The 69628-nt window shown below is 36.8% G+C and overlaps 4 protein-coding genes across 8 annotated transcripts in view; 3 read left to right on the top strand and 1 right to left on the bottom strand.

The window, feature by feature from the left end:
- The window catches only part of LOC107639753 (mediator of RNA polymerase II transcription subunit 33A), an 8272-nt gene extending 3750 nt beyond the window's left edge, over positions 1 to 4522 (top strand). Inside the window, exons 8-11 of one of the 2 annotated variants that reach the window (XM_021121637.1) lie at positions 389 to 573; positions 1445 to 2072; positions 2474 to 2680; positions 3313 to 4522. In XM_021121637.1, coding sequence (XP_020977296.1) covers positions 389 to 573; positions 1445 to 2072; positions 2474 to 2680; positions 3313 to 4436 — 2144 coding nt within the window. In that variant the 3' untranslated portion in view covers positions 4437 to 4522. The remainder of the gene's footprint in view (positions 1 to 388; positions 574 to 1444; positions 2073 to 2473; positions 2681 to 3312) is intronic. The other variant, XM_016343346.2, reaches the window with a different exon arrangement.
- LOC107636993 lies at positions 28618 to 29291 on the top strand. Its single transcript, XM_016340453.1, has 2 exons — positions 28618 to 28910; positions 29000 to 29291. The coding sequence occupies exons 1-2, from the start codon at positions 28618 to 28620 to the stop codon at positions 29289 to 29291; spliced, it is 585 nt and encodes a 194-aa protein (XP_016195939.1).
- Positions 36589 to 40639, top strand: LOC107639754. Of its 3 annotated transcripts, XM_016343348.2 has the most exons (8): positions 36589 to 37014; positions 37579 to 37729; positions 37825 to 37950; positions 38404 to 38484; positions 39013 to 39205; positions 39449 to 39719; positions 39827 to 40039; positions 40113 to 40639. In XM_016343348.2, exons 1-8 carry the CDS (start codon positions 36636 to 36638, stop codon positions 40145 to 40147), a joined length of 1449 nt encoding a protein of 482 aa, XP_016198834.1. In that variant the 5' UTR covers positions 36589 to 36635; the 3' UTR covers positions 40148 to 40639. The 3 variants fall into 3 exon arrangements, with proteins under 3 accessions (XP_016198834.1, XP_016198833.1, XP_020977297.1); XM_016343347.2 differs by having other exon boundaries at positions 39827 to 40639; XM_021121638.1 differs by lacking the exon at positions 38404 to 38484 and having other exon boundaries at positions 39827 to 40639.
- Positions 41421 to 45952, bottom strand: LOC107639756 (2,3-bisphosphoglycerate-independent phosphoglycerate mutase). 2 transcript variants are annotated; one of them, XM_016343350.2, is made up of 10 exons: positions 45791 to 45952; positions 45387 to 45552; positions 44906 to 45033; positions 44333 to 44483; positions 44048 to 44251; positions 43430 to 43854; positions 43135 to 43327; positions 42955 to 43050; positions 42156 to 42311; positions 41421 to 41900 (listed from the first exon to the last, which is right to left on the bottom strand). In XM_016343350.2, the coding sequence occupies exons 2-10, from the start codon at positions 45546 to 45548 to the stop codon at positions 41736 to 41738; spliced, it is 1680 nt and encodes a 559-aa protein (XP_016198836.1). In that variant the 5' UTR covers positions 45549 to 45552; positions 45791 to 45952; the 3' UTR covers positions 41421 to 41735. The 2 variants fall into 2 exon arrangements, with proteins under 2 accessions (XP_016198836.1, XP_016198835.1); XM_016343349.2 differs by having other exon boundaries at positions 45387 to 45558.

The raw sequence follows: 69628 nt of genomic DNA on the forward strand, positions 1-69628 counted from the left end.
ACATCTTAAGTTTTTATAGGGGGACATTTAGACATTGAGTAGTTTAGCATACTGTTTCTCTTTGGCCTTTCACCTAAAAGTTAAAAAAAAAAAAATCTTGGACCTGGATGCAAGTTTCACTGGGACTGAGCATACTGTTTCTCTTTTTCCTCCTAAGCTGGAAACAAAATTTCAACCTTTTTGTACTTTGCTGTCTGGACACTAGGTACTCTGTATTATGTCTTAACTTGCACAAACTCTTCAGTGAAAAACACTGCTCAAAACCCTTATTCTGTCTTTTGGTTTTATTGAATTCTAGGTTATTCTGTGATGATACTCCTAATCTTGTTATAGTAATCTTATTACTGTTGTATCCTTATAGACTTATAGTCATGTATTTATTCTGCAGTCAAACTTTTTTCTTCCTGGCAGGAACATGTTGTCCACTTTGTGGTGAAGTTTCTTGCTTCTTCTGTACCTTTCACTCATTCTGGATCTTGGAGCCACTTGATCAATAATATGTCCATGCTAAGTGCTGTCCTCCATGGAGTTTCCTCTGTTGATACAGTTCACATACTATCATTGCATGGTGTAGTAAGTGAATTATGTTTTATAATTAATTTAATTGATGTATGAGCATGATAATCCTTTTGGATTTTTTTTTCTCCATATATTAATGAGGACATAAAATTTTGGGGGTTCACTTGGCAGTTGGCAGCCTGTTGAAACTATTAGGCCTTGTGCTTAAAATACGAATTTGACTATCAAATTCTTAATTTTATGCATTGCACTATTGGGACCCCGGTGAATGGTGATTGTTAGTTTAGTAAATCCCATTCTCCTATAAACATTATCCCAGGTAATATTGTTTCACCTTATTCTAATGTATTACTCAATCTACTATTTCCCCCCCTACTTGAGAGGATAGAATTAAAAAGAATGACGGGGTAAGGCATGTTTCCAGTGTGTGGGTGAGTGTGAGGGAAAGGATTTATAATTATGCAATCTGGGCAAAGATACACAATAGTTGGGTGCCAGGAATATAGACAAGGGGAGGGGTGATTGGTGGGATGTCAGAGTTGTAAGGACTTGAGATTGGGAGAGGAGATCTATCCAAGCCTCTCCCAAAATTTAGGCTCTTGTGCCAAATGGAACTGACATTACACTCTTGAATCAATTTCAATTTTGAATTTCAAGCAAAGATTTAAGAGAATTATTCTGGAGATATAAATGAAAGTAGTAGAGAAGAGAAGTATAGATAGTAGATAGAAAGAGAGAAATTCTTAACGGCAGCGTTAAAGTTGATATAAATTGATTTTAAGTTATTAAAAGCAACTGTAGATAGTTTATCCATAGTTCGTTTCCCATTTCTAAGCATTTAGTATAAACATACCGTTCTTAAGTTGAATTTCTTTTCTAGCCACATCTTAATGTCAATAACTCTATCAAGGGTTGTTTTGTGTAGATTCCCACAGTTGCAGCATCTTTATTACCATTATGTGAGGCATTTGGCTCAGTGAAACCAACATCAAATAGCACTAGCAATGAACCTTCAGCATCTCCTTACATGGCTTTTTCTTTGGCATTTCTTTTCCTTATTCGCTTATGGAAATTCTCTAGGCCCCCTCTTGACCAATTTGCAACTGATGGCAGAGGTGCAATTGGAGGTTTGGAGTATCTTTTGTCATTGCACAATAACTGCATTATCTCTTCACAAGAAAAGCTAAAAATCAATACATCTGATTCCGCATCTGTAAAACCTGTATATATTGATTCATTTCCAAAATTACGAGCCTGGTACTGTCAACAAAAATCTTGCGTTGCTTCATCCCTTTCTGGCCTTTCTACTGGAAATTCCATTCATCAAGTTGCAAATTTGATCCTAAGCATGATTTACCAGAGGATATCTAAAGGTGTGATTTCATCGAGTAATTCTTCTTCATCGCCAACTAGCAGCAATGCATGTGGTGAAGATGCTTTTCAAAGACCTGTGCTTCCTGCATGGGAAGTACTAGAAGTTCTTCCTTTTGTCCTTGAAGCAATTTTAACTGCTTGTGCTCATGGGAGGCTTTCATCACGGGACTTGACAACAGGTTGGCTTTTCCTATGCATCAATCCGGATTTTGTTTCAGTCAAATTTGTCCTACCTTCTAGTGCCCCTTTAGTGATTGATCACTGAATCATGTAAACTAAATGAACTTGCTGATTCATATTGCTTTTGGTCAAATTTTCTATTTTTTAATAATTTAAACTTTTGGCCTGATTTTGTCAAAGCCAGTGTAATAAATTATGTTACCATTTCATTATGATTTAAAATACTGAGAACATATTGGGATAATTTGGAAACAAGTATTAATCAATTGTCCATGCAATTAATACACCAAAAAGTTGGTTCCTTGATTCAGACAAAAGTTAATTGGATAGGTAGCCTTTTCTGTTTCTGGTTCTGACTTCATTGTATCATGGTATCTATTACGTGCCATTTCAATTGCAGGTCTGAGAGACCTTGTTGATTTTCTCCCAGCTTCTCTCACAGCAATTATGGATTACTTTACTTCAGAAGTTACTCGTGGGGTATGGAAACCAGTTCTAATGAATGGAACAGATTGGCCTAGTCCAGCAGCACTTCTTCCATCAATTGAGTCAGAAATAAAAACTATACTAACTTCTGTTGGCGTCGATGTTCCCAGTCATTCTTCCGGTACTTTGCTGATTAAATTAAATACTCTATTTACCTGTTTGAATTCTACTAATTTCCATGCCGAGTCCTAGAAAAAAACATTGCATACATTAGGAAATCGAAAGCAGATGTTCTAATTACAATTTAGCATTCCATTAATGTTCTAATTAATTATTGACACAGAAAAGCAAATTTTGTGAGAGTAAGCCTCAATGAAATGGTAAAGTTGCTGCAATGTGACATGTAGAGTATGGGATCAAATCCCAGAAATAAGGGCGAAAGGCTGCACACATGGACCTCCCCAAGACCCCTCATTGTAGGAGTCTTGTGCATGGGCTGCCCTATTTTTTTTTTTATAAAAAAAAAAATTGTCACTTTGTCTATCCATTGGATTGTTTTCATATTGATTTGTCAGTCCTGTTCATTTATGTATGTATCATAATAGGTAGTCTGATTTTTTTTAACATGTCCTCATAATGCTTCCTTTATTGACCACAATGCCATCCACCATGCACATGTTTTTGGCTTGCTGCCATTGGCAAAACTAAAGTACATCTGCATACTTGATTGTTTCCTTATCTTTCCTAATAAGGATACTCTAGATTGAACAATCAAAGGCATTTTCATTACTTGACATCTTTATTGTGTGGCAGATGGTTCACCAGTAATGCTTCCTCTACCAATGGCAGTTCTTGTGAGTTTATCCATCACTTTCAAACTCGACAAGAACCTGGAATACATGCATTCCATTACTGGAGCGGCTTTGGAAAATTGTGCATCAGGTTGCCCTTTGCCTAGCATGCCTATAATTGGCTCTCTTTGGGCACAAAAGGTTCGCCGCTGGCACAACTTCATTGTTGTGTCATGTGCACGTTCTGTGTTCAGACACAATAAAGTTTCGGTTGCCCAGCTGTTGAGAAGTTGCTTCTCCTCGTTTCTTGGAACATTGTGCATTTCAAACTCAAAGCTAACTGCCGAATGTCGCATGAATGGTCTGATGGGGAGCACCTTCTCAGCCCATGGTTCCTATCCTTATGTAGCTCCAGGTTTCCTTTTTATTCGGTCTTGTCGAAATATACACAATGTGCGGTATCTAACTGATGTAATCGTAGACCTTGTTACACAATATTCTAATGAATTAAACGGCACAAGGGCAAATGCGGCCTCTCGCATAAAATCTAGTGAACCATCACCATCATTGTCCCTAGCCATGCAAAGCGCAAAAGAAGTTGCAATGCTCGGGGCGAGCCTTTTATGTGCAGCGGGTGGTATACTACTAGTTCAGGAGTTGTACAAGGAAACTATTCCTACCTGGCTGCTATCAAGGGATGTGAAGCATAACAATGATAGTGTTGTGTGTCACATTCTTGAGGGTTATTCTATGGCATACCTGTTAATACTTTCAGGGTCACTCATATGGGGTGTTGGTGCCAAGTTACCATCATGGACATTCTCTCGAAGGAACCGCACGGTCGGGGCCCATTTGGACTTCTTGGCAGAAGTAATGGAGAGGAAGATTTCACTCAGTTGCCACCCTGTTACATGGAAAACTTATGTGTCAAGTTTGGTGGGGTTTATGATTACTTATGCACCGGCATGGATTCGAGAAGTGAAGGTGGAGACGCTGAGGAAATTGGCGCACGGATTATGCAGATGGCATAAACATGAACTGGCACTTTCTTTGTTGCAGAGAGGGGGAGTGGCAGCTATGGGAGCTCTTGCTGAACTTGTCAATTTGGTTGAGTTTGAGCAGAGGATTCCGATGCCATGCTCATGATTGTTTTGAATGAATGAATACTTAATGTAATGCCAAAATTGCGGATTTCTTTTATTTAAATAAAATAAACATTTTATTTACGAAAATGCATAAATAGTGAGGTATTTACAAAATTGCATTACGAGACATCTTGGATGCTGAGGGTACAACCCAAAAACGAACATATTTTGGCGTCTGAGATCTCGTTCTGTGATTGGGTTACGTCGAGTCATATCCTGAGTGTACCCGGGATATGTATTAGGGCAGAGATCAGATACTGAGTACCCAATATATGCGCAAAAAGCGAATGAGGTTTTAGCACCCAAGATATATACATTACCATAATTCCACCATCGGCATTCGAGATACAGTCAATGGTCAGTTTTTGGTCTCAGCACTTGGGACATGTGTATTATGGTTCAGGTGTCTCTGTATCCAAGATATGTTGGATAATAACTTTATTTATAAAGCCCATTCCAATACAATCCCTCCCACAATTCACAAACCAATATTTTCTTTCTCTTCACTCCGTTTTGTTTTGATAGAGAATAATCAATTCTTCTTTGTTTATTCCAATGGAATAGTCAATCACGGTGATGAGGGAGTGATTTTTAAGTTTGATAAGACTGTTATGTTGCGCACTAACCGGGTTGATACTCTACATGCGCTAAAGACGGTCATATGGGAGGGGGGGGGAATAGGTACCAAGGAGGTCGGGCGAGATCTCTGCATGCGCTTCCGAACGGTGGATTTACCAATTGGTTATTTCGGATTGATGGATATCAGCATGTGAAGGTAATGTTCGACGTACATGCACGACTAATGCCGTAGTATGTGATGGGGTTGTATGCTGTGGTCCTTGACGTGGTTGTTGGTGGTGGGCCGTGTCCTTCGAGTCCTGAAGTTGTCCCACTCGAGGCCACACCGATCCACTACGCCCAGCCTGATGAATAGTGCCAACAAGGATGACAATGAGGGTTATTCAACTTATGTTGCCAAGTCCGGGTCCTCTAGCGATACAGCTTCCGAAGATGAGTATGTGTCGGAGACTCCCACCAGCGGTGTTGGCAGGTTTCTCTTGCCTCCCCCTTTGGCCATTCCTCGATTGTCGAATGTTCCTAGCCATTATCAGACATTGAACTTGGACGCAATGCAGCCCGACGATCTTCTGAATGGCGGTGACGGAGAGGATTACAATACGGATTGTGGTGTGGAATTCTGAGTTGGCCATAGGTTCAGGAACTGTGAAGCAGTTCTAATGATGGTGAAGAACTACAGTATTCGACGAAATGCGGAGTACAGCGTATTAAAGTCAGATAGGCTTAAATACTACTGTCGTTGTAAGCAATTTACCAACGTTTGTCCATGGAGTCTTCGTGTAGCACTACGTTAGAACTTGAATTACTGGTATATGTTACGATTTATTTTCGATGCATTAGAGTCTATTATGTTAATTTTGTGTTTTGCTAAAAATTGACATCCACGAGAAATTTGTAAGGAGGTGTGGAAGTTCGGTGGAGCACATATTTGTCTAGCACCAACCATGTCTCAAGACCATGCTCAATTGGATAGTGGTTTGATTTGCAAGGTTGTGTTACCTATGAACAAAACTGATCTGTCAGTGTCTATCTTCATGTTGTAAAGTGCAGTGCATCAGAGTTACCATTTCAATCCCTGTATCGAAAAGTGTGGATGGCAAAGCAGAAATCGATTGTCAAGATCGCTGGGAAGAGTCGTACAACAGAATACCTGCGCTCTTACAAGCTTTGCATGAGTGCTTCCCCAGTATGATTCATGAATGCGTTGCTGCTCCTTATTACAACATGGACATGGTTGACAGAGAGTGGAGTCAGTTTGATAAGATTTTTTGGCATTTTCTCCATGCATTGAAGCGTTTAAACATTGCAAGTCTTTTGCATTTGTGGACGGGACACACTTGTACGAAAAGTACGGGGGCGTACTATTAATTGCTGTGGCTCAAGATGGTAACAACAATATTCTTCCCATAGCTTTCGCATTAGTTAAGTCGGAGACAACGGAGTCATGGTCATTTTTTCTCTTGAATTTGAGACACGTGACTCCGCAGCCTGGCATCCTTATCATATCAGGTAGATCGCATGCCATTTGCGGTGCCCTTAAAGACCCCACAGTGGATGGCATCCTCCGTTGGCATATCATGCTTACTTCATCTGGCACATGGCTTCAAATTTCAATTCACAGTACAAATCGGCCGAGGGTAAGAGGTACCTTATAAATATTGCGTACAGTCTAAGCAAGGAGGGTTGCGATTGGTACTTGGATTCTTTGGGTACACTATCCCGTGACATGGTGGATTGGGCTCTTCGTTTTTGGAAGGATTTGTGGCTGTAGCATTGTGACGAAGGTCGTCGGTATGATCACATGACGACGAGTCTATCAGAGTGTATAAATGCGGTGTTGAAGGGAACGAGAAATCTTCCAATTGCTGCGATCGTTCAGGCAATGTATGAGAGGTTGCAACAGCTACTTATGAGCAGAGGTCGCGAAGCACATGCTCAGTTAAACAGTGGACATATATATTCACAGTAGCTGTTGGCAGCTATAGAGAAGAACAGGGAGAGCCTGTCGATGATGCGAGTCACCCATTGTGACCAGAGGGCATCGGTGTTCAGTGTCGAGGAGCTGGAGCCAGTGGATGGATGGTTGCAGACTTGATATCGCATTCGGCTTAGCATGGATACATGCGACTGCGGTCTGTTCAAGTCATTGCATTACCCATGTCGACACGCCTTGGTGGCATGTGCAGCTGTGAGCATCGAGTGTGGGCATTTCATCGATCCCGTGTACAAGATGGCATCTGTTTTCAACGTATATAAGATGGAGTTTTCGCGATACCCGACAAAAAGATATGGCCTCCATGGTACGGTGCACAGTTGAAGCCCAACCCGGTCATGCGATGGAAGGCAACGGAAAACCGGCATCTACTCAGCTATGGAATGAGATGGATGCCGTTGAGCGGACAGAGAAGAGATGTGGGCTATGCCTAGGAGAGGGACAACGAGACAGGGGTGTCCTAATGCACAGCAGTAAGATCAATGACGATCGACGGTTTAAGGTTTAGGGCTTTGCATTGCAAGGTTGTAAGTTCTATGTATAAGGAAACAATCTGTGTTTTTACTTATTATGTTCATCTCTTGTGTGTAATGAAACAATCAATCTTTCTATTTAGTGTATCCATTATTTTTTAGTCTTGTTGCTTTCACATATACTTAAAGCATTAACGTTAGGCATGACTGATGAATAATCAACTTAAAACATTAACATAAAAAGCATACATGATGTATCAACTGACTAAGCATAACTGATGATCATAATATCTAGACTCATACATGAATAATCACCTAAAAAAGCATAACTGATGATCGTAATACATAATCATAATGTACATTACATAAAGAAAGCTAATCCATACTAAACACTAACATCATCCGCCTGCTGGATTCAAATGGTGTCCAGTCCCACATTCACGAGGACGAGAGACCTTCGGAGGACGGGCTGGACAAGGACGAAAACCTGGGTGGCTCGCAATAGGGGGTGTCCGCTGTGGTGGTGGTGGTGGAGGAGCTGGTCCATGCACAGGTGGAGGTGGAGGATGTGGTCCATGCACGGGTGGCAGCGGAGGAGGAGGTAGCCAAACCAATCCCGACAAAGGTGACTGTGGTGGTGGAGGTAGAGTCTGGTAATACGATGATGGCGCGGATCCATACTGTTGGTGGCCTGACAGTGGAGTCAGCTAATATGATGATGGTGCTGACCATATTGAACGGATACATCGCTCGATGATCCTAGTATGTCAGTATGGTCTCTCCTCTGTTGATAACGACCTGCCAACTCATCCATCACATCTCCAGTCGCACCGACGATCTGGAACATGTCATCGAGGTTTATCTCAACATTTGAGCCAATGTCGAACTGGGCTTAGTTCCAGGCGGTGTCATCATCCGGGTGGTGATTGGGGATGGCGGTACCCGGGATAAGCATCCTAGCCATGTCGGCCTCATGCTCAGCAAAGAATGCGTTGGACAGAAGCTCTGCATGTGCAGCGGCCGTGTGATCCTCCAGTATATCCTCCTGTCGTGCACACTCAGCCTCCTCGTCTAACAAATGCTCATCTCTGCCACCTTCCTAAGGATCTCCACCGTCCCGCCTGACATGCTAATCACATACCCTCTGTGCTGGTCTCCAGAAATCATCTCGAGGTCATCTCTTTGCCCGTCGTCTCTGATCTGGGACATCCCGTGGTAACTACAACTCATCTCTCTTACCCGGAGCCGCCGGTAGGATATCAGCCGGTGGGGTTGTTGCTCTGGGATCAGCAAGGACCTCCTCCCCCGACAGAAATCTGAATCTACAGGCCTGCTGCCACCAGGTAAGGTACTCATGTATAGGACAAAGGTCCAGATGACCATCAATTGTAACCAAGTGTTGTAGCTGGTAACAACCCCTGAATAGATTGTACCACTCACGGTGCATGTTGGGCCACCAGGTGTTATCTTCCTTTTTCGTCTTGAAAAGATACTCGTTGACATTCATCGGATCCGCTGGCCTATGATGCTGCCCCCTAGCTGCCCCTTCACTCTGTCAACATGATGAAACTCGACAAAGTGAAAGCAGACAATAGGGACGACAATCCTCCATGCATAAATCTCTGCATCACTCATAAGCCAGTCGAGTGCAATCTGATGCAGCTGAAGATCCTTATAAAGTGTAACTGAAACTGTTCACATTGGATTAAAGTACCGTAATTAGAAACGATTTACCAATGCATTGAAAAAATATAGAACCCAAAAACGGTCATACCTAGTCAAATGTCAGGGTATCAATGTGGCGGTGTAGACTCTGGATCCTGCCAACATGACGATCTCTACTTTGTTGTCCTAGTCCTGCCAACCTACATAGATAAAAATAGTTGAACAGAATTTAATTGATAATATTCCACAATGGCTAACAAGTGTTCAATGTATACTAGTTCGTAACTTAAAAAATTATTTACAATATGTATATACTAAGCTGCAAGTGGGAATTTGACGAGATCGTATCCCGCCGGACTAAAACACGAGAATCTATAGTAGATCCACGATACAAGAAGTGGCATACACCCCGCAATGTCAGTCACATCATGCCTTGCCGCGGTGCACGAGTGATAGATATGATAGAGCAGTGCAAACTCCTATGACAACTGGCTGCAATGGTCGAAATCCTTCGGCAGTGGCAGCCATCTCAAAGGGACAAGTGTAGCTGACTTGTTCGTGAACAAAAACCCCCCAATGAGCATCATCAAGTACACCGAATGTATTGACGGAGTGTATCTAGAGCTGTGACGAGTTGACTATTGTCGATCTAGAATTAATCAAAATAGAAAATGTTCGTTACAAGTATAGCCTAGACTAACAAACAATCCTCTCAATCAAAGTTTAGTATTTTCAATTTAAAACATATAAACCGAGAGTCTTTCAACCTCGGGTCGTTCTCCCTAGGATGCAATTGGAAGTGTTGCTCTTTCGGTTGTTAGGGGGACAAAAGGGGTTTTGTAATCAAAGAACTAAATACTAAAAGAACTAAGAAATTAAATAACTAAGAAATGATCAAAATTGAAAGTAATGCAAGCAACAAGGAATAAGATCAAAACTAGTGAAAATGCTATAAATGCAATAAAAGAGCCTTGACTTGGGAATGAGGTTCCAAGAAATTTTATCATCGCCATAACCACAACTATGGTAATTATGATGAGTCAATCTCGCCTAGTTAACCCCTTACATCGAGGAGTAAGTCAAGCAAGCATAATTGACCTTAATCCATAAGTCCTAGATTACTTACCAAACTGGTTGATAAAAAGCTAGCGTCAATGAAAACAAGAGTCAACTAACTACCCAAGAATTACCACTAAATGTCGGACATTATGACTCTAGTATCCTAGGAACTCAAACCACAAGCCAAGGTGGAAAAATCTACTCAAATTCTAAAGTTGGCATTTTCACAAACACCTTGTGTGCATAAAAGTAAAACATGGAAAATTACAAAGTAAAATGGAAAACTATAACTAATTATCAACAAAACCAAACATAAACAAGCAATCAAACATAAAGGCAGCATGAAACATAAAATTCATTGATCAAAACTTCAAGAAACACAAAATTACAATTATAAACAAGTAACTTGAACCAAAGCAATTAAAAGTAAAAGTGCTATAATTAAAGGTGAAATTGAGAGTGCTTACAATGAAAGGAGCAAAATCAAAGATCAAAGCTTCTATAAAATGCTACAATGGAGATGGAAATTAAACCCTAAGAGAGCATTTTCTACTCTACTCCTACTCCTAATGCATTTTCTACCTAATCTAATCTAATGAAAGCCTCCCCTTCATATGTGTTGAATTCCCCTTATATAGCACTCCAAAATCAGCATCCAAGCCTTCCAAAATGGGCCAAAAGCCCACAGAAAACGCATAGCACGCGTTTCATTAATAAAATCATGTGCAGGGACCTGACACTTGGCTGAATGTTGACCTGTGCGTACGCACGCACACATGGAAATTCTTTCTTGTGCGCACGCACGCTTACTTGTGCACACGCACACTTGGCTGATTCGGTCTTGTGCGTACGCACGCTTGCTTGTGCGCACGCACACCTTGCTGTGTGTGCTTTTCCTTATTTTCTTCAAGTGTTCTCCCTTCTACATGCCTTCTTCCACTTTTGCTTAGCCAATCTTGCCAAAATGACCTGAAATCACTCAAAAATATATCATGGCATCGAATGGCATAAAAGTAGAATTAAATTACTCGATTTAAGCACAAAAATGCATGTTTTCACATTAAATTAGGAATCAAACATAAAAGTATGCTATTTTGGTGCTTAAGTGTGAGTTCATGTGCTAGAATCTATCCAAATTGAGTCAAAATATATCATCAAATATGGACTCATCAATTCTTCCACACTTAAACAAATGCAACTACTTATATGCATGCAAGTGTATATATATATATATATACTATGAATAAATTATCATTTGTACCCATAAAAGATATAGATGCTGACAAATGTACTCATATAAGAATAAAACGATAATTATAATCACATAAGATGGCTTCCGTGTGCCAAGAGTACCCAGACGTTGGTTACACAATTGGTCCGTTAGGGTATTCTTGTCACACGGAAGCTATCTTCCGTGGGTACAATTGTCGTTTTATTCTTATATGGATACATTTGTCAGCGTTTGTATCTTTCATGGATACAAATGATAATTTATTCTATCTACTATAGTTTCCTATAGAATTGGTGAAAACAAACAATCAAATTTCCAAGCAAGAGTATAGACAAACAGGGCCAAGCAAAGAAGTAGATCAATGCAACAAAATCTAAAGAATTGATTCACTCATTTAAAATGAAACAACTTGCAAGAATACATGATAAGGGCATGGAGACATAGAATTGAGTAATTGAACCCTCACTAGGTGTGTGTGTGTACTCTAATCGCTCGGTGTTTAGGGTCAATTCACTCAAGTCTCCTCTAATCATGTTTTCAAGGATTTGCTTTTCATCTAACAATCAACAAGTAATTGATGAATGAATGCAATTATCATGAGGACTTATTAGAGTTGTAATGGGGTTAGGGTTACGGTGGGATAGATATGGCTAAGTGGACTAAAGAATTGGATCCTTGATTAGCTCAAGTATCTCACTCAACTTATATCAACCAAATCACAAAAATGCATTTTAACTACCCATTACTTTTTTTTACATACATTCATGCCTTAGTTTCTATTCAAAACACATATGCATCCTTATTCATTTTTTTTTTCTTTTCTTTGGGGCAAACTTTGTCCCCTTTTTCTCTTTTTCTTTTTTCAAGATAAATGCATATGGTTAAAGCAAATTGACATATGAATGTGCACCCATTTTCCAAATTTTTCAACATTTTTTTCTACCAATGCTTCCCAAAATTTTTCCCCACACTTAAATGACACACACTCCTCAACCTAAGCTAATCAAGGATGTAATCTAAGGTTAATTCATGATTTTTTGCTTAAGCTTGTAATGTGGTAATATCACAAACAATGGGGTTAAATAAGGCTCAAAAAAGGATTAACAATGGTAGATGCAAAGGGTAGGCCATATGGGTGAAGTGAGCTTTTATCAAAGACGGCCTCAATCATGCTCAATGCAATTCAAAATATCAATCATTGAAAATAAAGAATCAAGCAAAACCAAGATTACAATCATAGAAAAGATATATCACACAATGAACAAAATTAGTGGTTAAAATGTGTAACCACTCATTAAGGCTCAAATCTCACAAGGTATTTGTTCTTTACTCTTCTATGTTCTGAAAAAATCATTCAAGCAAGTTTAAAAATAATTTTCCAAATCAATTCAATAGAATGCCCTTAAAAACAAAATTCTTGAAAAATTCTTGTTGTTTTTCACCAAAATTATTTCCTATATGTATGTATGTTGTGATGGATGCAAAATTTTTTTTTTCAAAATTTCCTAGTTCTCTTCCTAATTTTCAACAAGAAAAATTAACATAAACAATTAGGACAAAATTGACCTAGGTGCTATACTATTCACATCATCCAATCACAACTTCTATCTATAAAATATATATAAGAAAAAGATGCAAAAATGTAACATGCAATAACTAGAAATAAACTATGCATAAGCTAAGATATATATACTAGAAGAAAATGCAATGCAACAATCAAAAGCACTCTAAACATCTACAAGAAACATAATCAAAAGAGACAAAAATAAAGTGCAAAGTGTTCGGAAAAGAAAGTTTACACCCCAAAAATGACGAATCCTCCCCCACACTTAAGCGTTGCACGGTCCTCCGTGCACAAACACAATCTGGGGAGAATGTCTCTCAAGAGCTCCACCTTCATTTGGCTGATGCGGGGGTTTGGGTTGTGTGGAGATCGCCAAGTACAAAGCATGCTCGGCATCTTTGTCCTCGGTGCCCTCCTCCTCTCCCGGCTCCTTGCCTCCACGTCTCATCCTAAAAAAGAATGGAAAAAGTATAATTAAAATCATAGGGCAAGTAATACAAAAGGGTAAAGGAGGGAGCAAATAAGCATTTAATTGAGGAAGTTTGCATAGTGGTTTGGAATACACACAACGGCCGATTAAAGTGGCATCCACACAATCAAAAAGTAAGAATGAGTTTCTCAATTAAATGGCCTAAGATGCAAGTAAGAGATAAGTGTCATTCAAGTTCATGCAAACTTAGGCAACTACAAGAAGAGTGAATTGAATGTAGGAATTATCGGAAACTGAAATTGTGCAAGTGAAAGCGCAAGATTAATGAAATAGCACAACAAACAATAACCAATTCAACGATGAAGAGAAACTACCTATTCATCCTTAAGAATAAGGCACTAATCACATGGGAATGTGCTTGCTACAAAAAGTGACAAGTCTTGATAAATCAAGTCAAGTCAACTCAAACAAATGCAAAGCATTAACAAGGAGCAAATACCTTGTGATGTGATTATATTGACTTAAAAATGATTATGAACAAGAAATTCCATTCAATTCACTAAATTCAATATGTACTTGTTAAAAATTGCACCAAATAAGAGACAAAAAGTCAATTTCTAAATCAATTTGGTGCTAGTAACTCAAGACAATGAACAAGTACATGATTGAAATTCCAATCTTAAATAACATCATAATAATTTAAAAGTGCACAATTCTTGATTAGAATACTAAACAAAGATATAGTCTAAGATATATGGTCATGACAACATATGAATTAAACAAAAAGTTGATTCAGGCATTTAAAAAAATACATGGTATCCGGTGCACATATTCATTAATTCAAGCTAAAATTCAAACATCAACAACCCATCAATTAAAATCTGAACACTTGCAATTCAACAAACAAGCAATTAAGCAAAAGTTAAGCTAAATTACCAAAATTAAATAAAGAAAACGAAAATCAAACAAGCCACTATGCATAGAAAAAAAATTAAAATTAAAAAGATGAAGAATAGAAAAGAAAGGGATAGGTAACAGTGGCACTTGTGTTAGCCACTGCGAGGTCACGGCGGCGGAACTTCGCCGGAGAAGAAAAGAAAGAAAGAAGAAAAAGAAGAAATAAAGAAGAGATAAGAAAGAAGAAAAGAAGAATAGAAGAGAAGAAATAGAGAGAGAGAGAAATGTGGTGGTGGTGGTGGTGGCTCCGGCGGCGGTCGTCGAACGGCGATGGTGGTGGTCGCCAGAAGAAAGGTTGGCTGGGTTGAGGTAGGGGGAGAAGAAAGAAGGAAAGAAGAAAGGAAGAAAGGGAATGAAAGAGGCTGGCGTAACAGGGCATCCTTTCTCATCAGCGCCCAGAATGTGACCCGTGCGTACACACAACTGCGTGTGCGGGCGCACACCAGCAGAATTTGGGGGAGTTCATACGCACAGGACGTGCGCGCGCTGCTGGCAGATGGGGTGTTAAGATGTGTGTGGGCGCACACACGGTGCACTTTTTTTTTGTAGAGAAATGTGACCATGTGTGCATACGCACAGAGATTTGTGCGGACGCACAGGATGAAAATGCGCTAGGGTGCGCGTGCATAGAGGGTGCGAGTGCTGCGAAGAGAGCATGCTACAATGGGTGTGCGTACATATACTGCTGTGCGCACGCACAAGTAGAGAAAAACAAGGGAAGTGTGCGTACGCACGAGGCTGTGCGCACGCACAGAACTCTGTTTCTGCAACATTTTTAAGGCCCCTAAGGCACCAACCATGATATCAATCAAAGGATTTCAAGCCCAAAACATATCATTCATCAAAAACACATGATCAAACATAAAATGTAACTAATTTAAAACCTAGAATGCAATCAAATTAAGCTAATTAAAGAGGCAAAATTCAATAAACAAAAACCAAAAGAAAGAAAGGTTGAAAGGATATTACCATGGTGGGATGTCTCCCACCTAGCACTTTAGTTTTGAGTCCTCAAGTTGGACTTTTTGGTGAAGCTTGTGTCATGGTGGCTTATGTAGGGGTGGCAAAACGGATCGAGCCCGTCGGGCCGATCCGCTAAACCCGCTAAAAAAGGCGGGGCGGGCTAGGATTTGGAGCCCGCCAAACCCGCACCGCCAAATTGGCGGGACGGGGCGGGCCGGTCCGCCGGGCCGAAGATTTTTATTTTTCTTTTTTTTTATTAAATAAAAGAGTGATTATTATTATTTTTATTTGTATTTAATTTTTTAATTATTATTTTTTGGTTAATTTTAATGAATTTTATTTTTCAAAAAAAAAAAACAAGCGAGCTAGCCCGCCAACCTGCCAATCCGCCATAAAGCGGGGCGGGCTAGCATTTTGAACCCATTTTAGTTGGCGGGGCGGGCCGGTCCGCCCCGTTTATAGGGCGGGCCTAGGCGGGGCAGGGCGGGTTGGGGCGGGCCAGCCCACTTTTCCATCCCTAGGCTTATGCTTCCACTCATCCTTGAGTTGCCAACCATGCTTGCTCTTTAAAAATCCTCCGGGATCCCACACAAAGTACATCAAGCTCTCAAGCAACCTCAAGCAAGAATTTGGAATCCAAAATTGTTGGTTGTAGAGTTTTATATCCGGATCCCACACTTTGGTTTCTCTATCATCCTCTTGTTGACCTTCACTTGTGCCATTGGATGAACAACCTCTCCAAGCACCTTTGAAGCACACACTTGTATGTTGGACTCCTCCTAATTGAATCTTGCACCACTTATGCCTTGAATTCACTTGGCAACCAACACCCATTCCTTCACCATTTAACACCCCAAGAAGTACCTTAAGTTGGTGATCCATTTCCAAAAGAGCATATTGGCATGGGCTTATGAAGTTCATTAAAGATATTGCTACCCATTCAACTTGTCCTTGGGTTAGAGTCACTCTTGTGAACTCTTGTATGAATGCTTCCACTTCTTGGGTGATCACCTCTTCCTCACCACTCTTTTCTAACTCTTCACTATCTCTTTCAAACTCAAAAGTGGAAGGCTCCTCAAGATCATTGAGTGGGTCGACCAAGGTGGACAAAAAATCATTGACGATACAATCCACTTCTTGATCAAACTCCTTCAATTCTCCATTTACCTCTTCCGTTTCACAAGTTCTACCTTCCTCCTCTTTTGACTCTATCCTTAGCTCCACTCCTTCTATTTTAGGCTCCATATTTTCCTCCTTACTACACTCCATACTTGATCCTCCACCTTCCTCAAGGGGGATGTCTTGAGTTCTTGAACGTAGTAGGGTCAAGCGGTTCACCGCTTCGGCTATGGTGGCCATGAACTTCCCTTGCTTCCTTCGGAACCCTTCTTACTCTTGAAAGAATGCTTGAAGGTCTTGTTCTTCTTGGGACAAGAGTTGGAAAATTTCGCATTGAGGTGGAAGAGAAGGTTCAAAAGTTGGGAGGAATGTTGTATAAGTGGGAGGTGTGTCATGTGGGTGTGGTGGTTCATATAGTTGGTAACAAGGTGTATAGACATTTTGATCCCATGGAGGTGTGGTACTTGAAGGTTTGGTGGTTAGAGAGTATGTATGGGGTATCCTTCATATCCTTGGGTTTGATATTCATATAGGGGAGAGTGTGGCTCGTTGTAGTATGAGGGAGGTGTTTGCCATGAGTGTTGCTCATACACAATTGGTTCCTCCCTAAATTGGTTCTCCCACTCCATGAAACAATCCCAACTTGAATTCATCATACCCTACAAAATACTCACAACCAAGTTCCAAGCAACAAGGGTGATAGTAGCTCATAGAGAAAGTAGAAAATAAAAGCCAAAGATATCGACAAAGAAGAAAAACAAACACCTAAGTATAAACAAAAATAACCGAACAACCAAAATGTAAGATATTCACACTATCAATATATTTACAACAACTAAAAGATAGCACTCAATTGCATCCCCGGTAACGGCGCCAAAAACTTGACGAGTTGACTATTGTCGATCTAGAATTAATCAAAATAGAATATGTTCGTTGCATGTATAGCCTAGACCAACAATCAATCCTCTCAATCAAAGTTTAGTATTTTCAATTTAAAACATTTAAACCGAGAGTCATTCAACCTCGGGTCATTCTCCCTAGGATGCAATTGGAAGTGTTGTTCTTTCGGTTGTTAGGGGGACAAAAGGGGTTTTGTAATCAAAGAACTAAAGACTAAAAGAACTAAGAAATGATCAAAATTGAAAGTAATGCAAGCAACAAGGAATAAGATCAAAACTAGTGAAAATACTATAAATGCAATAAAAGAGCCTTGACTTGGGAATGAGGATCCAAGGAATTCTATCATCGCCATAACCATAACTATGGTAATTATGATGAGTCAATCTCGCCTAGTTAACCCCTTACATCGAGGAGTAAGTCAAGCAAGCATAATTGACCTTAATCCATAAGTCCTAGATAACTTACCAAACTAGTTGATAAAAAGCTAGCGTCAATGGAAACAAGAGTCAACTAACTATCCAAGAATTACCACTAAATGTCGGACATTATGACTCTAGTATCCTAGGAACTCAAACCACAAGCCAAGGTGGAAAAATCTACTCAAATTCTAAAGTTGGCATTTTCACAAACACCTTGTGTGCATAAAAGTAAAACATGGAAAATTACAAAATAAAATGGAAAACTATAACTAATTATCAACAAAACCAAACATAAACAAGCAATCAAACATAAAGGCAACATGAAACATAAAATTCATTGATCAAAACTTCAAGAAATACAAAATTGCAATTATAAACAAGTAACTTGAACCAAAGCAATTGAAAGTAAAAGTGCTATAATTAAAGGTGAAATTGAGAGTGCTGACAATGAAAGGAGCAAAATCAAAGATCAAAGCTTCTATAAAATGCTACAATGGAGATGGAAATTAAACCCTAAGAGAGCATTTTCTACTCTACTCCTACTCCTACTCCTAATGCATTTTCTACCTAATCTAATCTAATGAAAGCCTCCCCTTCATATGTGTTGAATTCCCCTTATATAGCACTCCAAAATCAGCATCCAAGCCTTCCAAAATGGGCCAAAAGCCCTCAAAAAATGCATAGCACGCGTTTCATTAATAAAATCACATGCAGGGATCTATGCGGACGCACATGTGCTTGTGTGCACGTACACTTGGCTGATTCGGTCTTGTGCGTACGCACGCTTGCTTGTGTGCACGCACACCTTGCTGTGTGTGCTTTTCCTTGTTTTCTTCATGTGTTCTCCCTTCTACATGCCTTCTTCCACTTTTGCTTAGCCAATCTTGCCAAAATGACCTGAAATCACTCACAAAACATATCGCGGCATCGAATGGCATAAAAGTGGAATTAAATTACTCGATTTAAGCACAAAAATGCATGTTTTCACATTTAGGGTCAATTAGGGATCAAACACAAAAGTATGCTATTTTGGTGCTTAAGTGTGAGTTCATGTGCTAGAATCCATCCAAATTGAGTCAAAATATATCATCAAATATGGACTCATCAAGCTGCACCTTCTGGAATGTGTGCAACCTTGTCCCTCAGCTAGGTCATCCTCACCCTGAAAACTTGCTTCGCTTCCTCCAGCTGTGTTGGTGGCCTGTCGCCAAGTAAATTCTCAACCCACTCCCACATGGGGTGTCCATGCCATCGCTGGAAGTCTCTGGTGCAATCCTCGATCGGCTCTCCACCAGTGCGCAGACCAATGTGGTAGGTAGCATCGTGGAGCGTAATGCTGACCTCACCCCATGGAAAGTGGAACGTGTGAGTCACGGGGCTCCACCGCTCAACAAATACAAAGATCGAGGAATTATCAAACACGAAATCTCTTAACTCTAGTGCATGCCAAAATCCAGCATTTCTTATATAAGGCAACAGGATATCCGGCGGAGGGAGACCCAGGGTCACACGGTGTAATGACCCAATTTCCGGTACGTCATGATCATACTAAAAATCGAGCACTACCATTTACTTTCCTTAACTTTAACTATTATTTATTATATGAGCCTGATTCGTTGTTAAAACATTGCTATTTTACGAGGTAATTTTTTTAAAATGTTTGATCTAACATTTGGATTGATAAGTGGATCATTCATAACTAATTGACAAATAATAACATGTAAAATATTTATATAACAACCACACATATGTATATCACCAACAATTAACCACAAACAGATATCCACCCTTTATTAGAGTATAGATGTCAGTTAGAACACCCTCTAGAAATAGCTAGATAGTAACTATATACATATATATACATACAACATTTTCAGGCCTTGACCTGTTCAAGAAGTCCCTAAGCTGATGCCCAAACTAGTCTAGACTCTATACTCACCTAAACCCTCAAAACTACAAAAGCGAGGAAAAGTACGTCCTAGGTCTTCAAAACTCAAGTCAAGTAGAACGTCATCAAAAAGGCGAAACATCATCTACTCCTCCTCTGTACAATCATACATTGTCTTAGGACATCTCACTGGTACTCCATCAAGTAGCCACATAACATGAGCCTCGCACAAAGAATTTAGGTTAAAGTTCGTATTCAAACGGGGTGCAGATGTTGGCTGGTCTCACAGTATTTACATATAAACAGAGTAAGAGATCTACTCTAAGCTCAGAAGACTACCTAGAGCGGAATCCTCTTTGTGAAACGATTATCAGAAGATTACAGAAGGATACTCCTGCTTCCATCTGAAGAGGGAGAGAAGGGATAAGAACTAGAAAGTTCTTAGTAGATTCGGGTTAATCAGTCATGTTAATCGGCTTCGTCGTGCTTTTTCATACATTAATATACTTTGCAGAAGATAGAGGAAAGCAAGGAAAATAGATAAACAGAAAAGCAGAAAAAAACAGAGAAAATAAAAAATAGAGTACAAATAGAAAAATACAAGAAATAAAGCACAACTCAGAGAAAATGTAACAGAGAATGGTGCACACACAAGAATGATGCATGTCTGGCCCTAGTACAGGTAATGAGCTCATCTGTCAGTTACTAACCCGCTCCCGACATTACCCAGCAACTTTTGTCTGGATAAGGCTTTCCTATTGGCAATACCCATAGCAAGCAACCTTTATCTTGCAGGGCGGCGCTTGTTAGCCTATATATGTCCAGCACACTGACTGTAAACAACCTTTGTCTTACAGGAGTACAACACACTTACTGTAAGCACCCTTTGTCTTACAGGAGTACACTTTAATAATGTAAGTCTCGATACCTCTGTAAGCGACCTTTGTCTTACATCATAGCATTATAGTATCCCAGAAAAGCATTCTCAGTGGTCGCACCACCATCTATCTGACTGCCTTCTTGCAGCAGATGAACATATAATAAGTGTTTTACGCTTCATTTCTCTTTCTCTTGTTCGTCTTTTCTCTTTACCTCTTTGTGTTGCCCTTGTTTCTCTTCTTAACGTTTGTTTATATAGCTTATGTCAATCTCGGTATGAATAGTCAGCATGTCCCAAGTATAGATTCATTAAGTCTATGCTGAACCAGTATGACTTTTCATATAATACCTAACCCTAAGCGCAATTCAAATACTAACTATGTTGCTCCTAGATTGCTCACTAGTCACCATTATTCTCTGTCATTAAAACTTTACCGACTTTTCTGCGATTTTCATCTTTTCTTCAAATTTTTAACTTTCTTTTATCTTTGCCTCACTAATATGTTATTACCACTCCCTAAGTGTTTTATGAAGATAATTCAAAGATTCTGAGTTTAAAGTTGTCTTCTTAAAACTTTTAGAAAAAATTGTCTTTTTTGTATTATTTTATTATTTTTAATAAAATATTATTATTAATTAAATAATATTATTTAATATTTTATTATTATTTTCAAAAATTTACTAATTCACCCCAAAATTTTATTAATTTGCATTTTGACCCCTGTAATTTTTAATACTTATACTGTAACCCCCTAAACTATTTTATCCCACAAACACCAAAATAATTACAACCTTACCCTTTTTAATATCTAAAAGGTGTTCTTCACTATTCTTCATCACACTCGAAATGTTTTTTGTGGTCTTCATAAATTCTTCAGATTCTTTTTCTGTTTTTACTCGTTTTTTAATCTTTTTAATAACAAATTTTTACCATAATTCACAATAAATTGGCAGCCACTAAAGCCACATCTTTTTCACTTGATTTCAACACAAAATCACCTCTAATTTGGGAGGTTAGGGTTCAGTTTCCAGCAGCCATGAAGAACACAAATTCATGGTTGAATTTCATCAAATTTTTACTAAAATTTTAACAAGAATCACTCATATAAACAATTAATTTCAAATATAACCAAACTATATCATAATCAAACATAATTAATCAAGATTAATTTTACCAAATTCTACCTTGATTTGCTGTCTTAAATTCGGTTGCTCCTTAGGGTGTTCTTTAAGCACTTTTTTTTCTCCTTAATCTTGCTGGAAATTGGAGGTTTTTGGCCCTCAAGTCAAGCTAAGCACGATTCCTTAATTCCAGCCTTGATTAGTCATATGATTTTGAAGAGAAAGAAGAGATGATCATTTTAGTCTAATTGGAGTTTCGATTTGAGTTTTAGTTCGGAAGAAATCAAGCTTTCAAGATTTATGAACTAAGAACTTTCTCTCTTTTCTCTCCTTCAAGTTTTCGGCCACAATGAAGAAATGAAGCAGCCTTGGGAGTCTTGGGGGTGTAGGGTGAGCTGTGATTGATTGGCTTAGAGATGGATTAAAATAATATTAAAATATCTCATATGTATAATTAATAAAACTAGTTGTATTAGAACACAAGTAAAAACACATCTAGAGATCAATATCTGAGCTACTAGCATAGATGACACTAGTAACATGATTAACATGAGATTAGAAGATATATGATGAGGCATTAGTATTGCTAAAGTCATCAGAGAGTGCTGGTATTAACATGCACCAGTAGACTGTGAACCCGGTTAAATCGATCTCCTATTTTTAACTAAAACAGATCAGATGATATTATAATATTGTTCAAACATCTTTAAAATATTAATATAATAATAATATATTATTATTATTATTCCTTTTTTCTCATAAATCGAGTCTGGCTCGTCAAACTGAAAATTACTAACAATTATAAACCTCCTAGATAAATAATTATGATTCCTTTTCTCTCATAATTATTATTCCTTTTCTACAGATTACTAAAAATTATAAACCTCCTAAATAAATAATTATATTAAATGCAGCAGATATCTATTAATTGGACTAACATGTTAATTGAGAGTTATTTATTTTATTTATTTAAATTAACTCACAATTATTTACCTATTTTATTTATTTAACTTAAGTAAGAATTACTTACAATCAATTATATATATTATAAAACCATATTAGGTATACCAACGAAACTAATATAGATCTTCTAACTTAGTCTACTCACTATATCTACCATATTAACTAAGTTATTAAACACTAAACATCTAAACTTATTATTCACTAAAAATAAACTAAGAAAAAACTACTAACCTCAAGTCTAAAGCTCCAGCTACGTGCCAAGTAGCATTCAGTCTGTTAATATCTTTTTCGCGGACCAGAGGGGCCATACTTCCTAAAGAAACTTGAACTAAAGCGTTTAGAACAAGAATCTCAAATGCTGTGACATTATATAAGCATGCGAGTGTATCTCGGATGCTGATATCCCAATCACGGAGCATGTTGTAAGAATTAGAGTTTTTCACGTAGAAACCATTTTAATAAAATAATAATTTTTAAGTTTTCAGAGTAGATTCAAATTTAGAAGTTTTAATTTGAAAAATTTTAAGGTGAAATTTGGTTTCAATGAATTTTTCATAGTTGGAAAATGTATCTTTCTTGAAATTTTTCTTTTAAAAATGCATACTGGTACTTAAGCCGGCAGTACCGGCTCTAGTCTGCTCAATACTGCGTATTTTGAAAAATTAAATTTATTGTTTTGAAAAGACAAAAATAATTTAGAATCGAAAACTGGGCACTAATCTTAAAGGTTTTGGCCTAAAGTGGGCAAAATGGACCTAAAATGTTAACGGGTTGGACCGGACCCAAGGCCCAATATATATAAGTGAGTTAATGAGCCAAATCAGCTCATTTTCACCCAAAAAGAGAGGGAGGCACGCTGGTTTGAGAAGAGAGGGAGAAGAGGGCTTAGCACTATTCACCTCCATCTTCCTCAAGCCATATCTTGAGCTACGGAGCTCCGATTGACGAGCCGTTTGAGGCCACGCGAAGCTCTTGTCGAGCTCTTCGATTCTAACTAGGCATTGTTAGTAAGACATCAAAACTCTATCTCCACTTTCCTGCCCTAGCTCTTGTGCGTTTTTGGTTCTAGTTCTTGAGTAGATTTTTGTGTTTTGTTTGTTTAGGGGTGATCTAGCATTGTATATTTTTGGGTTTTACTCCTAATCTCATTAGGTAAAGTAAGGTTTTACTAAACTCTTGTGTTTAGTTGTTTTGTGTATCTTAGGTTTTGATTTTGATATATATATGATGCTAGTTTGAGCTTTGGTGGCTTGTTGGTGAGTTGAAAGCTTGTTGGATTCCAATCTTGGTGCGGTGTGCTTTTTAGGGATCGGCCAAGGTATGGTTTCGGTCTCTTTTATGTAATATGTAATATCTCTGGACACTTGATAAATCACTATTTTATGATATATTTTGGACTAATTTGAGTGGGTTTTGTCAACTATTCTCACACTTATTCATGTAAATTGCATGTTTTTAAGTTTTCGTCCCAATTTCGTGCTATAATTAAAAACATGCTTCCTAGGCCTTTAAATCACTACTTTTTAATCCTCTGTTATTATCATTCGATATCATGATATGTGCGTTAAGTGATTACAGGATTTATAGAGCAGGAATCCAGGAATGGCATAGAGGATGAAAAGGAAGCATGTTAAAGTGGAAGGAACAAAAGAAATTGAAGATTTGTGAAGCTGGAAGCGACGCGTACGCATGGCTGAAGCATAGACGTGATCAAGCCATCTTATAAGTGACGCATTTGAAGATTAGAGAGCTGGGGGTGACGTGCGCGCATGTCTGAGGCGTACGCGTGATCAAGCCACCGTTTTCCACCGACGCGTATGCGTGACCTTGTGCAGAGCCTACCGACGCGCACGCATGACTGACGCATACGCGTGACGAGCGTCAACAATTAACAAAATTCGCTGGGGGCGATTTCTGGGCTGATTTGAACCCAGTTTCAAGCCCGAAAACGCAGACTAGAGGCTGGGATGGAACTGAGACAGAACACACTTCACTTTTCACTTTAGTTTTTGATTAGTTTTTGAATTCTAGTGAGAGAAACTCCTACTTCTCTCTAGGATTTTGGCATTCTTATTTTTATTTCGAATTGGATCTTGATGGAGCTACTGCTACCTTCATTCCTCATCATTTAATTTCTAGTTTTTTCTTTAATCCCCTTAATACTCTTTTCCATTTGGTTATTGAATTCATGTTTGGATCTTGTTACTTTTGAATTTTATTAATGCATTGAATTATTTTTATGTTTATTTTTATTGCTTGTTTGAACATTGTTAATTATTGTTAGTGCTAATTTCGATTTAATTAATTTTTCATAATTGTCATGTCTTTATTTACACCCACCATGTGTTTGTGAAAATGACATTCATGTTAATGGAGTAAATTTTCCAACTTGGGTAGGGGTTGAGTAATTGGAACCCCTTGAGTTGTTATACCCAAGTATTAATCTGTAATTGGAAATTGCTTGCTAGCTCAAATCTCACTAACTCTAGTCCTTTCCCATGAAGTGACTAGGACTTGTGAGCTAGAGTTAGTGACGCCCACTTGACTTTCCTTCAATTGCTAGAGGATAACTAAGTGGGAGCAATGAACCTTTATCATTACACTTGGGAAAGACAACAAGGATAGAAATTTCAATTCTCTCCCCTAACCAAGGCCTTTTATTTTGATTAATTATCAACTCTTGCTAGTTATTCATAGCTTTAATTTCTAGCTATTTATTTTTCCGTTCTCAATTTCAAAAATATTCATGAAAATCCTAACCAATAATTTACATCTTGTGTCAAATCTTAGGGAAACGACCCAGGATTCTACTCCCGGTTATTTATTATTAATTATGATACATTCAAAATTGATAGTGAAAGTTTCGTCGGTTAAGGCTGTACTTGCAACGCTGTTTTAGAAAATACTTTTCAGAAATTCTTAACCGGCATTTATCCGCGCATCAACACTTAGGCTAGTGGACCATAGGATAGGATTGAAATTGGATGTTGATAATTATGATGTATGATGACTTTGAGTATATGTAGCCTGATGATGGATTATTGATGTTGTGTTAAGGTTGATGAATTATTGATGTTGTGTTGAGATTGGTGTTGGGTGACTATTATGATAATGATGGATGGTAAGTGATGGATCTATGTATGAGAAATTATTGATGTGTAATGTTGTTGTGAAATATTTGGGAGCTTAATGATTTGATGGTGAATGTTGAGAATTATTATGGTTGTTGAGAGTTGTTGGTATTGTTGATGATTGATGATGAATCATGAAAATGTTATTGATGAATTATGAGAATTAGGAGTTTATGATGATTTTGGATGTTGGAGAATAATGATTTTGATGGTGTGGAATAGTGTAAATGGGAGGTTATTGATGGTTGAGTTTGAGGAATGAGTTGTGTGGACTTTTGTGTTGTTTTGGTAGTAATTGGATTGTGAGTAGTTCGGTTTTGAAATGAGAGTTTTCGTAAAAGTAAGTTTTTAAGGTTTTTTGGTAAAAATGGGTTTTAAGCCAACTTTAGCGAATCATATCTTGAGCTACAGTTTTTAAAACAGAATGATTTTTATATCAAGTTAAAGATAATTCAAAGAACTTTAAAATGGTATAGATTTTGTAGAAATATGAATTTTGTAGAGAAATATATGATCGTTGAAAGTTTGGTTCAGAAATTTGAATTCTGTGAAGTTGCAGAATTTGGGATTTCTGGTTTGCGTGCGCACGCACACTGCTGTGCGCGTGATCTGATCAGTGGCAATTTTTAACTTGTGCGCATGCACACCCTGTGTATTTTTGAACTCTTGCGTACGCACACTCTTGTGCGTACGCACACACAGGGAAGTGCCTACTATTGGGAGCGTTAGCACACTCTGGTACGCACACACACCCTGCAAAAATTGCAAGCTGTGCGTACGCACAACCTCGTGCGCACGCACACGCTGGGATTGGCAATCTGTTCAGGGCGATTGCACATATCTGTGCGTGTTAAAATGAAAACTTTTACCTTCTGTGCGTAGGCACACTTCTATGCGTACGCACCCCTCTTGAAAATTCTCCTGGTGTGCGTACGCATAACCCTATGCGCACGAACACTGCCTTGTTTTTCAACGAAAACCTTATTTTTAACTGTTTTACCTGCCCGACAAGCTTACAAACTTCCGTAACAGTTGTCTAAAGCCTTTTTGCCAGTTTTAGGTTCTTGAATTAAGGGAGAAATGATAAAGGAATAAAAAGGGTATTTTTTTTAGTTATGAGTTTAGAGCCGGTGACCTAGGTTTGGAAGGTTTGTGTAGTTTCCTAGCTTGAATTGGCGAATGTTGGGTTATGAAGTTTGTGGTTGAAGAGATATTTGAGAACTTAGAAACCGGTGATGGTTATATGAATTTAGAACTTGGAAAGGAATAATGAGGAAATTATTGGATTATATGGGAGTGTGCGGAGCCTATATCTCCAGCGTGGCAGATTTTTCTGCTGCATGAGTAGTTGTTGTTGAGAGTGTGCAGAGCCTATATCTCCATCGTGGCAGATTTTTCTGCTGCATGAGTAGTTGTTGTTGTTTCCTTCTCTACTGCATGAAGTGTGCGGGGCCTATATCTCTGGAGTAGTAGACTCCCTACTGCATGAGTGTGCAGGGCACTATATCTCTGGTGTAGCAGATTCGCTGTTGCATGAGTGTGCAGGGCACTATATCTCTAGCGTGGCAGAAAAGGCTACATCCGGAAGGATGTGTCAGGTTGGCATTTACAAACCGACAAGTGATATCATGAGCCAATAGGACAGGCATTTATCATATGCATCACTTATGTGCTTGTTTTCTTTGATTACTTGAGTTTGCCTTGTGTAATATGCTTACTTGCTTCTTGAATTACTTCTTATATATGATTTCTACTTGTGTTTTACTTGCTTGCATTACCTGTGATTGTCTGGTGCTGAAGATGTTAGGTAGGCGGTGGCGATGGGATCGCTCGGAGGGTAGGTTGGCGAAGGCCGTGGGACAGCGGTGACTAGTTTTAGTTAGAAATCTTCTAAGTTTAGATACCTTTGTTTATTATTTAAGGTTTAATTAATTATTTCGTTAAGCTTGAATATTTGTTTAGTATAAAGCTCTAGGGTTGCCTCTGGCGTCCCGGGGACTTACATCTTATATCACTGGGTATTGTTACTATACTGAGAACCTCCAGTTCTCATTCCATACTTTCTTGTTTTTTAAATACAGGTCGCAACCCACCTCAGTGAGTTGCTTAATGGTAGCAGAACGGAGGACCTTATTCTATTTTGCTGTCATTTTGGGTTATTTAGACTAGTTCTCTCACCTCTGTATTTATATTTGCCTTAGAGACTTACTTTGAGAGATATATTTTGTATATGTTGTTATAACCTTCAAAACTCTGTAAGTCTACATATTGACTAGTCGGCCTAAAACTCCGCGGGCTGAGGCTAGTTCCTCATGACTATTATACTCTCTTATATAATTATATCTTGTTGTTTTGTTTCTGTATCTTGTCTTTTTCGCTAATAGTTATCGTGTGAACGATTCGCACTTTTTGAAACTCTATTTTTTTGAGCTTATATCTTCATCGGGCTTCTAGGATTATTAAAGCCTTAGGATTGTCGTGACCTCTGATTAACCTTTACTTTACGGCATGAGGTAAGGCTTAGGGTAATTTGGGTGTTACATTTAGTGGTATCAGAGCAGTTTGTCCTCGTGAGTCTGATGGATGGACTGATTATGCTTCATTGCATACTCTGTGTATTTTCTTTGATGCTGTTAGGGTTATCTGTTTGATATATGCATAGCATGCTTGTTTGTGAGTGCCTTTTTGGGATAATTGAAGCACTAGACTTTTGATATTAAGACTGATCACCTTAATATCGATTGTTTGGTGTAGACAGGAACCCTAATGGCTACTCACAGACGAGGACGTACTCGTACACGGGGAGGAACTGAGAATAACCGACCGGCCGATAACCATGCCGAATTCATGGCGGTGATAGCCAACTTGGCTAATACCATGGAAGCGAATGCTGCTGTAACGTTGCAAGCCGTACAAAGGTTGGGTCAACCGGCGGGAAATGAAAATAGAAACGGAGATGGAAATGGAACTGGGAATAGAGACGGAAATGGTAATGACTTGGGAGGTGCTCCGATGACCTTGGCTTCATTTCTGAAAGTTCATCCACCAACTTTTAGAGGATCGACTAACCCTACGAAAGTGGACAATTGGTTCCAAGCTATGGAGTGTGCATTGCAAGCTCAGCATGTCCCAACTAACCAGTACGTGGAGTTTGCGGCCCATCAACTGTTAGGAGAGGCACAACATTGGTGGCAAGGAGAGTGCCAGTTGCTGCGACTTCCGAATGCAGAAATCTCTTGGGATGTATTTCAACGGTGTTCTATAAGAAGTATTTTTCGGAGTCGGTGAGAGAGGCAAGGGAGTTAGAGCTTATGCAGCTGAAGCAAGGCTCAATGTCAGTAGCAGAGTACAGAAGCAAATTTGAAGAGCTGTGTAGGTTTTCAAGAGTATGTCAGAGAGCCCCTGAGACCTATGAGAGTTGGAAATGTATCAAGTATCAAGGAGGCCTCAAGGACGACATTATGACTGCTATAGCTCCCTTGGAGATAAGAATATTCTCGGAACTAGTCAACAAAGTGTGAGTTGTGGAGGACTGTGCCAATGAGATAACTAAGGCGAGAGAAAATCGAGGTTGTACTGACAACCGAGCTCGTAGTGATTACCTTGCACCGAGGGGGCAAAGCTTTAAAAGAGATGGGAACTTCGGAAGGGACAACAATGCTCAGTTTCACCATATGGGGGAGGTCATCTGTGTTTTACTTGTGGGAAGCCTGGACATATATCCAAGTATTGTCGTCGCGGGAGGAACCGAGATGAGGGTCAGAATCAACAGCTAGGCCGTGTGTTTACTTTGGATGCACGTGATGCAACGGGGTCAGATTCTCCGATGAGAGGTAAGCGTATGCTTTGAGTATTATGTATTGCTTGGACTTGAGGGTAGCTTAGTTCTATCTTTTGGAAAGTCGCCGTTAGGATTACAAGAGCTTAAAGTTTTGTTGGAAGTAAACCATGGAAAAGGAAGATTCTAGTGGCGGTAGCCGAGGATTTCAGATTTGTGATGACGAATAATCAGAGTGACGCAGCAGAAGATGAGAGAGAACATCGACACGATAGAACGTTTTGAGGAGGATATATCACGTGATTCGAATTTTCGAGGGCGAAAATTTTATTAGGAAGGGAGAATGTAAGAACCGAAGTTTTTCACGTAGAAACCGTTTTAATAAAATAATAATTTTTAAGTGCCCAGAGTAGATTCAAATTTAGAAGTTTTAATTTGAAAATTTTAAAGGTGAAATTTGGTTTCAATGAATTTTTTTGAGTTGGAAAATGTATCTTTTTCGAAAAGTTTTTTTAAAAATGCGTACTGTGCTTAAGCTGGCAGTACCAGTTCTAGTCTGTTCAGTACTGCGTATTTTGGAAAATTAAATTTATTGTTTTGAAAAGACAAAAATAATTTAGAATCGTAAACTGGGCACTAATCTTAAAGGTTTTGGCCCAAAGTGGGACAAACGGACCTAAAACGCTAACGGATTAGGCCGGGCCCAAATCGAGCCCAATGCCTAACATATATAAGTGAGTTAATGAGCCAAATCAGCTGATTTTCACCCAAAAAGAGAGGGAGGCACGCTGGTTTGAGAAGAGCGGGAGAAGAGGGCTTGGCACTATTCACCTCCATCTTCCTCAAGCCATATCTTGAGCTACAGAGCTTCGATTGACGAGCAGTTTACGGCCACACGAAACTCTTGTCGAGCTGTACGATTCTAGTTAGGCATTGTTTGTAAGACATTAAAACTCCAGCTCCAATTTCCTACCCTAGTGCTTGTGCATTTTGGTTCTAGTTCTTGAGTAGATTTTTGTGTTTTGTTTGTTTAGGGGTGATCTAGCATTGGATATTGTTGGATTTTATCCATAATCTTGTTGGATAAGATAAGATTTTACTAAACCCTTGTGTTTAGTTATTTTGTGTATCTTAGGTTTTGATTTTGATATATATATATAATGTTAGTTTGAGCTTTGGTAGCTTGTTGGTGAGTTGAAAGCTTGTTGGATTCCAATCTTGGTGCGGTGTGCTTTTTAGGGATCGGCCAAGGTATAGTTTTGGTCTCCTCTATGTAATATGTAATATCTCTAGACACTTAGGCTAGTGAACCATAGGATAGGATTAAAATTAGATGTTGATAATTATGATGTATGATGACTTTGAGTATATGTAGCCTGATGATGGATTATTAATGTTGTGTTAAGTTTGATGCATTATTGATGTTGTGTTGAGATTGGTGTTGGGTGACTATTATGATAATGATGATGGGTGGTAAGTGATGGATCTATGTATGAGAAATTATTGATGTGTAATGTTGTTGTGAAATGTTTGGGAGCTTAATGATTTGATGGTGAATGTTGAGAATTATTATGGTTGTTGAGAGTTGTTGGTATTGTTGATGATTGATGATGAATCATGAAAATGTTATTGATGAATGAGGAGAATTATAAGTGTTTATGATGATTTTAGATGTTGGACAATAATGATTTTGATGGTGTGGAATAATGTAAATGGGAGGTTATTGATGGTTGAGTTTGAAGAATGAGTTGTGTGGACTTTGTGTTGTTTTGGTAGTAATTGGATTGTGACTAGTTTGGTTTTGAAATGAAAGTTTTGATAAAAGTAAGTTTTTAAGGATTTTGGTAAAAATGGGTTTTAGGCCAACTTTGGCGGATCATATCCTGATCTACAGTTTTTGAAACAGAATGATTTTTATATCAAATTAAAGATAATTCAAAGAACTTTAAAATGGTATAGATTTTGTAGAGAAAGATATGATCGTTGAAAGTTTGGCTCAGAAATTTGAATTCTGTGAAGTTGCAGAATTTGTGATTTCTGGTTTGTGTGCGCACGCACACTGCTGTGCGCGTGATCTGATCAGTGGCAATTTTTAACTTGTGCGTACGCACAACCTTATGCGCATGCACACCCTGTGTATTTTTAAACTCGTGCGTACACACACGATGTACGCACGCACACACAGGGAGGTGCCTACTGTTGGAAGCGCTAGCACGCTCTGGTACGCACACACACCCTGCGAAATTTGCAAGCTGTGCGTACGCACAACTTGCGCATAACTTATGTGCATGCACACGCTAGGATTGGCAATCCGTTCAGGGTGATCACACGTATCTGTGCGTGTGTTAAAATGAAAACTTTTACCTTCTGTGCGTACACACACTTCTATGATACGCACCCCTCTTGAAAATTCTCCTGGGCGTGTGTATGCACAACCCTATGCACACGCACACTTCCCTATTTTTTCAACGAAAATCTTGTTTTTAACTGTTTTACTTGCCCGGCAAGCTTGCAAACTTCCGTAACACTTGTCTAAAGCCTTTTTGCCAGTTTTAGGTTCTTGAATTAAGAGAGAAATGATAAAGGAATAAAAAGGGTATTTTTTAGTTATGAGTTTAGAGCTGGTGACCTAGGTTTGGAAGGTTTGTGTAGTTTCCTAGCTTGAATTGGCGAATGTTGGGTTATGAAGTTTGTGGTTGAAGAGATATTTGAGAAGTTAGAAACCGGTGATGGTTATGATGAATTTAGAACTTGGAAAGGAATAATGAGGAAATTATTGGATTATATGGGAGTGTGCGGAGCCTATATTTTCGGCGTGGCAGATTTCTCTGCTGCATGAGTAGTTGTTGTTGAGAGTGTGCGGAGCCTATATCTCCGGCGTAGCTGATTTTTCTGTTGCATGAGTAGTTGTTGTTGTTTCTTTCTCTGCTGCATGAAGTGTGTGGGGCCTATATCCCTGGAGTAGTAGACTCCCTACTGCATGAGTGTGCAGGGCACTATATCTCTAGTGTAACAGAAAAGGCTACATCCAGAAGGATGTGTCGGGTTAGCATTTACGGACCGACAAGTGATATAACGAGCCAATAGGACAGGCATTCATCATATGCATCTCTTATGTGCTTATTTGATTTGATTACTTGAGTTTGCCTAATTGTGTAATATGCCTACTTGATTCTTGAATTACTTGTTATATATGATTTCTACCTGTGTTTTACTTGCTTGCATTACCTATGATTGTCTGGTGCTGTGGAGGTTAGGTAGGCGGTGGCGATGGGATCGCTCGGAGGGTAGGTTGGTGAAGGCTGTGGGGCAGCAATGACTAGTTTTAGTTAGAAATCCCCTAAGTTTAGATACCTTTGTTTATTATTTAAGGTTTAAGTTAATTATTTCGTTAATCTTGAATATCTGTTTGGTATGAAGCTCTAGGATTTCCTCTGGGGTCCCGGGGTCTTACATCTTACATCACTGGTTACTGTTACTATACTGAAAACCTCCGATTCTTATTCCATACTTTCTTGTTGTTTTTCAGATGCAGGTCGCAACTCACCTCAGTGAGTTGCTTGATGGTAGTAGAGTGGAGGACCTTATTCTATTTTGCTGTCATTTTGGATAATTTAGACTAGTTCTCTCACCTCTGTATTTATATTTGCCTTAGAGGCTTACTTTGAGAGATATATTTTGTATATGCTGTTATAACCTTCAAAACTCCGTAAGTTTAGTTCCTCATGACTATTATACTCTCTTATATACTTATATCTTGTTGTTTTGTTTCTGTATCTTGTCTTTTTTGCTGATAGTTATCCTGTGAACGCTTCGCGCTTTTTGAAACTCTATTTTTTTAGCTTATAGGGCTTCTAGAATTATTATTCCTTTCTATATATATATTTATGTATAAGCCTTACGATTGTCGTGACCTCTGATTAACCTTTGCTTTACGGCATGAGGTAAGGCTTAAGGTAATTAGGGTGTTTCACATGTACATATCTCGGGTGCTGAGATCCCATTTGGTTTTTGCAAATATCTTGAGTGCTCAGTACCCGATCTCTGCCCTAATACATATCCCAGGTGCACCCAGGATATGACTCGGCATCACCCAATCACAGAACGGGGTCCCAGACGTTGAGATATGTTCTCTTTTTGGGTTATACCCTCAGTATCCGAGATATGTCTCGTAATGCAACTTTATAAATACCTTACTATTTATGTTATTTTATTTAAATAAAAAATTCCAAAATTTTTTTTAGAGAAATAGTTGGTGTATTTTTGTAGGTTCTACAAGTCTCTCTCTCTCTCTCTCTCTCTCACAACTCTAATACAGAGATGAAGATTGGAGAAAATATCTTGCAAAAGTTAAAAGTTAAAAGTATCTTGGATGCATCATACAGGATAATGGAGAGATTAAACAGGATGTAAATCATTCGATCCAAGCAGGTTGCTCAAAATGGGGGAGTGCGTCTGGTTTTATATGTGACAAAAAAGTGCATTTAAAACTTAAAGGTAAATTCTATTGCACTACTATCAAACCGACTATGCTTTATGGTACAAAGTGTTGGGTGGCTATAGGGGAGCACGAACATGAGTTAAGTGTGGCAGAGATAAAGATGTTGAGATGGATGAGTAGTCATACGCAATTGGATAGAATAAGAAACGAAGATATAAGAAAGAGAGTTGGAGTAGCATCTATTATAGAAAAGATTATAGAATTGCGTCTCAGGTGGTTTGGACATGTGAAAAAAAGACCGACAGAGCACCCAGTCAGGAGGGTGGATGAGATAGAAAATGGACAAGGGGTGAAAGGTAGAGGAAGACCTAGGAAGACTATCTATGAGGTGGTCAAACGAAATCTACATATAAACGGTCTCTATGTAGACATGATACATGGCAGAGCTCAATGGCATCATTTAATCCATGTAGCCAACCCCACCTAGTGGAACAAGGCTTTGCTGCTGTTGTTGTTGTTGTCAGTGTATAGTAGTTTTACGACGTACATCCAATTACGTAACATCACATTAGTAAAAGTATCTACCTTTCACATTGACTGGATTGTGTGAATGGACATAAAAAGGAACAGATATGATTGTACTTTTGTGTAAAATGCTTTATACAGTCGCGGACCATAAGGTGCCCATCATAGTAAGATAAGGCCCTGAGCTCACATATTGTTCCGAGACAACAACTCTATAGTGCTTGTAGCAGCTTCGGCACCTTATCGTATGACTCCTCCCAGTTCCCGTATATCTCCGCAATTGTCTTTTGCTTCGCCATCCAGACCTTTCTATACGAGGGTTTGAAGTGATAGTTTTGCCGAACTGCACCCTGTAGGACAGGGATGCTGACGGATGGGTGTTAGACTGTATCAATGGCAGGATGACATTACAGATGAGGATGCTATCCAACTGTCAATGGTCTTGGGACATGGTGGGTGCTAAACACGTATGCGCTCCACCAAACCTCCGACCCTCCCTAACAAAATAAAACATTCATGGTTGGAAACTACACCAGGTATAACAATCATAAATGAGTAAATATGCCACAATTAAACTTGACCTCACCAGTATCTGAGGTTCTGCAGGAGCGCTACATGAAGACTCCAGGGACATCCAGTTGCAACTTGGTGGCGATGCACATGGTATTTTAATCGGTCCAATTCGACCATCCGATACTCAGCACTTCTGCGAATGCTATAGTTCTTCATACCCTGCATTATTGCATCTCTGCTTTTGAATCTGTGACCGACCCGAAACTCTACCTCACCGTCTAGGTTGTAATCGTATTCTCCGGTGTTGGAAAACGAAGATTTCTCATGCATCGCATCTGGATCCAACGCATGATAGTGACTTGGTACATCTGATAGCGCTAGAATCGAGTGGGGGAGGGGGGAGGGAAGGCAAAACATAGGCGTCTTTGGTATAAACTCTTCCTCCTCATCATCTTCAGAAGAACCACTATCGTTGCTATCCGCAACATACTCTTCTTCAGAGTCTCATCATCCACGTCCATGTCTTGCACTGGAATAGCAACATGAATCAGTGGTGGTGCGAGAGGTGGGTCATCCTGCACAAATGTCGAGTGGACAGATCTACCGCCACCAACATCACCAACCTCCGTGAAAAGCTCCATCACTTGTTCCGCCATGATTCTCCCATGGATGTCAAACATGAAGCACACATGCTCGTCGCTATGGAGCCGAAATAGACGAAACCGAAAAATTTCGTTTCCCAACGGTGCTAGCAACCTATACCCCACCCTTTTGATCTTCTTTCTCCCTAAACCATCAAGGTTATTCAATATCAGACTCTTCAACTTGGACAAAGAACTTACTCGCCGAGTACGCAACATTAACAGATTATCACAATCAAATATCACCCCATTGTCACTGTTTCTCATACGACAATTGGGATACACACAGACAACCACATATCCACTACTACTGGACATTTTTGCTTATTTTTTGGAAGAAAAACGGAAGAAAAGAAGATATGAAATATGTGTAGAGAATACCAAAGGTTGCACATCTTTTTTATAGCTGTTGAAAATTTATCATACTATACCTGATTTATACTGTAAATGTTATAATTTATCACGTATCTCGTTTATAGTGTAAATGAGATAAGTTTATGCGTATGTTGTTTACACTATAAATAAGATAAGACATGTTACATATTTTTATAATTATTTTATAAATTATTTATTTCAATAAATATTTTTTTTAAATTTATTTAGATAAAAAATCCATGAGATCAATAGTAAGCCACGAACATGAACCCAAGTTAATGAGACCTACAAACTTATTTTGTACAACATATCTCATTTGCTCATTCCATCTTGAAATAAGTACTGTTATATATAATGAAAAATGGTAACCATCAGACTAAGGTAAATAAAAACAAAATGGGTTGATAAAAACATTGGAAAATAAGTGCAATATATATATTCAAACCACTTATATGAATAATATTTCCTAATACTTAATTAATATATATATTAATTAAGTATTAGGAAATATTATTCATATAAGTGGTTTGAATATATATATTGCACTTATTTATTGAAGTTGTGGATTTGAGACCGAAGAGAGAGAGAGAGAATGGAAGGAAGAAGAATATCAGCAAGATATAGCAGCAGAAGAATAGTTGCAAGCAAAGGTGGAAGAAGAAGAAGAGCTTCCACCAATGGCAGTGTTAACCATAACAGCATCGTCAAAAAGCTCCAATCCCGCGAGATTTGCCCCAAGCCCCACCGGGCATTCGCAACAACCACTGCACACCAGAGATTCAGCACCATGCGCTTGGTTCAAGAGTATGACACTCATGATCGTAAACCTTCTTCTACCAATTCTTCTTCTTCTTCTCCTTCTTCCATTTTGCCCTTCTTCATGAAAAGAAGCAAGCTTGTTGAGATCGTTGCTGCTAAGAACTTGGTCTTTGCGCTTTGCCATTCTGGTCTTTGTGCTGCTTTTAGTAGAGGTGAGGGTTCTGAATTGTGTTACCCTTTAGTTGGAAAAGTTGTTTTTTTCTTTTGTGGGCACCTTAAAAATTGAAACTTTCAATGAACATTTGCATTACCTTTTTGTTGATCATTGTTGTGATTGTGCTGAATTCATTGATTCTATGATTTTTAGTTAATGGGGGTGGTCTTTTGTATGTATAAATGAATTGGGGTTTGATCTTTATGCGTGGATGGGTGGGTACCAGTAGCCATTGGCATTAGCCCTTATTGTGCTGAATCGATGGAATTGGAGTTTTATAGTTTTTGAATTGGTGAATTGGGATGGTCTATTGCAAGCACAATTAATTGGGGTTTTGAGTTTTCTGATGCCCATTTTCATTGCCATTTCCCTTTGTTTGATTTTGATCAAAATTGTCATTGTGCTGAATACATGTAAATTGGTTATTTATTTTTGTGAATGGAATGCTCAATTGAATGGAGAAACTGTGAATTGGTACCTATTCTGGTTTTGTGTGGTGCTTCCCATAGTGTTGAGACTTGAGAATACAAATTAGTTGATTGTTCAATTCGATTACTTGCAGATACAAATGAAAGGGTTTGCTTTTTGAATGTGTCCCCTGATGAAGTGATTCGAAGTCTCTTCTATAATAAGAACAATGACTCACTTATTACAGTGTCTGTTTATGCTTCTGAAAACTTCAGCTCCTTGAAATGCAGATCCACTGGGATTGAGTGCGTATATCCTGCAGCTGTGCTTTCAAATCTTCCTCTTTGATTGCTATTTCTGAATCTTTTTTGCTTACATTCGCTTTCATATCTGTTCATAGATACATACGAAGGGGTAGGCCAGACGATGGGTTTCCTCTCTTTGAGTCCGAGTCCTTGAAATGGCCCGGTTTTGTAGAGTTTGACGATGTTAACGGAAAGGTCCTAACTTACTCTGCACAGGATAGGTATCTTCCTCATTTACTTCTCTATTTTAGTCTACTATAGTGTTGTTTTGTTTACCCATTGTTTATTAGAGACAATAATTAATTTGGTCTTTGAGTTTTATAACCGTGAATCATGCACAGATTCCATTTTGACGCCATTTGTGGGATGTTGAAGTGGACCGTTAAGTGCCACATGGCATGTTAACATGGTTTGACAATGCTACAAGTCACAAAATGATTTTCTGACTGGCATGCCACATCATTTGATAGGTTACTATTTTGAGACACGTGACACTTAACTGTCCGGGTCAACATCCTATCAAGGTGTCAAAACGGAATCTATGAGAGGGATTAACTTGATTCACGGTTATAAAACTTCTAGGAACCAAATTGATCAGCAGATGAAAACTCACTACCAAATTGATTGTTATTTCCTGCTTATTCTGTCTAACCACATTCATAAAATGGTATCAGTGTATACAAGGTCTTTGATCTTAAAAACTATACATTGTTATACTCCATCTCAGATAGGCATGTTCAAGAAATCAAGATCAGGTACATTCTCTTCTTTGGATTGACTTCCAGATTCAAGTTCCATTGTACTAAGTAACCTCTCTAAGTCTGCTCTTAAGTTCTGTATTCCGGATACAAATGGCTTGTTCACTTGATCCAGATGTTTTTGTGAAATTCTTCAATATTCCTAACTAATTTATCTAATAGTTTTTGAGTTCCATGATAAACCTTTTTGGAAGTCTAAAGCTTCTTTCAGCTAATGTTAATTTATTTATTAGGACACAAGTGCATATTAAAATTAGTAATAACACTTGTAGATTCTTAAGCGCCATAAGGATTTTTTTCCTGATGGGTATTTTATTATTTCTAATATGCTGCTATCTCAGAATTTTATGTCACTATTTCTTTCTGGAACTGTTATTTCTCGGCATTTTCAGACACTTTTAAGTGTGCCTTGCATGTCTTTTTCAACTAACGTAACTGGTCTTTGTAAAATTTTTGGCAATGTACAATCTACGTGAAACATTGGTGTATCATTTTGGAGCTTAATTAGTTGATCATTTGTTGCAGCCCTGGTATCATGTTATTAATTTTCAATAGATCCAGCGGCCATATTCCCCTTCAGATTCTGTCCATCGAAGATGGCACAGTCCTCAAATCATTCAATCATCTACTTCATCGGAATAAAAAGGTGGATTTCATAGAGCAATTCAATGAAAAGCTTCTGGTCAAGCAAGAAAATGAGAACCTTCAGATTCTTGACGTATGCCTTGCTTTTATTGTTTTATTATCATTTTTTTTTTTTTGGGTTTTGCTGATAAGTGTGCCAGCGAGTTCTTTAAGGATGCAAAAGTTGAAGGTTAAGTTTTTCTTGCATTTAATGTTATTTAAAAGTTTTGTATCCTTAAAGAGAGCCTTCACTAGAAAAAGTCCATTTTTAATATAATGTCTTTTACTTCTCTTTTAAAACTAATTTATGAATGAAAGTAATTTATTTTATTTGTAGGTTCGAAATGCTGAACTGACAGAGATAAGCAGAACTGAGTTCATGACTCCATCAGCATTTATCTTCCTATATGAGAATCAATTGTTCCTTACTTTCAGAAACCGAACAGTTTCTGTGTGGAACTTTCGCGGAGAACTTGTTACGTCATTTGAGGATCACCTGTTATGGCATCCTGATTGCAATACAAATAACATATACATAACAAGTGATCAAGATCTGATCATATCTTATTGCAGGGCTGATTCCGATGTTCAATGGTTGGAAGGAAATGGTAATTCCCTTTGAGCTTAGTTCTTTAGTTTCTAAACATATTAATCATGAACAACTTTCAATTTGCGAAAGTGATTTAATATCATTATAATTTGCCTCGTAATGCAGCTGCTGGCTCCATTAATGTCAGCAATATCTTGACCGGGAAATGTCTCGCTAAAATTAATGCGTCGAATAGCAGCACCAAATCAGATGAGTGCAGTGGAACTGGTTGCAGTTGTCGGCGCAATCATTCATCTCAAATAAGGAGCACTGTGGCGGAGGCTTTGGAGGACATAACTGCCCTCTTTTTCGATGAAGATCGAAATGAGATATATACCGGTAACAGACATGGTCTCATCCATGTATGGTCTAACTAAATACAATATTTTCATGTTTTCTATGTGCCGTACAGATCAAGGAACTCCATGTTCCGCTTTTTGTGCTTGAGCTGTGATTTGATAGCTGGGAACACAGAAAGACAAAATTTATGTAGGAAAATTGTACCTATCTCCAACTTCAAGCACATTTTTGTGTCTCTTTATCTCTGTACCTCTGTCCAGTCCTAGCTACCGAGCTCAACGTTTATGATGGGATTGTTACAGGCAATGTACCATTTGTTCATGTGTTGTTAAGTAGCAATAGGTGATATGCATAGGACCAGTTGGAGTGAATTAGTTACTTGAGTAACAAAAAAAAATGATGCATATTATATATTTTTTACTTTGATTTAGGTTCAAAGGGTTTTGGGTGTATAGTGCAATGAATATTTTAGGTCTATGAGACAGATGAGAAATTGTACTTGTATTCTAATGATTTCTTGGAATTCAAAGGTGGTAACTGTGTGTGTTGAAAAGGCACATTACATGTGTTTTTGCCTCATGAGTTGAAGACATGAACATGTGAACAATAGTTGTAGTGCTATTCTAAGTTTTGCATGCATCTACACCTTTTTCATTTTCATGCTAACTCAGGAAAAGCCTATAAATCTCATTTCGGTTTGTTTGGTTTAATTTGATTATATTTAAAGAACTAAACCAGTACCAACTTGCTGGTTTGGATTGATTTGGTTTTTGAGTTTCTATTGAAGTTTTATAGAGGGAAAAACAAAACAAGCTTAGCTCATAGGAAATTAGTATATATTACTCCATTCTAATATAAGTGTCAACTTTATTTTTTGTGTATTTATTTTCACAAATAATTTTCTACTTAGCAAATCAATATAGCATTAACTTTCTTTTTTCAATCGTAAGGCCTAACTTAACAAGCAAAAAAAAATAAATTAATGAAATAATTAAAGAGAATAATTATCAGAGAGTAGATATTGTCATTTCTAAATTAATGATATGCCTTTTATTTAAGGAATTTTATTCTCAATACAAAGTTCATTTCCAACAAATTAAAATTACAATGAGATTACCTAACATAAATTGATAATATCCACTTCATAATTACTGCTATCAAGAGTAATTTTGTAAACTTATTTTAAAATTTTAAAATTATAGTATATTTCAATGATTTCCTTAGTTAAGTAAATATTTAAAAATAAATACTTAACTAAAACCGAGACAGAACNACATTATCTACCAACTCAACAATTGACATCTACTTTTTAAATTCAAAGAAACTTTGCCTTTGCACTGAACAAAACGTCCTCTCATCAACCTCAATATACAAAATCAGCTAAGGCGGCATTCCAAAATGACATCAAACATCAGAGTCATAACTAGAAACCTACCATATTTGACTGGAAAAATCACATAATGTTTCAATAATTATTAAGGACAATCAAAGAGTTTTTTTTTTCTTTTCCTTTTTTTAAAAAAAAAAAAAGAAACAAAAGCTACACTCAAATGGCCATTAATAAGTTATCCTGTTCTGTCATCCGCAGACTGATTCACTAACAATTCTTCAAAAAATGAAAAATCAAAACCCCGCCATATGTGTGGAGGAGACCAAAACTTTCGAATTATTTAAAAGGGCTGCAATCTCCAGCCTTCCCTGTAGTTGTGCACATTATAGTTTATCTAACAGTTTTCTACTTATCAACTACTTCAATGAGAGTTGTCTCATAGTCACTGGGAGCCACAAATCCATGAAGATTCATCACGGTCGCAGCTACATTGGCCAGCCCACCATCGGGGACGTCATTTCTGAACCTGACACCAGGGGCCAATCCAGGACCTCCAATGGCAATAGGCACCTTAACAAGCAAGGCAGAAGTAATTAGAAAGTTAGAACCAAAATTAACCTTGACATAGGAATGTTTTTAAGAGGCTATATCATTACTCGCTGTTTTTAACATGGATGCCTATATTTTTAGACATCTGTTTAGGTTGTGATTAACATTAAACAATGAATCTCTGCCTTATTACCTGACAAAAATTAGCTAGATATTCAACAAATTCACTACTCATGTAAAGCGGAGAATGGACCAGCTAGAATTTGCATGACTTACCGGCTGAAGGGTATGTGAAGTAAGAATCTGAATCTTTCCCTCCTTGTCAAGAAGAGGCTTTCCCGATTTGTCTCTCTTGACCATGTCCTCTGCATTGCCATGGTCAGCAGTGACGACATAAATTCCACCTACTTGTTCAATTGCATCAAGAATCATCTGCATAACAAATGCACATACACATTAATTAATACAACTGATTAACTACTCGTCTTCACAACTATCTTGTTCTTTCTCCTTTTAGCACAAATTTATTTCTTGCAGTAATTACCTATTCAGCACTAGCATATTAAAAACTAAATGCAACAAAAGAAGTATTCCTGAAGACAGAATCAGTTAACCAGTCATGGACTAACTCCATGTGCAATTTTACACCTCTAACTCATCCATGAAATTCCGACCCAATATTTACCCCACAGCCGATCATACCCTTAATGTCTATTGTGGTACAGTGACATTTATAGTGGCGGTGTGGGAATTAGGGACAGCTCACCTGCTTCCCTTCAGTTGACCAAATAATATGCCAAAGAAACAGAACAAAATTGGATAATGAAATTTGATATTGAACATGGCCTTGCCATTTTAAGAGAGAAATAGACAGAATATACTTTTCTCACATGAATAGCTCTTACCAAAAACACTGTTGTGCCAATTTTAATCGCGATACTAAAAGCCCTATATAGTAAACATGGAGTTCTCAAATTTCCAGCAGAGGGTACAAAAACAAATAACAAGCTGTATTTACAAAAGTGCTCCAGCAAAATTTGTCCAGCAAAATTTGAAAATTAATCGTCGTGCGTACCTTCACTGCTTCATCAGCAGCCTTGCAAGCCACAACTGTCGCTTCAATATCACCTGTATGCCCCACCATGTCACCATTTGGAAGGTTGACACGGATCTGTGCAACACATAAGATAGAAGAATAAGTGGAAGTTTAATAACATCGCAATATATCTGAGTCACTTGATGATTCATCGTTTACCTGATCAAATTTCCGACTAAGAATGGCATCCCTAGCCTTTTCAGCAATCTCCAGTGCCTTCATTTTTGGTTGTACATTGAATGTAATCCCAATGTCACTAGGAATTTCCACATATTCCTCCAGTTGTCGATTAAAATAGCCAGAGCGGTTTCCATTCCAGAAGAATGTGACATGACCAAATTTAACAGTCTCGCTGTTGAAGAGGAAATTCAAACAAGTCAACACGATTATATTTAAAGCTAAATCCAAACTTCTGAATAGTGGTTTATTAATATTTAAAGTAGTCACAGCTCACCTGCATGCAAAAGTCCTAACACCATTATGCACCAAGAATTCACCAGAAGTCCTGTCAATTTCTGGTGGAGAAACAAGATAATGACTAGGAAGCTTCAATTCACCATCGTACTGAAGCATTCCAGCATAGCGAATCTTGGGGAAACGGACTCTATCAAATTTATCAAAGTCTTCGTATTCAAGAGACTTGGCAATCATAACCATACGATCTGCCCGGAAGTTGAATGTAACAACTGCATCACCATCAACAATTGGTCCAACAGCCTTCCCATTATCATCAACAATGACAAAAGGAGGCAGGTACTGATCATTGGCTTTTGGTTCTGCTCTTAGTTTCTTGACAGCTTCAAGAGCACTTTTAAACTTATGAGGGGCTTCGCCAAGAACTTGAGCATCCCACCCTCGTTTCACAACATTCCAGTCATTCTGCAGTTTGTTTCAAAACCATTAGTACAAGAGAGAGAAGGTAAAAAGAGAAAAAGAATAGACGCAAGTCAAGCATATTTTTTGTAAACAAATACAAAATGCTTATGGCTTATTAAATATTTTTATTTTAATCTTATATGGGTATTGAAAGATTCTTGACTTGACCAAACTGAAGGGCAATGTTATGCAGTACCTCATATCGATCCATTGTAACATGCATACGACCCCCACCTGATGCAATTCTTGCATCAATACCCTTCTCACGCAACTTGACAAGATCATTTTCAAGAGTTTCTACAAATCCGACACTTGAGCCATCCAAAACATCACGACCATCTGTAAGAATGTGTACGCGGACTCTCTTAACACCTCGCTCACTAACACCTTTAAGCAACAACTGCAGAAAAATTGCTTAGTTAGAAAGGATCAACTTCACACAAACATGGAGAAACAAATGTTCCAACCCCCCAATCCTCACCTGCAACTGATCAAGTCGGGAATGGACTCCACCATCACTCAATAACCCAATGAGATGCAATGTGCCATTGGCAAAACTTTCCTGTATGTACTTGAAGCCTTCTCCTTCATAAATTTTTCCAGATTCAAGAGCAAGGTCCACAAGCTTGGCACTAGAATGAACAATAAACACCACAAAATCCCAATCCTCAGACAAGTTAGGAGAACATTTTAACAAGAAAGGCTAAGGATTAAGGAGTACACATAAGAAAAGGAACACCAAAAGTAAACATCTGAAAATTCTAAATGAACCAAATATTTAAGAATACAGAGTTCCAAGTCAAAGTAATATACAATTAACCGAAAAATCCATCAAAGGAAAACTAGGCAATAGACGACGACAGCAAAGTTCAATTGTTTTCAAAAAACAAGAACGTTTAACATTTATTGCTTCTATGAATCTAATAGTAACAGTCTTAAAGAAACTCCAGAAAACCAATTCCTTATGAAGAAACCAGTAGGTTAAATAAAATGGCAAGAAACATCTGATTGCTATTAGTCTATTAATTTTAACCACAAATACAAAAAGCCTTACCCTTGAGCAAAGATGCGGCCAGCACCAAGAGCATTGTGACCGACTTCACTGTTGCCCATGTCATCCTCTGTAGGAAGTCCCACAGCAGTACCATGAGCCCTCACCAATCTCCACCTTTCAGGTGCACCCTACAACAACAAAAACCAACCAACCCCACCATTCATTTCCATTTCTATCTCATCAATAATCATACAAATTCAAGACATTCAATAACACCGGTTCAGAATTTCCAGTTAAATAAACTTCAAATCAAGAGAAGGCCTCTCACCTACCAATGACAAGGTAAAAAAAAACTAGGAATCATAACAATACATGAGCAGAAAGTGGATCAAGCAAACGTATACACCCCGAAAAGGGGGACCAATCTTTTAGATCTTATCATTATATGAATGAATATATCATAATATATGCAAAAAGAAAAAGATTTCAGATTCCACAAAAGGGTGCATATACCATGTAGTATCTATATCTATATATCTACCTTTTTGAGGGAATCCATGGTTGGAGTTTCAGCGGTGTGGATACAGTTGTACTGATCAGCGTTGGCCTCACCCCATCCATCCAAAACCACCACAGCAACTGGCTTTCCCTTTGGCAGCTTTGGGTGATCAGCCAATTTAAACTTGGTATCTGTGCTTCCCATATTCCTAACACTAAGAAAAAAAATCAAATTTTTTTCATTCTCTCTTTAAATTTCAGATCCAAATCAAATAAAATCAATCCAAAACATTTCAGAAACCACCAGTAACAACAACAATAATAATAGTAATAACAATTCATAATCTATCTTATATTATGGATTAAATTAAATTAGATTAAAATAAATGAAATTAAATGTTAATGGAGATTACGAGTAGATAGATGGGAATAACAGAAGAGAGATACCTGATTTGTGAGAGAATGAGGGAGTGAGTGAGTAAGGGAAGGAGGCAAAAACAAAGAAGAGATACGAAATCAAATGAGGTTAGGTGTAACTGTAAAAAAGAGGTGGATGATGCGTTAACCTAACTGAGCAAAACCCTGTGTTGCATATGCGATTGGTTAGATATAAATACTAGTGGCATGGAAGAAACAAACTTTTCCATTTATTTATTTAATTATTTTAATTGAAATGGAGACTAGTGTCTTCTAATTAGTGCTTCGTTAATAGGTTGGCATGGAACAAGGCATAAGCATCTCGTTGAGCATCATTCTTCACGCTCAATGTTTTCGCTTTCTTTTCTTTATTTTAATTGAGAAACAAGAGTAAATAAATAATAAATAAATAGTATAAAAAAGTATTTAATTTGAAGTTTTGATTTTTGAATATGAAAAGTTTATGCCACTATTATAACTCAATTCAAGTGGCACTAGATCTTCGAACAAGTTTGAATTTTGATTCTTCAAATATTTCTATTTGACTAAATTTTCAATTTAATTCATGAGATTCACGCGATTACTTAATTTGAATTGAGGTAAAATTTAAATATTTAAATATTTAATTAAAGTTTAATTGGAATTAAACTTGATTTAATAAAATAAACAGGCTTAGTTACACATCCATATAACCAAGTTGGTCCAAACTCAAATTAATTCACACGCATTAATGAAGTGTAAAAACACGCGCCGAAAATCCCCTCGTTATTTCACGTTCATTATGAAGAAACGTTACTTCTTCCTCAACACGAAACCACTCCTTCTCTTCGAATTTCTCTCAAAATCACTCAAATTTCAGTCACGTTCTCTGCGAAAATCACTACTAGAGAAGAATCGCGATAAGATTTCGCCACGAACAAGCAAAAACGAACGAAAACAGCAACAGAGACTAACAAAGGTATGAAAAAAAACTACTGTTCATTTGAAATCTTGAAATATAGCATTTCTCCTATTTGCATTTTAGTTTTACTGGATTGATTTCCTTCGTTCAGTAGATCAAGGTATTCTGATTGCGTTTTTACAATATAACTAGGGCTTTTAATAAAATTTTTACTTATTTTCATTCAATTCAGTAGATAGTGTAAGTAGGGCTTTGAACTTGATTGTTACTCTGTTCAGTTCTTCTTTTGCATGGAGAAATAATATTCTTGATGATTGAAAGTTTATGAAACACTATTTTTGATAATTGAAAGCTTATAATGATTTATTCACCACATAGATTGTATTCGGTTCGGTGGGCTTGGTGATTCTCGTTCACTTGATATTTAGTGTGTTAAGGGTTTAGGCTTTATTCTGATTGAATTTTTACTATATAACTAGGGCTTTGAATTAAATTTGTTGTTATTTTCATTCAGTCCAGTGGTTAGTGTAACTAGGTCTTTGAACTTGATTGTTACTCTATTCAGTTAACTTCTATTGCATGAAGAAATACTATTCTTGATAATTGAAAGCTTACAATGATTTATTCACCACATGGATTGTATTCGGTTCGGTGGGCTGGGTGATTCTCATTCACTTGATATTTAGTATGTTCAATGTTTAGGCTTTATTCTGATTGCATTTTTACTGTATAACTAGGGCTTTGAATCAAATTTGTTGTTATTTTCATTTAGTCCAGTGGTTAGTGTAACTAGGTCTTTGAACTTGATTGTTACTCTATTCAGTTAACTTCTATTGCATGAAGACATACTATTCTTGACAATTAAAAGCTTATAATCATTTATTCACCACATGGATTGAGTTCGGTTCAGTGGGCTTGGTGATTCTCATTCACTTGATATTTACTGTGTTCAAGGTTTAGACTTTATTCTGATTGCATTTTTACTGTATAACTAGGGCTTTGAATCAAATTTGTTCTTATTTTCATTCAGTCTAGTGGTAAGTGTAACTAGGTCTTTGAACTTGATTGTTACTCTATTCAGTTAACTTCTATTGCATGAAGAAATACTATTCTTGATAATTGAAAGCTTACAATGATTTATTCACCGCATGGATTGTATTCGGTTCGATGGGCTGGGTGATTCTCATTCACTTGATATTTAGTGTGTTCAATGTTTAGGCTTTATTCTAATTACATTTTTACTGTATAACTAAGGCTTTGAATCAAATTTGTTTTTATTTTCATTCAGTCCAGTGGTTAGTGTAACTTGATCTTTGAACTTGATTGTTACTCTATTCAGTTAACTTCTATTGCATGAAGAAATACTATTCTTCATAATTGAAAGCTTATAATCATTTATTCACCACATGGATTGAGTTCGGTCCGATGGGTTTGGTGATTCTCATTCACTTGATATATACTGTGTTCATGGTTTAGCCTTTATTCTGATTGCATTTTTACAGTATAACTAGGCTTTGAATCAAATTTGTTCTTATTTTCATTCAGTCCAGTGGTTAGTGTAACAAGGTCTTTGAACTTGATTTTTACTCTATTCGGTTAATTTCTATTGCATGAAGAAAATACTATTCTTCATAATTGAAAGCTTATAATCATTTATGCACCACATGGATTGAGTTCGGTTCGGTGGGTTGGGTGATTCTCATTCACTTGATATTTACTGTGTTCAGGGTTTAGGCTTTATTATGATTGCATTTTTATAGTATAATTAGGGCTTTGAATTAAATTTGTTCTTATTTTCATTCAGTTCAATGAATAATGTATGTGAGTAGATAGTGGATAGTGTAACTAGTCTAGCTGATTCATTATTTATCATGTTTTATTCAGTGCATTAAGTGGGTTTGGTTCGGTGGGCTGGGACATTTTAATTAATTTGATTAAGATATACATGCTTGTGCTTTTCAGTGTATTGAGTGAAGTATTAACCAAATTTTTTTATTACAGCAAAAGACAACAACACAATGGTGACAAAAATAGAGAAGCCACACTATAACGTAAGCACATTAAATACATTTATTTGCTTTTGTTCAAATAATATCTATTTTGTATTATAAATATATCCTCACATTTTGTTTCAAAACTTGTAGAAAACTCATGATTGCAGATGCCAAACAAAGGCAATAGCAACAATGTTTAGGAATATGAGTCAAGAAAAGAGAGATATAGTTGAACAAATGGGATTTGGTGCACTGGCACATGTCCTAGAAATGAATATCTCTCACGCCCTGTTAAGAGAATTGGTTGATCGCTTTGATGAGTATAAGGGATGTTTAAAAACTCTCCAGGAAAAAATATACATAACTCCTTGCAAGGTAGCAGCTGCACTAGGCATAAACACCGGCGGTAATAAACTTTCCACTTCCTGCTTATTTTCCGTTCATTGGTGTACAGAAAATTAAACTAAGCCTTTTTGGCTAATTTTTTGCTATTAAAATATTGTAGAGAATCTTTTTATGACAAGTTTGATTAAACAAAACTGAATCCGGAACATAAGGCACTTTACGAGGGGTTAAGAAAATATTTCATGTCTCTAATGCCTAAAGAATAAGTGCATGCCGCGGTAAATTCTTTGCCAATTGCGTTAACGTTAATGATTTTTCTAAACACTCTTATACAGTATATCTCATAAATTTTCTTCCTATAGGTGGTCAGTATACATAGCATGATTCTCAATCAAATAAAAGTTCACAAGTATCAGGAACAAATATACATTGTGCCGCTGGATATTGTGGTAAGCTAAATTTCTTATTCCCTGTTGATTGCTGTTCGGTTCAGTGGGAATGTTAATATTGATTCACCTGATTGTTATGTATTCTGTTGAGTTCTTTTGCATGAAGAAAACCTTTCTCTTGATGATTGAATATTTTTCACGTTTTATTCAGAATATAAATTGTGTTCAGTTCGATGGAAATGTGATTTAACTGATGTTCATTTTGCAGAATTTTATGTTGGGAACACATGGCGTGGACTACACTGGTTAAAGGACAAACAAGGCCTACCGATTCGATATTGAGTAGTATGCCCACCACCGCCAGTTTCTTGACAAAAGAAAACTTGCATCGCATCCATTTGTAAGTTGTAATTTCTAAAAATTCTTCAATAATTCTCTCGTTTGCTATTGTTTTGATTGAAATACTCTATCATTTTTCCAAATTTCAGCTATTTGTGCCAATTTGCAATGGAGCGCATTGGTGGTTGTGGATTGCCGATGTCAACAAAAAGAAATTCTATATGCTTGACCATGTGAATAAGCCGAAAAAAGATATACCTGAATCGAGAGTGAAACTGAACAAATTTGTTGTAAGTTATTTTCTTGTAAATTATTCAAATTATTTAGTACATGAAATGAGTTCGATTCACTATTGTTACTTTTTTTTCCAATTTTTGTGTCGCTTTCAGGGATTAATATTTTCTCAGATGAGGGTTTACGCTGGGGCGGAACCCTTAATGGACGACGGACTGGGAGAAGAAGCAGAGTATATCCAACTGAATGGTCAACGTACAAAGTAAAAATCTTTCTCTTCTATAGTGCTATATTTAGTGTATTTTATTTTGTATACTATTAATCATATTATACTCAATTCTTACTTAGCTATGATTGTGGAATATACGTCATGAAATGGCTCGAAACAATTGATCCACAAAAGATCAAAAGCGGGAAGAGATATAAATATAAAGCTTGGACACAAGTAAGTACTTTCTAAATTAATAAAGTTCTTTCTTTTCTTATTTCATTCAGTTCAGTGGATAGTGTAACTAGGGCTTTATACTTGGTTGTTATTCTTGTTCAGTGAAAGTTGATCACCATTTATTCACCACATAAATAACATTTGGCTCGGTGGCCTTCTTTTACTTTGTTTAGGGTTTAGGGTAACTGTGATTACATTTTTACAGTATAACTAGAGCTTTGAATCAAATTTGAAATTGGTTGTTACTCTCTTCAGCGTTGTTTTTGCATGGAGAAATACTATTCTTGTTGATTGAAAGTTGATCACCATTTATTCACCATATGAACATTGTTCGGTTCGGTGGCCTTTGTGATTTTGATTTACTTGATATTTAATATGTTCAGGATTTAGGGTTATTGTGATTGCATTTTTATAGTATAACTAGGGCTTTGAATGATATTGTTCTTATTTCAGTTGGATTCATTGCTTATGTAACTAATTCCTTTCAATTAAAATATAAGAAGATATTGATGACTTCAGGTACCAATATGGTCCGGTCTGTTGCACGAAATGAACAAAATCAGAGACCAAGTGATTTGGGAATCTGAAGCAATAAGACTCCCGAAACCATCTGCTGCCCTCTATAGCCCTTATTGTAAATTCACATTTGGGAATTTAGATAGTAAATAGCATATACTATGATTGACTGGTTGTAATTAACAATATTTTGTTTAACTTGTTAAAAAAGCAAACAATGCTTCTTTCAAATGTATATATGTCAATATTAATGTGAATGTTAATGTATATATCTATTCTTAATATCAATGTATATTTATATCTGATTCAAGATGGATTACTCATTTTTCTGTCAGTCTGAGATGTTAATTCATATATCTGTTGGAACTGTCTGGCTGCTGTTTTGTTCCAAGTTCTCAATGATTGCAATCAATGTATTTACCAATACATTAGGAACACCAAAAAACACAGTGAACCGAAATTAATACATCGGCCAAACCAAAAGTTACAAACACATTACACCAATACAGAGCTAATTATAAAAAAATATTTCTACCAGTATTCAGTTTTAGAAACACCTGAACTCTCTGACATAGCAAAATAAATTGACTATTCAATAAAGAAAAAATTAACTTTTGGAATAAAGAATTTCACAAAAAAAGTTACTATTCATTAAAGACTAACAACAGTCAGAAATTAACCCTCCTATAACGTTGGTGAACCGAAATTTGCTCATGAGTGAACAGAAATTTATATTAATAAAAACTAAAACTCGTATAGTCCTCTCTTGGATAATTCATATATGGTGAATTGTAAAGAGTGGAGCTTGACTGAATCGATGATCTGGTGTCTAAAAGATTCAACTATAAAAGACATAATTAATTGTATATTAGCAATTTTTACCTAATCGAAAGCAAGTCAAGATGAACCCCTGAACCCTAAACCATGAACCCTGAACCCTGAACCCTGAACCCTAAACCTTAAGCCCTAACCCCTAAACCCTAAACCTTAAACACTAAACCCTAAACCCTAAACCCTAAACCCTAAACGCTAAACCTTGAACTCTGAGCCATGAACCCTGAACCCATAAACCCTAAACCCAAACACACTGTTGGACGGAACGCAGACGAACTGCCAGAAGAGAACGCAGACAGAACTGTCAAGAGTGGCCAACTGCCGAAAAACTGCTGAAAAGATGGTGAACTGTCAGAAAATTGCTGAAAAGTGACAAAGTACGATGAGATGACAAACTATCGAAAAGTGATGAAAAACATATAGTTTCTCCATGAGAATAAGTAAGTAGTGGATGAGCTAATCGGTGAGGTAAGAAAAGCATCAAAGCATTGACAAGAGAGAAAGAAAAAAAATGACACGGAAGAAAAGTATGAAAGTACGATGATTTCACCAGAAAAAAAAACCAACTTACCATTCTTAAGGAGGATACCATGGCTCTGATACCATGTTTGAAAAGGAAAAATGAGCAATTAAAAAAATATTTGTGAGTATTCAAGTTGTATAAAATGATTCAGTATAAAAAGGTATTTATAGGTGTCAAGAGAATTGAAATAATAAATACGTAATATCATATAATAAATATTCAAATATATTAAATGATACTAATTAATCTAATTGATCCTAATTGTACTCTAACACTAATTTTTTAAATTTTAAAATTTAAAATTAATTAATTAATTAATAATTTAATTTTTTATTTTAATTTTACTTTTTTTTATCCATTTTTCAAAAACTATTTTCGAAAATCACTAACCTTTTTTCAAAAATAATTTTCGAAAATTCTCTTTCTCTGTTTCTTATTCGAAATCTTTGTTGGAGCTTCGTAAGTGTGGGCTTCTTAACTATTGAGTTTATTTAGGAACAATAATATAATATATTTAAAAATTTTTAAATGTTCATCTTAACTAGACTTCAACTACAATTATCGTTTCTTATTCGAAATCATTGTTGGAGCTTCGTAAGTGTGGGCTTCTTAATTATTGAGTTTATTTAGGAACAATAATATAATATATTTAAAAATTTTTAAATATTTTAAAAATATTTATTTTAACAGTNTTTTTCGTATATTTAAAATTTTTCCAATAATATATGCACGCACCTCTTCTTTCTATGATTCAAAGAATCAAAGTACTTCAGAGTCACGTGCCCCAAATCCCACAGAAACGAGCACACGGGAATTCTGTGGAAGAGGAACCACAGTAAAGCTACCAAAACTTCTCATCTTGGGTATAGAACCTCTAGAACTAGAATTCTCGAAGTATGCGCATCCAATATCCGTGGGTCTGTGGGTCTTTTTTCTATTTAAATAAAAAAATCTCTTATTTCTCCAAATAAACATGGATATTAAAATATACTGTTTTATGTATTTAATTGTGCTTTTACAATTAAAAAAAAAAAAAACAAAATGAAAGGATTCATTTTGAAACTTGGTACCTATAAAAACGAGGCAAATTTTTAACTAATTTCCATGTTCTATGCCAACAGAAATTTTAGCTTTCTAACACGATCAAATAACCTTTTAAGACATAACTTTAATCTTAAAAAACTATTTGTCTTTTTGAAATCAAATTCAACTCTTAATTTCTAATACAATTAAAGAATCTTAATTAATCCTGTAAAATAGTATTTGTATTGTAGAACTAATAGTCTAATACTAAAATTAGAAGACTGAAATTTAGTATTATATTTATTGTTAGTCTAAGATTAAAACTAAAATTTTAATTTCTTTAATACTTTCAAAAAATGAAGACACAAAGAGCTAAAATTTTAAAAATAGAAACTGAAATTTAATTAACAGTTTTTTCTAAAAATACTCTCAATTCCAAATTAATAATTCCAACTTTATCCTTTGTACTAATTTCTTCCGTTCTTCTCATCTCCTTCCTTTGTATCGCCATCGAAGAGCTCTAGCGAAAGCCCGTGCCTTGTCGCTGCCGCCAGGACCACCACAACCTCATCGTCACTGAACCCACTACAAACAAGGTGAGTCTCCGAACAAGGTTAGCCACTATGTTTGTGTCGTTCTTCAGCTCCTCTTCAATCCTCTCTTCTTTTCTCTATTTGGAAGCAGAGCCTTGTAGAGAGGAGGAGATAGCGGAGTAGGCGACAGGGCAGGAGAGAAGGAAAAGAGCAAGGCGGTCGGAATCTGCGAGTTCAGAAAGGACTTCGGCGAAGGAGAAATGCAAGATGGCAGCAGTGGCATGGATGCCAGAGCGTGCCTTCGAGATGGACTTCCACCAGGAGGGCATAGAGTCATTAGAGGTAGGGCACTTGTGTGGTGGTGACCGTGGCTGTGGATGAAGAGTTCGACGATGACGGTGAAGAGTGGTGGTTGTTGTGATGGTGAAAATCTATGGTTCGAAGTCTTTTGGGTTAGGGTTCTCTGCTTTTGATTTTTTTCATTGAAAATAGAAAGGATAATTTAAAATTTTATATATTTCAATCTCTATTTTTATATTGAACCAAACAAAATATTGAGACATAACTCAGTTCTGTACATGTTATACTAAATATAATACAGAGACTTAATTAAGTCTGTCTCTCTCTCTCTCAATCTCTCTTCTAAATGCTACCTAAGAGTATTTTAATAGTTTTAACATTAAAAAACATCTCTCTTAAACAATTTTTATTTCTTAGTCTCAGTCTCTCTTCTAAACACTTCTTAAGAGTATTTTAATAATTTTAATATTAATGAAATAGGTATTTTGGACGTTATTTATGTTTTTAGGTCTCGTAACATATTTTTTTTACGGTGTAACGAAATGATTATATACATATATTGTTTACAGTGTAAATGAAATACATTCATAATTATCTCGTTTACACGGTAAACGAGATATGTGTATTATTATGAAAAACTTTACTATTAAAATAATATCAATTTAATTTTTATTTTTTAAATTAATTCAATTTTTTAGCATATCGGATTAAAACGAAGGATATTATTGATAAAAAATATTTTGTTTTGAGAAATACCGAGCTTGAAATATAATAGATTTCTATTTCGAAGAATGAAGGATTATATCAAAAAAGATTTGTCGATGAATGAGAAACAGGAGCTAGTCGATTCACTCAGTCGAGGAAGGTAATTTGAAGATGATTTTTGCGGTTACACACGTTGCACATAAAGAGATTTTTAGTGTCTTTATTAAAGAGGTCTCCTTTTGCAATTACACACATTATATATAAAGAGTGGGAATGGTTATTCAAAGACTAGCATGCGTTGAAGTTATTCTTGAATCTGATTGGTCAGAATTTTTTATAAATAGATGAAAGATTAATGAAGAAAGGGTTGAAACTTTACTTCAGAAAAATACTCAAGCACACTCACATCCCAGAAACTTTCTGAGTCTGCATTCAAGTCATTTTTCTGTAGGGTTCCTTCCACGTTTTTAATTTTTATTTATATTTTCTGTAACCTTTATTTTCTTGCAAATTTACCTTTCAAACAACATTTAGTTTCCTTGTTTAATTTTACGTTTCAGTACTTTAATTTCAATTTCAAAAGTCCTTTGATTTAATCGAAGGCATTCTATTATTTTATTGAAATTCAATGCAATTTATTTCAAATTCAGCCAATTTATTTCAAAGTCTATTTTGGTTATCATTCATATTTTCTTTAATTTTGTTCAATCGAAAAAGTCCTATGATGCACTTTAGAAAACTGGTACTCATAGAGGAGTAGGTTTCGCTCCCAGACCACTAGATATCGAACTACTTTCGATTTGCTAAAAATCGATAAAACTAAGGTGATGCGAAGGCATGATGAAAAGAAAGAAAATGAGAAACCATGAATGGATAATGATTTATGAGAACTGTTTGTTTGAATGGGCCTTTGTGCCAAATTGCTAATGCGGAAGTGCCCGCCTAGCTGATAGCCTAAGATTGCTAATGTGGGAATGTCCGTCTAACTGATAGCATAATGTAAGTTGAATGGGCCTTGTGCCAAATTGCTAATGCAGAAGTGTCCGCCTAACTGATAGCCTGAGGTTGCTAATGCGGGAATGTTCGCCTAACTGATAACACTGTCTCTTACCGTGATGCCAAGATATCCTAACTGACACAGTAAAGATACCATATTTGGGATTCGCCCCGAGTAACGTCGGGTTGCGGGTAGACAACCGACGCATGAGCTCATGGCCTGCACTAGGAACATGCATGCATCATAAATTGTTTGCGCATTTGATTGTGATTGTTTACTGTTTATTCTTTCTACTACGTGCTATCTGCTTCTTGTTAATTTTTTATTCTCCAATTCCTGTTTGTATTTAAAGTTGTATAATCACAAGTTCTCCAAAGCTTAGATTAAGATAATAAAACTAGGAACAATAGCCATAAAGAATAGCATAAGGAGCGGCATTAACCCCAACGGAAGATGCCAAGTTAGAGTTATGTCAAAGCTGCGATACAGAAGTAGCCAAGGAATTTAGCAAGGGAGTTATTACGATAGAGTTAGAACTCTAGGTTTCATGAGAGAGACGTGTTTTCACGGTGTCGCCTTACTGGGAACCATATAGGTTCTCACCCTTTCCTTTTCCTTTTTCCCCCAGATGGAGGATTCCGACTTGACTGCCGCCACTGCAATTATGTTCAAAAGGGTACCAGAGGAGCATGTATTTTCGGACCCTACAGGAGATGCTCGAGACTAGCCTTGAGATGATGCCTGCAGACTTGTGCCCTGATGGTGAGAAGAATGTAGGATAGATGATCTTTATTCCTTAGACTTTACTTTTCCTTACTTTTGTAGCATTTTTTTGAGGGGTAGAACTTGAGACGTATATATGTATGAAAGTTTTTCTGTAATCTTGTTGCCAGTGATTTTACTATTAGTTTGATATTTATTTTATATTGTATATCTCTGATAATGTTATTGCTTATTGCTAACGGGTTTGTTAAGAAAAGCACGTGATAAAAATAAACTAACATACGCGATTTTGTTAGTATAAAAGGCTCATATGTAGTAAATATTATCGAGTCTAGAGTTTCATAGGGCTACTGGGAAGTAACACCTAACGACTGATAGTGATCCAGATCTGCAGAAATTAGGTCATTACAAACGAGCCATTTATTATCTTAGTAGGATGCTAACCGATATAGAGACAAGATATTCTCCTATCGAAAAATTGTGTTTGTCTCTTCATTTCGCTTGTACGAAGTTAAAGTGTTACATGGTTGCAAAAATTATGAAGTAATCTCACAGACTAATTTGATAAAATACATGTTATCTTATCCTATGTTAAGAGGTCGGTTAGGAAAATGGATGATGGCTTTAATAGAGTTCAATTTGCAATATGTGCCGGCCAAGGCCGTGAAAGGTCAGGTCATTGCGGATTTTCTAGTAGATCGTTCGAACAATCCTAATGACCAATGGGAAAATATAATCAATGTAGTGTCCAATTGTCGGAAACTGTATTTGATGGTTCGAAACACGAGAATGGTGCTGGAGTTAGAATCTTGATTATTTCTCCAGAAGGTGCTCCGTCATAATTTTTTTTGAATTAAAATATCCTTACTCGAATAATGTAGCTGAGTATGAGGCCTTAATATTGGGACTAAAAATTTTAATTGGTAAAGGGAAATTGGATGTTTAAATCCTTGGGGATTCCCAATTGGTTTTGAAACAGTTATCTAAAGCGTTTAAGTGCAATAACGAGAAGTTACAAAAGTATTTATCGATAGCATGGGAGTTGTTAGTGTCTCTTCGAAAAGTATCTCTGATTCACATTCCAAGGATTTGTAATGAAATTGTTAATGAGTTGGCCCAAATCGCATCGAGATATAAAATACTCCTTGAAACATTGGAGAAATTGGCAAAAGTTTGTCAAATTCTGGTACCCATCAAAGAAAGAGAGGCCTTGATTATGGACGAATGGGATGATGATGACTGGAAAAAACCAATTGCTGAATATTTGAAAAATTCCAATATTCGGGTGGATCGGAAAATTAAATTAAAAGTAATGAATTTTGTGTTGATGGCTGATTAATTGTACAAGAAAGGCATCCATGGTAGCCTTTCTAGGTGTTTAAGTCAATCGGATAAAGATATTGCTCTAGGAAAAGTTCATAGAGATATATGTGGTGCCCATCAAGCTAGGATGAAAATGAAATGGGTACTTCGACGAGATCGAGTGTATTGGCCTTCTATGCTTAAGGACTGTATCGATTATGCGAAAGCATGTCAAGAGTGCCAGCGACATGGAGTGATACAATAGATTCCAACCTCCAAATTACACTCAATTATTAAGCCATGGCCTTTTCGAGATTAGGCTTTGGATTTGATCAGAATAATACACCTAACTTCTTCGAAAAATCATAAATTTATCCTAGTGGCAATTAATTATTTTACAAAGTGGTTGAAGCTGTTCCTTTAATAGAGACAGGACAAAATGAAATTATTGACTTCATAGAGGAATACATAATTCATCAATTTGAAATTCCTCAAACTTTGAGTACAGATCAGAGGACTATGTTTACTAGTCAATGCATTAAAAATTTTGCAGCTTAAAAAAATATTACTATGGTAACTTCAACTCCATACTATGCACAAGCGAATGGTCAAGTTGAGGCAGCAAATAAAATATTGATCAACTTGATTAAGAAGCAAATCGGTCACAAAGCTCAAACTTGGCATGAGACTTTAAGCCAAGTAATATGGACTTATCGAAATTCACCTAGATGATCGATAAGTACGTCTCCTTATAAATTGGTGTATGACCATGATGCAGTGTTGCCATTAGAGATTAATCTTAATACTTTAAGAGTAATGAGGTGATGCATGAGGATCGTCTCTATCTTTTTCTAGTGAATTTGCATTGAAATTGTTGAAGTTTAATCAAGATTTAAATATATTTTAGCCACTATAGATGCTACTTTGAGTTGTGTGCAATTCTATTTATTTCAGATAGCATTCGGATGGATTTGACGGAATTTTGTAGCAGAAAAGGAAGAAAGCGAATGATGCTTTCAACCCCGACCTCCTTGCACTCAAACAAAAATAACTTGAGCTACAGAGGTCCAATTGATGTGATTTTAGTGGTATTGGAAAGCTAACTTTTAGGGCTTTCCAACGATGTATAATAATGCACACTTCTTCTCCAGCAATCTCTGCCTCCTCCACGTTGAACTTGGCTCCTTCCAAGTTCAGCGTGGGCTTGAAAACTCCAAGGGAAATCACATGCATCTCTCCATGTTGAACTTGGGATTTCCCAAGTTTAACGTGGATTGAAAGGAAAGCACAAGTAACACACTGTATCATCCATGATGAACTTGATATTTTCCAAGTTCAGCGTGGACTCAAGGGACGCATCAAAGGAGACACTGCCTCATCCACGCTGAACTTGAGAATTTCCAAGTTCAGCGTGGATCTTAATAACCCAAGTGGTCCCCAGACACTCATACAAGGCTGCGCATGAAGCTTAATTAATTTTGATTGAACTTTTATTTCATTTTAAAATAGGAAAAGATATTATTTAGTTTTAGAAATTATAATTTTACATTAATTAGGATTAGAATCTCATCTCTTCTCTTCTACCTCATTCTGCAATTTACAGTTTTTATGAATCCTAATTTTCTCTCTGAACCATGAGCAACTAAATCTCCACTGTTAAGGTTAGGAGCTCTGTCTATTGTATGGATTGATACTATTATTTTTCTATTTTAATTCATGTACTGATTTATAATTCAAGAATTATTTTCGTTCTTTATCTTATGAATTTGGGTAGAACAGAAGTATGACCTTTATTCTAATTGAGTTCTTGTATAACTTGGAAAAGCTCTTTACTTGAACAACAACTTGAAAACATATTCTCCTAAATTTCTAATTATCTGGACTTAACGGGATATGTGACATATAATCCTCTTATATTTGGGTAATTAGGGTTTTTGTAGCATATAAACTAGAATTGTACTTCACCCTCTAATTGAAATTAAGTGACAAAGGAATTGGCGGTTGATGAAGGTTTGAGGAGACTAAAAAGGTCTAAGGAATTAGGGTTTAGTCACATATAGTTTGCCATGAATTGAATCTTGCATTAACTGTTTCTCCATATATTATTCACAATTGTTTACTGCTTGCTTTCTGATATTCTGAATTTATTGTTAATGCTTTTGAACCTTCAAACACCATTTTCTGTTTGTCTAACTTAGCAAATCACGTAACCATTGTTGCCTAATCCATCAATCCTCGTGGGATCGACCCTCACTCACCTGAGGTATTACTTGGTACGACCTGGTGCACTTGCCGGTTAGTTTGTGGTTATAAATTCCGCATCAAGTTTTTGACGCCGTTGCCGGAGATTGATTGTGATTGACAACTACTCGTTATTTTTTTTTTTGGTGACTACAACTACTCGTTATTTGATTCCTTAGATTAGATAATTTTTCTTTTAATTAGTTTTATTTTAGTATTATTAATTTTTATTTTTTATTTTTTGTTCCTTTAATTCTTTTCCTCTTTTTCGTTAGTATTCCCCCTTCCCTGTTTCTTTCTTTTTTTTCTTTTATTATTTAGTAAAAAAAAATAATAAAAAAAATAAAAAAGAAGACTTTCGTTCTCTTTCTGTTATTTATTTCTCTTTTAATATTTTATTTTTTTCTTCAATAGGTGTTTTAGCTTTGAATTTATTTTAAATTTGCACCTTAAATTTTCGAATTTTTCTGGCTTTATTTTTCCTTAATTTCTGAATTTAAGTTTGTTGTTCTCTAGTTATTTTTATTTTATTTTTTCTTAATTATTTGGGTTAATAATTTTGAAATTTTTTTGTCTTATTTTAATAGTAATTTTCGAATTTTAGTGTATAATTTATTTAGTATTTTTATTTTATTTCTTTACACAGGTTACCTCACTGGAAATTTTCTGCACTCTGACATAGAGAATCCCATATTTTCTTGTCTTCTGTCTATTTATGAGCAGGAACAGGGACAAGGAACCTCTGTTAGACTTTGATCCTGAACCTGAAAGGACTTTCAGGCGACGTTTGCAATAAGTAAGACTCTACAAGGCTGCAGAGTCCACTATGGATCACAATCATGCTGCTAATGCCAGTATGGCAATTCCGAATGGGAATAAGTAACCTAGAAGAGTGCTTGGCTCATACACTGTTCCTAATGCAGATCTTTATGGAAAAAGCATTGTGGTGCCTCCTATAGCTGCAAACAACTTTGAGCTGAAGCCACAGCTAGTCACTATTGTGCAACAAAACTGTCAATATCATGGACTCCCTCAGGAAGATCCAAATCAGTTTATTTCTGATTTTCTGCAGATTTGTGACATTGTGAAGACCAATGGAGTGAATCCTAAAGTGTACAAACTCATGCTCTTCCCATTTGCTATGAGGGATAGAGCAAAACTGTGGTTAGATTCTCAACCCAAGGAGAGTCTGGATACTTGGGACAAGGTTGTCGTTAGCTTTCTGACTAAATTTTTTCCACCTCAAAAGCTAACCAAGCTAAGGGTGGAGGTTCAGACTTTTAGATAGAAGGATGGTGAGACCCTTTATAAAGTTTGGGAGAGATTCAAGCTACTGACTAAGAAATGCCCTCCAGATATGTTCTCTAGATGGACTCAGCTGGATATCTTTTATGAGGGATTATGTGAAATGTCCAAGATGCGCTTGGATAATTCTGCAGGTGGTTCTTTGCACACGAAGAAGATACCAGAGGAGACTATTGAGCTTATTGAGTTGATTACTAACAACCAATACTTATATTTCTCAAATAGGAATTTTGTGAACTCTGAGACCTCTCAGAAAAGGGGCGTTTTGGAAGTAGAAGATGTTGATGCTCTTCTTGCTCAGAACAAGCTTTTGTCTCAGCAAATAAATCTAATTACTCAACAGTTAAATGGAATGCAAGTTTCAGCTGTCAACACTTAGAATACACATCTAGAGGTCCCTTATGACATGACAGGTAATTTTATGCAAAATAAAAATTATGATTATGCTCAATCTTCTTCTGAACAGGTCAATTACATGGAAAGTGCTCCTAGAAATCCCAATAATGATCCCTATTCTAAGACCTAGAATCAGGAATGGAGAAATCACCCAAATTTTGGGTGGAGAGCGCAATCTCAGAGGCCACAAAATTTTAATAATAATTCTCAGGGTGGTTTTCAATAGAATAATTTTAATAACCACCAGTTTCAGTCATCTCAGCAAGCAACTTCTCAGCCCCAGCAGAACAATAATTTGGGAGTAATATTGGCAAGTTTTAAACAGGAAACCAGATGGGTCAATTAGCCACAAAAGTTAATGAAATTGATTAGAGGACCACTAATAGCCTTCCTGGTAACACAATTACAAATCCAAGAGAGGCATGCAAGGCTATCACCTTGATAAGTGGACAAGTGGCAAGTACGAAAGTACAAGTTAATGAGGAGCCAGTTGAAAAAGAAGCTCCAGAGGAGAAGAAGAAAGAAGTAGAGCACGCCCCTCCAAAGCGTGCGGACAACCCATTCCCAGACTCTTAACACTTATCCTACATTGCCAAGGGCTCCTGAGTACAAGCCTAAAATGCCATATCCTCAAAGACTTCAAAAGGAGACCAAGGACAAGCAGTTTTCAAAGTTCTTGGAAGTCTTCAGAAAGTTGCAAATCAATATTCCTTTTGCTGAGGTTTTGGAACAAATGCCTCTCTATGTCAAATTCATGAAGGAGTTGTTGTCAAAGAAGAAGCCTTTAAAGGGAGATGAGATAGTGGTCCTGACTAAGGAATATAGTTCCATCATTCAGAATAACTGGCCAAGGAAGATGCCGGATCCAGGGAGCTTTCAAATTCCATGCACCAGTGGGTGCACAACCTTTGAGAAAGCATTATGTGATCTGGGAGCAAGCATCAATTTAATGCCCTTGTCTGTGATGAAGAAGCTGAAAATCCAAGAGGCACAACCCACAAGGATAGCATTACAGATGACAGACAAATCTATAAAGCCTGCATACGGATTAGTGGAGAATATCTTGGTCAAAGTGGGTAAGTTCTTCCTCCCAGCAGATTTTGTGATTCTTGACACAGGGGAGGATGAGAATACCTCTATAATTCTAGGAAGGTCATTCTTAGCCACAGGAAGAGCTCTAATTGATGTGGAAGAAGGTGAATTAGTGCTTAGAGTGCATAATGAGCAACTAGTCTTTCATGTCTTCAAAGATATACATTCAGCAGGTGAAGAAGAGAGGTGCATGCAGACTGATCTTATTGATCCAAACCTTTAAGAACTCCCTGATGATCACAGCAGAATCTGCAGCTCAAACCTCATTTGGTGACAATCAATAAATTCCTCCTGACATCAAATCTAAGTTTGGTGTCGGGAATGCATCATCCACCAAGGAGGAGGTTCCCAAAAAGAAGAAAGTACCCAGGGGATGGAGAAACAAAAAGTTCCCTGATAAACCCATATTTTATGATATATTTTGTGTCTAATTTAAGTGATTTATTCAATCCTTCACTCACTTATTCATGTTAATTGCATGGTTTTACTTTCCCTCCTTATTATGTGGGATATGTGAAAAACATGTTTCCTATGCTTTAAGAATAATTATTTTAATTACCCTTTATTACCATTCGATGTCGTGATTTGTGTGTTGAGTAGTTTCAGACCTTCTAAGGCATGAATAATTTAAAGGATGGAAAGGAAACATACAAAAATGTAAGGAAAGCACAAAATGGAGTTTTTGAAGAAACTGGCAGCGACGCGAACGCGTGGGCGACGCGGCCGCATGCCTGGCACGAAAAGACAGCGACGCGAATGCGTGACTGACGCGATCGCGTGCCACGAGCAAAACGCAGATGACGCGGATGCATGACAGAGGCCACGCACCAGAAATTACAGAAAACGCTCCCAGCGATTTCTAAAGCCCTTTTTGGCCCAGATCCAAGTACAAAAAGCACAGATTAGAGGTTATAAAGTGGGAGAATGCATCCAGTCAAGGAGGAGTCTCCAATTATTCACTTTTCATGATTTAGATGTAGTTTTTAGAGAGAGGTTCTCTCCTCTCTCTCTTAGGATTAGGATTTAGGATTTTTCTCGCTTTCATGATTGCCCCTTTTTATCAGGTTCAACTTTCCTTTTTATTATCTTCTCAATTTAATTTATGAACTTTTCTATGTTACAGATAATTCTCTTAATTAATGTTATTTGAGGTATTTCAGTTTATGATCGCTCTTTTTTATTTATGTTACCGTTACTTCCAATCTAAAGATATTTTTATTCGAGTAGATTTACTTTTTCCCTTTTGGTCTTGGTTAAGAAATCAGTAACTCAGGAGTTATCAAACTCAACGTGATCGATAATTGTTATTTTTGCTAATTGAATTGAACTTCAATAATTCCAGTCCTTTCTTAGGAATTGACTAGAACCTGAAGATCAGACTAATCAATCCACTTGACCTTCTCTTGCTTTAGTAAAGGCTAACTAAGTGGAATTAAGACTCAATTCTCATCACCATTGATAAGGATAATTAGGATAGGAATTCCAATTTCTCATACCTTACCAAAAGTTTATTTTACAGTCATTTACTTATTTTAATTGCAATTTAAATTACTTGCTCCTTACTTTCAAAACTCCAATTTACAATCTTCATAACCAATAATAAGAACATACCTCCCTGCAATTCCTTGAGAAGACGACCCGAGGTTTGAATACTTCGGTTATCAATTTTAAAGGGGTTTGTTACTTGTGACAACCAAAACTTTTGTAAGAAAGGTTGATTGCTTGGTTTAGAAACTATACTTGCAACGAGAATTTGTTCTGAATTCTAAACCGTCAATCTTCTGTTCTTCAATCCCCACTGAAGGTTTCTCCTCAGAAATGAAGGTGGTGTTGACTAGCAATCCAGTGTGGACTTATACAGTAAATAGAATTCTTTCTCTTGAGCATGTTGAGCTAGGTTATGGGGACACAGGGAGAAGATTCACAGTGAGGGGTGAAGAGCTGAGCCCCTATGATCCTCCTCCTTAGAGGAGCTGACCGTCAAGCTAGTGACGGTAAAGAAGCGCTTGTCAGGAGGCAACCCGATGATTTCGTATTCTGTCTATTTTTCGTTGTAGTAGTTTTATTATTTATTTAATTTTTATTGAGTTTTTACTATTTTCCTTCGTTTTACATGTGTTTTGATCATGCAAAATTTTTTGAAATTTTTAGAACAGGAACCGAACACTTAAAAAATTTTTGGCCACTTTAGAAATGATTGGTTCTGCCAGGTCCACGCTGAATTTGAGATTTTCCAAGTTTAATGTGAAAGGAGGAGTTTCATGGTGTATATCATGGCACTGAACTTGCTCACCTTCAAGTTCAGCGTGGAATCATATCTCCTCATCAAATCTCATCCAAATCACATGCCATCTCTGATCGATTCCCCCCTTTTTCCAATTCACCTGATTCCCCATCCTATCATTCCCTAATCACAACTCCATCCCTGCATATATTCCCAACACCCCTGTAACCCTCCTTTCCTCTTATATATATTATAACCCCTCGTATAACCTCACTTGCTGATCTTGTTCTTATGTGAATTGTATTTTGATCGTTAAATAAATAAGTTTTAATTTTTATCTTTCTTGTCCTTTTATCATTTTCGACTTCTTTTGTATTAATATTTGTTTTTACTCCTCCATACGTTTTTTTTATGTCCCTCCCTGTTTTCAGTTTTTCTTTGCTTGAGAACAAGCAAACTTTTAGGTTTGGTGTTGTCGCTTCGCTTATGGCTTTTCTGTGTATTTTAATGGCACCAAAGGGAGGCGAATCATCTTCACGGAGGACCACAGCCTAAAGAATGAGATGGCCACTAGGATAACTGAGGTGGTTGAGTTCCTTTCATTCTATATTTCCTCCCATTCTTAATAGGGGTGTTCAAATCCAAACCGATCCAAATTAAACCGCTCATCCAATCCAATCCAAACTGAAAACTGATTAAAACCGCACTAATTCAGATTTGATTGGATTCTATTTTTTGCAAACCGCTGGATTGGATCGGATTTCGGATCTACTTTTCATAACCAATCCAATCCAATCCAAACCGCACAATGTGCTATAGTATTATTATTTTATTATTATATTTACAATTATATTTATAACATGTTCAATTTGTTATACATTTTTCTATTATTCATGTATTATTATTATTTAATAAATATTTTATGTCTAAAATATTATTTATTTATTTATTTTAACTAACCTATAATTTTATTTCTATTGTTATGTTATCGTTGGCTTTTTAAGATATGTTACGACTTGTTATGTCATTGTTGATTATTTAAAATTTGATGTTAAGACATGTTATATGTATTTATTTTTTTTTTATTTAAAAAATCGCAAATCCAAACCGATCCAAACCGCTTGTAATCGGATCGGAACGGATTTTCAAAAAAGTTCATCCAATCCAAACCACACCGCACATAAATTAAACGTTCGGATCGGATGACTTTTTCTCTTAAAACCAAACCAAACCGCACCGTGAACACCCCTAGTTCTTATTATGTTATATTCCTATTTTCTGCTATTTTTGTTATTGCATGATCAGTTTTTATTTCAATTCCTAGGTTCTAGTTTAATTTACTATTTATTATGTTATTTGATTTTTAGTCTGAAGGGATGTCTCATGTATTACTCACTGAGCTTGAAATCAAAAAGAAAAGAAAAAGATGTATTCCATGAGAGATTGAGTTTATATTGAAGAATAGTCTTATTTACTTAAATGTGGTGGTATTTTCTGTAATCCTGAATGCATGACATGAACAGTGCATATCCGAATTTGAATCAAAGGATGTTGATGTATAAGGAACAAGAATTTAGAGAACTATTATGACTTCTCTGAAATTAGTGAAAGCTTAATCCTTAAAGCAAAAAAACAGCAAAAGAAAAATAAAAGCAAGGTCCAAGACTCTGAGCATCAATGACTAGGGAGGTCTGACATGATTAAAAGCTCAAATAGTTGTTTTCCTAGTTATATGCTTGTGGTATTCTTATTTCAAGTAATCCTTGAGATGGAATATTTAGAGTCGTGACCAAATGCATTCAGCAGAGTATGCTAAACATTTTGAGCACCACTGTCTGGGAGAAGCTAAAAGAGCAATCAGAGCTTAAAGAGAGTTCCCCAGTCAAGTACTTGTGGTGTTTTTGTGTCAAGTGAAGCTTGAGACAAAACATTTAAAGTCACGGCTAGGCTCAAGGTGCAAAGCACCAAAGAAAAGAGAATTAAAGTAAATTTGCTGTGTTCAAGGATTAAACTGGAGTATAAAGATCAGAGAATTCATAATATGATCCGGATTCTAATTCCGAATGACACTGACATCACTCTGATTCAAAGGAGAGTGAGATGCCAAAACTATTCAGAGTTACAATAGATAAACCCCACTTTAAGAAGAGACATGAGCATAACTGAACTCTCGCTTCTCATGCAAATTCACATCTTGATCATGTACTAATTTTGGTTGCTTGAGGACAAGCAACAATTTAAGTTTGGTGTTGTGATACGTGAGCATCTTCTCTATCTTTTCCTAGTGAATTTGCATTCAAATTATTGAAGTTTAATCAAGATTTAAATATATTCTAGCCACTATGGATGCTACTTTGAGTTGTGTGTAATTCTATTTATTCCAGGTAGCATTCAGATGGATTTGACAGAGTTTTGTAGCAGAAAAGGAAGAAAGCAAATGATGCTGTCAACCCCGACCTCCTTGCACTCAAACAGAAATAACTTGAGCTACAGAGATCCAATTGATGTGATTTTAGTGACATTGGAAAGCTAACTTCCAGGGCTTTCCAACTATGTATAATAGTGCACACTTCTTCTTCAGCAATCTCTGCCTCCTCCACGCTGAACTTCTCTTCTTCTAAGTTCAGCGTGGGCTCGAAAACTCCAAGGGAAATCACACGCATCTCTCCACGTTGAACTTGGGATTTCCCAAGTTCAGCATGGATTCAAAGGAAAGCACAAGTAACACACTGTATCATCCACGCTGAACTTGATATTTTCCAAGTTCAGCGTGGACTCAAGGGACGCACCAAAGGAGACACTACCTCATCCACGCTGAACTTGAGAATTTCCAAGTTTAGCATGGATCCTAATAACCCAAGTGGTCCCCAGACACTCATACAAGGCTGCGCATGAAGCTTAATTAATTTTGATTGAACTTTTATTTTATTTTAAAATAGGAAAAGATATTATTTAGTTTTAAAAATTATAATTTTACATTAATTAGGATTAGAATCCCATCTCTTCTCTTCTACCTCATTCTGCAATTTACAGTTTTTACGAATCCTAGTTTTCTCTCTGAACCATGAGCAACTAAACTTCCACTGTTAAGGTTAGGAGCTCTGTCTATTGTATGGATTGATACTATTATTTTTCTATTTTAATTCACGTACTGATTTATAATTCAAGAATTGTTTTCGTTCTTTATCTTATGAATTTGGGTGGAACAGAAGTATGACCTTTAATCTAATTAAGTTCTTGTATAACTTGGAAAAGCTCTTTACTTGAACAAAAGCTTGAAAACATATTCTCCTAAATTTCTAATTATCTGGACTTAACGGGATACGTGACATATAATCCTCTTATATTTGGGTAATTAGGATTTTTGTGGCATATAAACTAGAATTGAACTTCACCCTCTAATTGGAATTAAGTGACAAAGGAATTGGCGGTTGATGAAGGTTAGAGGAGACTAAAAAGGTCTAAGAAATTAGGGTTTAGTCACATATAGTTTGCCATGAATTGAATCTTGCATGATTAAAACAGTTAGTAAGAAAAGTCAATCCGGAAGATAGATAACTCTGAAGCCTTAAATGTTTCTCCATATATTATTCACAACTTGTTTACTGCTTGTTTTCTGATATTCTGAATTTGCTGTTAATGCTTTTGAACCTTCAAACACCATTTTATGTTTGTTTAACTAAGCAAATCATGTAACCATTGTTGCTTAATCTATCAATCCTCATGGAATCGATCCTCACTCACCCGGTGCACTTGCCGGTTAGTTTGTGGTTATAAATTCTGCATCATGAGGCAAGATGATTTAACAATTGAAGATTATTGGAATTTAATGTATGATGAGTTGAATGATTTAAATCAAGAACGCATTTTAGCACTTGAGAATATGATTCATCAGAAGAATAATATTACTCGAAGTTATAACCGTCGAGTGAAAGAAAAGTGCTTTAGCGTGGGAGAGTTAGTGTTAAAAGTTATATTGCCAACAGAAAAGAAGTCAAAATTTTTTGGTAAATGGTCCCATAATTGGGAATTACCTTTTCAGGTGATCAATTTGTATTCTGGGAACGCCTACCAAATTAAATATATTGATTCAGAAATTGTAATTAAAGCAATATCAATGTATGGAAGATGAAGTCTAAATATATAAAAGAAGGTACAAGTAAAAAAAAAGAAAAAAAAGAGTTTGTCAGAATTAAATTTTCGGTAAGAAAGGTGCTAATAGTTCTTCGAGTTCGAAGCGGAGTTGAACCTTTTCGCTATTAAGAGCAGAGTAAGCTTCGACTTCATCATGCTCTTCTGATTGAGCCCTGTCGTACCTTCTGCTGACTTCTTGTTTAGTTTTCACTTTGCAAAGCTCCTTGAAAAGTTCTTGTTTTTTTTGCTGTGCTATGACATAGGGCCCTGTTAATTCAGCTTCTCTTTCTCGAATCTAAGCAAGTTTCCTTTCAAGTTCTTCTTTCTGTTTGTATTGATTGAAAGACAATGCCAACCTCTTTCGATTCTGTCT

The sequence above is a fragment of the Arachis ipaensis genome, chromosome B04 (genome assembly GCF_000816755.2).
Source record: "Arachis ipaensis cultivar K30076 chromosome B04, Araip1.1, whole genome shotgun sequence".
Classification (NCBI taxonomy): Eukaryota; Viridiplantae; Streptophyta; class Magnoliopsida; order Fabales; family Fabaceae; genus Arachis; species Arachis ipaensis.

What these genes read in the sequence shown, in the direction of transcription:
- LOC107636993 (XM_016340453.1), top strand. Translation starts at nt 28,618, where the DNA reads ATGGCGGTGATAGCCAACTTGGCTAATACCATGGAAGCGAATGCTGCT. An exon ending in CAGCATGTCCCAACTAACCA is followed by an intron (nt 28,911 to 28,999) that starts GTACGTGGAGTT and finishes TTCCGAATGCAG; the next exon opens with AAATCTCTTGGGATGTATTT.
- LOC107639754 (XM_016343347.2), top strand. Translation starts at nt 36,636, where the DNA reads ATGGAAGGAAGAAGAATATCAGCAAGATATAGCAGCAGAAGAATAGTT. An exon ending in TTGTGCTGCTTTTAGTAGAG is followed by an intron (nt 37,015 to 37,578) that starts GTGAGGGTTCTG and finishes GATTACTTGCAG; the next exon opens with ATACAAATGAAAGGGTTTGC. An exon ending in GTTCAAGAAATCAAGATCAG is followed by an intron (nt 38,485 to 39,012) that starts GTACATTCTCTT and finishes CATTTGTTGCAG; the next exon opens with CCCTGGTATCATGTTATTAA.
- LOC107639756 (XM_016343350.2), bottom strand. Translation starts at nt 45,548, where the DNA reads ATGGGAAGCACAGATACCAAGTTTAAATTGGCTGATCACCCAAAGCTG. An exon ending in TTAGTCGGAAATTTGATCAG is followed by an intron (nt 43,051 to 43,134) that starts GTAAACGATGAA and finishes TGTGTTGCACAG; the next exon opens with ATCCGTGTCAACCTTCCAAA. An exon ending in CTGCTGATGAAGCAGTGAAG is followed by an intron (nt 42,312 to 42,954) that starts GTACGCACGACG and finishes TTTGTTATGCAG; the next exon opens with ATGATTCTTGATGCAATTGA.